At 35.3% G+C, this 53666-nt stretch overlaps 7 protein-coding genes across 12 annotated transcripts; 4 read left to right on the top strand and 3 right to left on the bottom strand.

Annotated features, from left to right (window-relative positions):
- The first annotated feature begins 1389 nt into the window (after positions 1 to 1389).
- LOC114751817 (pentatricopeptide repeat-containing protein At4g01570-like) lies at positions 1390 to 3854 on the top strand. Its single transcript, XM_028940502.1, is given in 4 exon segments — positions 1390 to 1621; positions 1623 to 2043; positions 2046 to 2145; positions 2147 to 3854. Coding segments are annotated over 4 exon segments (2391 nt in total). The 5' UTR covers positions 1390 to 1396; the 3' UTR covers positions 3792 to 3854.
- Positions 3855 to 3968: 114 nt separating this feature from the next.
- On the bottom strand, positions 3969 to 7701 carry LOC114751818 (probable inactive purple acid phosphatase 29). 2 transcript variants are annotated; one of them, XM_028940503.1, is made up of 5 exons: positions 7412 to 7701; positions 6978 to 7312; positions 5983 to 6377; positions 5033 to 5502; positions 3969 to 4304 (listed from the first exon to the last, which is right to left on the bottom strand). In XM_028940503.1, coding segments are annotated over exons 2-5 (1149 nt in total). In that variant the 5' UTR covers positions 7261 to 7312; positions 7412 to 7701; the 3' UTR covers positions 3969 to 4303. The 2 variants fall into 2 exon arrangements, with proteins under 2 accessions (XP_028796336.1, XP_028796337.1); XM_028940504.1 differs by having other exon boundaries at positions 5052 to 5502; positions 7412 to 7669.
- Positions 7702 to 10631: 2930 nt separating this feature from the next.
- Positions 10632 to 12604, bottom strand: LOC114751819 (uncharacterized protein C594.04c). The gene is made up of 3 exons (XM_028940505.1): positions 12234 to 12604; positions 11892 to 12155; positions 10632 to 11388 (listed from the first exon to the last, which is right to left on the bottom strand). The coding sequence occupies exons 1-3, from the start codon at positions 12474 to 12476 to the stop codon at positions 10909 to 10911; spliced, it is 987 nt and encodes a 328-aa protein (XP_028796338.1). The 5' UTR covers positions 12477 to 12604; the 3' UTR covers positions 10632 to 10908.
- Positions 12605 to 17230: 4626 nt separating this feature from the next.
- LOC114751812 (uncharacterized protein C630.12) lies at positions 17231 to 23399 on the top strand. The gene is made up of 13 exons (XM_028940493.1): positions 17231 to 17407; positions 18354 to 18392; positions 18475 to 18653; positions 19362 to 19497; positions 20564 to 20660; positions 21025 to 21084; positions 21188 to 21288; positions 21473 to 21507; positions 21643 to 21700; positions 22209 to 22283; positions 22356 to 22513; positions 22606 to 22872; positions 22991 to 23399. Exons 1-13 carry the CDS (start codon positions 17267 to 17269, stop codon positions 23238 to 23240), a joined length of 1596 nt encoding a protein of 531 aa, XP_028796326.1. The 5' UTR covers positions 17231 to 17266; the 3' UTR covers positions 23241 to 23399.
- Positions 23400 to 31723: 8324 nt separating this feature from the next.
- On the bottom strand, positions 31724 to 37090 carry LOC114751815 (uncharacterized). Of its 4 annotated transcripts, none has more exons than XM_028940499.1 (7): positions 36920 to 37090; positions 36102 to 36204; positions 35599 to 35757; positions 35385 to 35455; positions 33665 to 35308; positions 32794 to 32947; positions 31724 to 32664 (listed from the first exon to the last, which is right to left on the bottom strand). In XM_028940499.1, the coding sequence occupies exons 3-7, from the start codon at positions 35717 to 35719 to the stop codon at positions 32000 to 32002; spliced, it is 2655 nt and encodes an 884-aa protein (XP_028796332.1). In that variant the 5' UTR covers positions 35720 to 35757; positions 36102 to 36204; positions 36920 to 37090; the 3' UTR covers positions 31724 to 31999. The 4 variants fall into 4 exon arrangements, with proteins under 4 accessions (XP_028796332.1, XP_028796329.1, XP_028796330.1 ...); XM_028940496.1 differs by having other exon boundaries at positions 36844 to 37090; XM_028940497.1 differs by having other exon boundaries at positions 36102 to 36223; positions 36844 to 37090.
- Positions 37091 to 41583: 4493 nt separating this feature from the next.
- LOC114751813 (ATPase 10, plasma membrane-type) lies at positions 41584 to 49533 on the top strand. Of its 2 annotated transcripts, XM_028940495.1 has the most exons (22): positions 41584 to 41720; positions 42203 to 42269; positions 42381 to 42500; positions 42965 to 43063; positions 43168 to 43305; positions 43600 to 43734; positions 43877 to 44056; positions 44183 to 44389; positions 44607 to 44726; positions 44851 to 44970; positions 45070 to 45192; positions 45554 to 45658; positions 45852 to 45996; positions 46385 to 46546; positions 46759 to 46997; positions 47176 to 47208; positions 47307 to 47388; positions 47903 to 48063; positions 48172 to 48345; positions 48570 to 48752; positions 48845 to 49017; positions 49183 to 49279. In XM_028940495.1, the coding sequence occupies exons 2-22, from the start codon at positions 42204 to 42206 to the stop codon at positions 49277 to 49279; spliced, it is 2862 nt and encodes a 953-aa protein (XP_028796328.1). In that variant the 5' UTR covers positions 41584 to 41720; position 42203. The 2 variants fall into 2 exon arrangements, with proteins under 2 accessions (XP_028796328.1, XP_028796327.1); XM_028940494.1 differs by lacking the exon at positions 41584 to 41720 and having other exon boundaries at positions 42204 to 42269; positions 49183 to 49533.
- A 1985-nt stretch (positions 49534 to 51518) lies between these two features.
- On the top strand, positions 51519 to 53324 carry LOC114751816 (protein STRUBBELIG-RECEPTOR FAMILY 7; the record flags this gene model as incomplete). Its single annotated transcript, XM_028940501.1, is given in 4 exon segments — positions 51519 to 51826; positions 52924 to 53053; positions 53148 to 53219; positions 53299 to 53324. Coding segments are annotated over 3 exon segments (211 nt in total), but the record flags the coding sequence as incomplete, so codon positions are not given.
- Between the last annotated feature and the right edge of the window lie 342 nt (positions 53325 to 53666).

The raw sequence follows: 53666 nt of genomic DNA on the forward strand, positions 1-53666 counted from the left end.
TATCATACTTCTTATAATTAACTAATTTAGTTCACTTCTTTAATCTAATCAATTAGTTAAATAGGTTTTTATATTAAGAATCAGAGGAATAGTTAGGTTATTGCTATTGATTATTTGATCTCCTCTTCGTTCAATGATCACAGCCTCTTTTTTGAGTTACATAGGAGCGGGATCGAACCGCGCGGTCACTCACACACCCACGCACACACCCACACCACTGGGCCAACAGGCCTCTTATGCTTGTCTCAAGAATTCATATTAACAAAGGAAATATTGTTGACTCTTGATTGTCCTTAAACGTGGTTACTTCGGCATGTCAAGTCTTCAACGGCCTTGAGGGCCCATCGCTGCTTTGGTGCGGGGCCCAAGAGGATTTACGTCTTGTGAAGCAACGCTTTTGTCAAGCCTGAGTTTTCTTGATTGTAGAAAATGCGTTGACACTAAGAGATGAATCTAGTGGAATATGCTATTTATTATATCGTGACTAGTGAATATTTAAATTTAGAAGTGTTTGCATTTAATGGCAAAAAATTATTAGGTTTTGTGGCAAAAAATATATACTATGTCTGATGCTTAATATAAGATTTCATTTAATTCTTATTTTGATTGTAAATATAAGATCCTAATCTATTTTGTTTCTCAAATTTATATTTTTTTTTCTCAAGATAATATTTTTAATAATAATAGCTTTAACTAGTATATTTGATTAGTAAGAATATTTTAAAAAAAATAACATTTATTTATTACACATAACTAAATTAATTTATTTTTTTAATATCCTGAAATTAGTTAATTAATTTTTATATTTTAGTCAGAAATAGTACTTTGTAGCAGGAGATTTTGGGTTTGATAATTTCAGGCTCGGGTCTGGGGATGAAGAAAAAATGATCGACCCAATCGACCCGGAAAAGGATGAGGATTTTTTTTTTGGGTTCTAGATCTTTACACCCAACATGAAAGCACAATGTTATTTTTCCATTCCTCGCTCGTTGATACACAACCTAATTATTAAATTGATTTAAATCTTAAATATAAAACTCATTTATCATATTATTATTTTTTTAAATTACTCTCATAGATACTCCCTTAACTATAATTAAGTGGAAGAGGAAGAGAGAGTATTAAGAAAAATGATTATGGTATTTTAAAAAAACAATCACATTTCTTATAATTAATTAATTTTTTTAATTTAATCAAATAATTAAATAAGTTTTATATTAAGGATTGGTGGTAATTATTTCTCCAGCTTTTCCCCCAGCCCCCTGTTCTCCAAATATTTGCCTATGGTCTCCTTATTATCTGTTATTCACAGTTTACCCCAAGCTCTTGTTCTCGTCTTCTGTCTTAACTCGTCTCCCCTACTCGTCTGTTGGAACTACTGGGTATTCGCAATGCCATGCGCCATGGAAGATCCCCAAGAACGATATCTAAACAACTCGGAGACTTGCTCCTGGTGGCTTCTATCACAAAAACTCTGTCCGAGTCCGGAACTCGGAACCTTGCCCTCGACCCGGCTCACACATCTCAACTCACTGAGCCTATCCTCCTCCGAATCCTCTCTAATCCATCACTTCATCCTTCAAAGAAACTTGATTTCTTCCACTGGTGTCGTTCGCTCGCTCCCACCCAAGTACGCGCACTCCGCCGCCGCCTACTCTCACATCTTCCGCACCGTTTGCCGCGCCGGCTACCTCAACGAGGTACCGAATCTCCTCCGCTCGATGAGGGAAGATGGCGTCGCTGCTGATTCCCAAGCCTTCAAGCTTCTCCTCGATTCTTTCATTCGGTTGGGTAAGTTCGATTCGGCGGTAGAAATTTTAGACTGCATGGAAGAACTTGGGGCTACCTTGAATCCCCAAATGTTCAACTCAGTTATTATTGCTTTGGTAAGAAATAACCAGGTGCGTTTGGCTCTGTTTATATTTCTTAAGCTTCTGGATGCTGAATCCGATGGTTGTGGTGACTTTGGTTCTGCACCTAGCTGCATTGTATGTAACGAAGTGTTGGCTGCTCTTAGAAAAGCAGACATGAAGGTAGAATTTAAAAAGTTTTTGAAAGACTGAGGAACAAGAAAGAGTTTAAATTTGATATCTGGGGTTACAATATTTGTATTTATGCTTTTGGGTGTTGGGGTGATCTGAGTACTTTTAAGTCTCTTCAAAGAGATGAGGGAACGAGAATCTGATGGATCTGGAAGTTCAGTTGGGCCTGATTTGTGCACCTATAATAGTTTAATCAGTGTGCTCTGTAAGGTTGGGAAGGTCAATGATGCACTCATGGTATGGGAGGAGCTTAAAGGGTCTGGTCATGAACCTGATGAATTCACTTACAGAATCCTTATCCAAGGTTGTTCCAAGACTTGTAGAATAGATAACGCAACTAAGATATTTTACGAAATGCAGAATGATGGATTTCAAATGGATACAGTTGTTTATAATTCTCTACTAAATGGACTTTTGAAGGCTAGAAAAGTTACAGAAGCTTGCCAGCTTTTTGAGAAAATGGTTGAAGATGGCGTAAAAGCCTCATGCTGGACATATAACATTTTGATCGATGGATTATTTAAGAATGGAAGGCCAGAGGCTGCTTATACTTTATTTTGTGACCTGAAAAAGAAAGGCCAATTTGTTGATGGAATTACTTACAGCATAATTGTGCTGCAACTTTGTAAGGAGGGTCTACTTGAGGAGGCACTCCAACTGGTGGAGGAAATGGAAAGCAGGGGTTTTGTTGTTGACTTGGTCACCATAACTTCACTCTTGATTGGCATCCATAAACATGGCCGTTGGGACTGGACAGACCAGCTTCTAAAGCATGTAAAAGAGGGTGATCTGGTGTATAATGTTCTCAAGTGGAAAGCTGGAATGGAGGCTTCTATGAAGAGCGACAAGAGTAAGAAAAAGGATTATACTCCATTGTTCCCTTCCAAAGGAGATTTTGAGGAGATGATGATGAACCTTATGACTTCTGATAGTACCCACCTTGATTCAGATGCTGATACAACTAAAGCTGAGGGATTGATTTCATCCTTTGAAACTGATGAGTGGTCTTCATCACCCTACATGGATAGATTGGCCAATCAAGTGGAATCTAATGGCTATTCCCCTAAACTGTTTTCTCCTACTCCAGCGCAACGAGTTCAAGAAAAAGGTTCAGATTCTTTTGATATTGATATGGTGAATACTTTCTTGTCTATTTTTCTGGCTAAGGGGAAATTGAACTTGGCTTGCAAGCTGTTTGAAATTTTCACTGACATGGGTGTGAATCCTGTGAGTTATACATATAACTCTATAATGAGCTCATTTGTGAAAAAGGGCTACTTCACTGAGGCTTGGGCTGTTCTCAATGAAATGGGGGAGAAGGTTTGCCCGGCTGACATAGCAACATACAATGTGATAATACAAGGTTTAGGAAAGATGGGAAGAGCAGACCTAGCCAGCTCTGTTCTTGATAGGCTACTGAAGCAGGGGGGTTATCTTGATATTGTCATGTATAACACCCTCATCAATGCACTGGGGAAAGCAGGCCGTATTGAGGAAGTGAACAAACTCTTTGAGCAAATGAAGAATAGCGGGATAAATCCTGATGTTGTGACTTATAATACATTAATTGAAGTTCACAGCAAGGCAGGTCGATTGAAGGATGCTTATAAATTCTTAAGAATGATGTTGGATGCTGGATGCACGCCTAACCACGTTACGGATACAACGTTAGATTTTCTTGGGAAGGAGATTGATAAATTGAGATACCAAAAGGCCTCAATTTTGAGTGAAAAGGATGATTCTTCTTGAGGGTTTGAAGCCTGGTGTAACTAACTAAACTTCAGAGAATATAATTCCGTAAGTTTCATGAAAGTAGAATTCTGCTCTATGGTAGTACTTTATTGCCGTGAAATGGTAGCTTTAAGGATTGGAAGTCTCAAAGATTTAACACTGTCCGCATTACAAATCTCAGCTTCCTTGGGGAGATTATTATAAAATGAGTGTATCTATTACGTAACTCTAGCATCAATGTATCAAAATCCGCTACAGCATATATTTCAAAACTTAGATTAACAGACGATATTCTACAAAAAGGTAATTGCATAACATCATAGCAGAAATCCCTTTTTTGGCCCCAAATTAATGAGCCAACTCTTTGCTTTATTCTTTATCACCTTCTGTTGCTGCGTCATAATACGTATACCAAACAGGACCTATGGATAACATTTATCATATGACAGCTCAGGACATCTTTCTACTCAAGCTCCCATTAGTCTGCTTCACTTTCGAATTCTGAAGAGCCAACATTTCAATTTTTCCTACCTGTTATAATCACAATTACCAAAAGAAATAACGAGTCAGAAGAGATTATGTGTAATGGAAGACAAGAAGAAATTAAGGAACAGAAGCCATAGCTAGACTTCTACATACAAGCGGATTTGCCTCAACACTTACTATGCACATGTTATTAACACATATTTGTCTAAACGCGTTTACCTCTGGTCTATATATCAGTTATCCCGAAAAATACTCACAGAATGTGGAATTAGAGTTCAATATACATGAATTTTCTTCTGTAAAGAACTAATGTGAAGTTTCTTGGAAATTTCCATCAGAGTTTACTCCTATGCGTTACTTGTGAGATAGATTGCCCTGAGAAAATTCCAACTTCATGGCGGTTGCTATATTCTTCTCTTAAATACAACCATTCTTTCTATACTTTTGCCTTTCTACAGCCTTTACAAATAAATTTCATCTGTGTTTTTGCCATCATTTGTAAAATTTAAGCAATTCCTCATTCCCTTAAATTCAAGTTTACCGTGCTTTAACATTGTGATATGCCTCTACATTCGCACCAAGTTCTAAGAACTGTTTTTCCAGTTCCTGCTTCTTATTTTTCAACTGCATAACTCATCAATTCTTATGCAAGAATGACGAAAAAAGAAATTGACATCTTTTATATTCAGTGGCATTTCTTGATATAAATTTCTAGAGCTGGATCCCTTGTTTTTCAGTCTTCTGTATTAGCTAAGAGCAAGAAAAAGGCTCACTATTCCAAGGATGGCGTACCATGAAAGCTCTTGCTCCACAGGACCTGACCATCAATGCCAGTAAGATGTTTATCATCAAGGCGTTTCCACGTTTTAATTGACTTGACATCTCCCCAAGTTCCCTTCACTGTTTTCTCCAAGCTAGCTACGACCACTCTTGCTCTCCTAGACCACCCAGCCTTTCCATAAGCATGATATCCAAATCCCCCACCATAACAAAGATGTATACCTGTTAGCTTGCCACAGAAGTCATTAATGTGATCATGGCCAGTGAAAACTGCCTTCACATCTCCAGCTTCGACTAGCGTTGTAAAGAAACCAGAGTTCACGGAAGCCGAGCTAATGCCTTCCTGTCTTACACCTGTGTAGTTTGATGAGTCAAAAAAAGCATATTCTGGTAATGGGATGTGAAAGTATGCAAGACCGGGAGCAGGCGCTTTCTGAGGCATTGGTTCGTGCATGTAGGCTCTCTGCAGAACAAAGAGGAAAGTGGTTGATCAAAAGATTACAACCAGGGGTTAAGTTTTGACATTAGCAAAGAGCTAGAGGTGCAGATACAACTATAGTAAGCCATTCAATTAGGTCTTGTTCATTAAGGTTCTTGACTTGGGCATCAGGATTAAATAAAGGATTTGGATAAAGTAGTTCAGACTACGGGCTACTTTATCCTTTCAGACATAGCCTATACTCTGTCTATACATAGGCAGCCAGCCAGTTATACCAGCCACCTTCCTCTAATATTTATTGATATTAATAAATCCGATTATTGAGTTGTTTTAAGATTGCCCATTGCGTGTTTCCTTTTGGTTCCACATCAGCTAAGTTAGGATCCGGTGATCCACAGAAATTTCCAGCCATAAGCAGCAGTTGAAGCAACAATCAAGAAGATCAGGATGAACCCATTTAGAGACTAAACTAAAATGATATCCAGGGAAATGATGAAAAAGTACCCGAAGTCTTGCAGATGTTCGTTGGAACCAAAATTGCTGGGAGGGCTTGATCCAACCATAGCCAGGAATGGAAGGGGAAGTGGAGTAATCACCACTATCAAGAAAGTAGAGATTGAGAACTGATTTGTTTGCAAGTTCAGTTCCCTCAACTCCTTTGACCTCCAGGTTATAGTTCCCAAAACCATCAATGATGTGTACTTCTAAAGGATTGAGTTTAGAAAGAGTGTTCTTCAACCCCACAATATGTTTCATCACCCCTTCCCTAGAGAGGATTCCTTCCTGATCATGATTTCCCAAAACAGCTACCCAAGGAATGTTGGATGCAATTGCTGGAGCAAATGCAGCATCCAATGATTTTGCCGAATCCGAGGAATCATACCCAAAGATGTTATCCCCTGTCACACCACAATGAACACGAACCTTTATGAGATATCAAACAAACATGTTACTAACTGGCTTCACTACAGGTGCGACCAAAAACTCAAAAAAAGGGGGAAAATCGTTTCTTTTTTACTCAAATACTTTGTTTCATACATACCAAACACAATCAATGTACTGATTTACAAATCATATAGATAAACCGATTTTACTATTCCGCACGTATTAACTACTAAAATACGCGTGGATCCTTTCACAAGGATAATATATTAAATCTTTGTTCGTTCTCTAGTATACTGTTTCAATAGGCTGAGTACGAGAACGTGTTTTAAGGTTCATTTCTGTCATCAAACTATTGAATGATTGGGATTTCACTGTTCCTGATGCCATGTTTCACTCGAAAGTATGAAAGGAAGGAGACTGTTCCCGGAAACCAGAAAAAGGATGCGAGTAAGAAGCACAAATAGAGAAGATAACATGAACAAAATATGCAGTGTTTCTATGAAAGTTACAGGTACGTTGCTTCAAAGGACAGCGAGAAAAGCTCCATCAGAAATTTACGACAAACTTTTCAGTAGGAACAGAAGTGACAAATCAAAAATATGAGAGCTAAATACCAGTAAATACGATGAGATTGGGCTTCTCGGCAAGGATCATTCTCTGAATAAAGGCAGTGGTATTAAGGTCGGAGCAGGAAGCATTCTGAGAAGGAAGCACATCCAAGCAAAGTGTACTCTCGCCATTTGCATAGTGCATATCTGCCACCTGCAATATCTTGAACTCTCCATTCTCACCGAACCTCAGCTTCTGCGTCTCTTTTGGGTTAGATTGTTTCGCCGCCAATACGCAAACAGGAAGCACACAAAAGGAATACACTATCAATGCCACCGGCACCGCCATGAAGTCAAAACCCAACGTCTTCTTCCTGGTGCTCTTAATACCAGAACCGCTTCTACTGTTCGAAACCATCTTGGTTAGGTGGTGGGTGTTAAAGGGTTGTAAATGATTCAAAGGATGCTCAGAAACTGAAAAGAGAGATTTATTTAATTCCGGAGGAGGAGGTGAAGCAATCAATATCACCCAGTTGATGTCGTACGGAAAGTAAATGAAGAAAGCCCAAAAAAAAGTGTGAATCCAAACAAGAAGGTTTCGATGTTTATGTGTGAAAAGGATAGAGATAAAATCGACGAAGGAGGGATGGGAAAGGATACTTCTGGAGATGACGAATTTCTAACATTCAGAGTCAGCTCCAGTTTCTTCCGCTTCCCTCGTGAAGCACATACACGATCAAGAAATTTAACAAAACAAACCTTAAAAAGGTTAATTTTCACTTAAAAATCCTTTTTTTAATTATGAAGACAGGAATTAAGGCTTAATATTAGACAACATATAATCAAAGTCAACAGAACCATTATAACAGAACAGTTAGCCGTATATAAAATCTGATAAATGAACGGTAAGTTGAGCTTCCAGGAGTTTCGATATTTTCCGTTGAATATTAAAAATTACTTGATTAATGATTAAGGTATATGGTAGTGTAGCTGTGTAGGTGGTTCAATGTTATATATTTTACGTACAAAACAAAGATCTGGTCTCCTCTTTTTTGTAGACAGATATTGGCATTAAATGGAATTCAATTCACTCAACAATTATTGCAAGTGAAGGAGCAGAGCTGAAAAAGATGACTAATCACAAACCAAACAAATGCCGACAACTATATGAATTTTTTTAATGTAAACTTTGTTTGAATTAATCATCGTCATTTTCATGGCTGTACTGGTTTTTGTCTGAAAGTTGAGCTCATCCGTGCATGTGATCCACTTCTTTATGCTTTTCTTATTTGTGCCCACTTTATTTTTTCTTTTCTTTATTACGTCCTACAATATTAATGAACCTGAATCTGCAATCTTCATCCCAAGGGAACAACAATACAACTACTTAAAAACAAAATAAAAAGACGCAAGTTGGGATCTCTATCTCTTATTGAATGAGGTCAAACCTTTTTAAGAATCATTTGCATCGCACTTTGTGATTTTATTACAGAACATAACATCCATGTGGTTTTGATTTTTTTTTTTTAAGTTGTATTTTCCCCACTTGTATTGTTTTTCAGAACGAGAAAGGTAAGGCTGATAATTATGAGCTTGGCGTTCACGTCAAAGCATGGAATGGGAACATTACAGTTCATATTTAAATTTATGCAGAAATATTATCATCTTAAATTTTCTAAATTTAATTTTTTTTCCAGAGTTTAAATGTTTAATTCTACAATTATTTAAAATGATTTTAAATATAAAAACTGTGATACATAAGTATATTCCAACCTGTCATGCTTTCTATATTGTCACTATTCTGTGCATAACACTTACTCTGTTTTTTAGCAGCATGTGAGCAAAATAGTGAAAAGCGGTCCTCTTTATTATCTTAAAGGGATAAGGTGCACCCAGCATCCCGAACTATTTATCCAGGTGCGTTCAGTGGCCTAAAGTAATTTTGGGTGCATCCAGTGTCCTAAACTAATTAAAATGGTGCGTCCATATCCTAAGCTAACATAAATGTTATGTTTAAACCATTACTTTCCTGACTCAACTTAAAGTTGACCCCAGATATTGTACATGGTAGACACATGGACACCCAATGTGTGTTATTCTTACTCAAAAGTCAATTTATTTAGAAGAAGAGGAAGGAAATAAATTCAATTTTGAGTAAGAATAATACACATCAAATGTCCACGTGTTTACCATTTAGAATATGTGGGGTCAACTTTAAACTGAGTCAGGAAATTAACGGTTAAACATAACATTTCTGTTAGCCTGGATATAGATGCACCATTTTAATTATTTAGGACACTGGATGCACCCAAAATTACTTTAGGCCACTGGACACACCTAGGTAAATAGTTCGGGGTGTTGGGCGCACCTTAACCCTATCTTAAACAAAGTCAATAGAACCATGATACGATAAAACTTAGCATCGCACTTTGATACCTATCTCTGTAGTATTCTTTATCCCCCTCCCTTTATGCAGTAGAATGACCGGGACTGGATCCTATAAATATATATATATATATATATATTTTCACATATATTCAAAGTGAATTTGTAAATTAGGAACAAACACTTGATCTGAGATTCACATAAATGAAACTAAATAAATAGGGCCTACTCAATGAACCCCATGTTAATTGCAGATCCTTCTGTAGAACTTATCTCACAAGAGGATGCTTTTATTCTGAACAGAGGACTAATCCTTTTCTTTCTAATCACATCTCCAATTAATAATTGAGATAATTTCAATCAAGCTGTGGCTAGATGAGCTAAAAAGTCTTCAGGAATAGACACTGAATTAAAGAGGACCACATATGCACCCGTCTCAGTGATCATAATCTATCACGTCAGCCTTTACTCCTGGAAAACCTTAGCAGAGTCAACGTCTCAGCTATTAATCTACTAGCAAGAAAATGCAATAATTGAACTAAATTTTAACTCTTGAAAGTATGGCTCCCTTTTCCTGAGGTTTTGAACCCCCTATGTGGTAAAGCGTTCCTCCTCCACATACTGTAGCATAAAAGAGGAAAGACATCAAAGTTTTCTGAGGAGTCGAACTACGAAATTAGGCACTTCAACAAATGTCATGTTTTTCAAGATGTTATGTGCTTGTTTTCAGATTACGATCATCCCATGGTTCCATAGAATTATTACTGATTATTAGCATTGGCACTTGCAGTAATACTGACACATTCCCAGACAAATAAAAGGATTCAACTTTTATATGTTATATATTGACTGCTAGTGCAATTCGGGTTTCTCACCAACACAAAATCTGGTTTCCAAAAAAAAAAAAAAAAAAAGCAATACAAAATCTAGTTGGATCGAGTAGCTCAATAAAAGACTGAAAATTTATAGCTAGTTTACTTGGTATCATGAGAAATTAGCCATCAAGGTAGTATCATGCCCATTTTAACTCTTAAGATCAGAAATTTATACATTCATGGAATTTAAATTCTCTGTATTCACAATTTGATTGCATATAGTGTAGTTGGAAGGAGATAGAGAAAAATAAAATAAATCTGTGTCACTCTCTCGTTAACTGCAGTTATAGAGAATCTAATTTTGAGATCATGATCATGAAATAATTTTTTATTATTTTTCTTCCAAATATTTATGTATGGCTTCAGGCCTCCATGAAAGAAGCCTGAAAGGGCCATCTAAAGAGAGAATATATTCATTAGCAGAACCAACATTCATCTTCATCAGGTAGCTCCTGAACTAATTTTGAACCTGGCAAACCAGATTCAACGAGAAATGTTCTCTCTTTAGGATATTATGGCATTTAATCTATGCTACTCCATCTAATCATATGGTATATATAACTGATGTAGAAGATGCACTCAAATTTTTGCAACAGCACTATGATCTTAATCCATATAACTATCATCGTTACAACTCAGGACTTCCTCAAATCAGATAAACGACAGTGAACTACAGTACACAAACCTCAAAAGGCACCAACATGATTCTTGTGCAGTTATAACTAACCAAACAAAGATCAAGAATCCTTATGTTTTTCTTCCAAAGCAGAGGACTTGAACCAAGGGACCCACACCGAAGTCTTCTTCTGATAAAGCCTAAATGCTTCTGCTCTGTTAGCTTGCTTAACCATGCGGTCTTCAACAAGCGTAGTCACATAAGCCAAGCACATGGTATTTACTAATGCCCCAACAAAGGCCCATACTTGGCCCAGGTTCCAGGCAAATAAACCTAGTCCCCACCACCATAGCTGCTCTCCGAAGTAATTCGGATGCCGGGAGTAATACCACAAGCCACTGTCAAGCACGGGGACCACAGGCTTACCAAGCCCTTTCAGCTTGTCGTTTCTACTCACAAAGTCATAGAGCTGTGTATCGGCAAAGTATGCTATGGCAATGCCACATACACAGACGACAATGGCTACCAAGTCCCAGATGCTCAAAGGCTGGTTCATCGTATGAATAACATAGAATGGAAGGGACAACGCAATTATAAACACCTGCAAATGCGCAAGACACCAAGGAGAAAGCACCCATTTAAATGACATAACATTTGGACCAAACAGCTATGAAGCATTGCTATTTCACAAACATAAGGGTAAGATGTCTAATTCATATCTGACAGTAGGAAATACAACACATAACTTCAAATTGTATTTGAAGATCATAAATTTTGTTGTCTCGTATCTGCTAAACAGGCAACCTCGTGTTGAAATAATATGACATGATATTTCAAATTACGTTTAAACACCTCATTTCGTCTTTTTCCTTCCTTTGTTCTTTTTCCTTTTCTATCTTTCTTTCTTTCTTGTGCCCAACAGACCATTTGAGAAAATTAATACATACTGATTACTCACATCTACACGATACCACATTTCAAATTATATTTAAGCATGCTGTCTGGTATCTATGTAGTACAGGCCATTTAGCAAACAAGTTTAGGGGGTTTCTTTCCAAATTGGTTTAACAGAGGTGGAAGGGAATGAAACCGAGAAATGCTAACCTGCTGAGAGACGTAGACGGCGAAGAAAGAAGCCCAACACCAATGCTTTCCATACTGATGGCTCAAATCGGTGAAGCGCCAATCCTCTCTGGCACCCCATTGCCATTTCTCTCGCCTGAAGTAGTTATGGCTGAGCCTAATACTCCAAACCCATGTCAACAAGATCACGATCCTTGACCTCCACCAATTAAACTCAGCCAAAGGATGAGCTGCATAGTAATGAACGAGCATCACCGGTATAACTGTCCAATACGGGTCAATCATCTGTACAAGCAAAAGTCAATCTCCATACAACCCAGAAATAAAGCTGAAAACCTAATCAAAAGAAAACGCGTTACGCACCCAGTGGCTCGATTGGAGCAGGCCGATGATCCAGAAGAGGACATTGACGTTGAAGAAGAAGAGTACGTTGGCCAATAACAGAGGATGGTGATAGCACCATGCCCACAGATTGGGGCCAGAATCCATGCGAATTGCAGATTCATAGTTCTTAAGGAATGAAAGATAAAAGAGAATAGAGGGAAGAGGAACCAAGAATGCTATGAGAGCATTCTTGAGATTGCTATGACCAGCACTGCCTCCCATGGCGTCTTCACTGGATAACTGTCTTGCTTAGTGGCTTTGGGTCATGCGCTAAGGTAAAAATTTGAACTTTATAGACCCCGAGAAGAGAAAAAGCTTAACCACCAATCATATATGCCAACAGTAATAATTTGTACAGATCCCTTTTCTGCTCCCGGTTCCCACCACAGAAGCCACGCCCATTTACATGGTGATAAAGCGGATCCCTTCCCTTATCCCCTACAATGATTAGCTGATTTTCTATGATCCCAGCTCTCCTTGGTCTTTGGACAAAAAAGAAAAAGCCAGATTATAATCACAATCAATATAATTTATTAAAAGGAAAGCAAAGGGTATTCTTAAATGAATGCTATCAAGTTAACTTTAAAAAGAGGCTCAAAGCATTTTCTTTCAAAATAGCAAATCCCCGACGGTGTAAGGGACTTCGGTTCCTTATCTTGTCCCTGACCTCCTGCATTTTCTGCTTCTTTTGTTAATCTATTCTCTATCTCGATGTCTAAAGATGGTTAGTTAATTTAAACAGATTAAGTAAGTTATAAATATGTATTCTTTTAATCCTAAATATAAGACCTCTTTTATATTGTAATTTACCAGAGGAGTATTATTTTTCTTAGAACATGACTGCTAATCATGTTTATTAGGTAGAAATTATATTTGATAAAAATTTTAATATGTACAGCTACTATAGTGAGTATTTAAGAAAAAAATAAACAAATATGATAGATAAAATAGATTGAAATCTTATATTTATGATCAAATTGAATATCAAACTAACTCTTATATTTAGGATAAGAAGTGGTATAACCTCTATATATGTGTCATACATTTTTTCAGAGAAAATGATACTATTAAATATTTCAAATATTGTTCTCAAAATTTTGCAATGTTTATATGTTAGGTGGAAACATGGAGCACATTAGTCCATCAAATGAGTATTTTAAGTGATGGCTCTATCATTTTATTTCACAGGTAAGTTAGTATATACCTGCAATGATGTTTGCCGCCTGCGATTAGAGCCGGGAAAACGGGCCGAGCCCGTCGGGCCGGCCCTTTTAGGCCCTGAAATTATGAGGGCCGGGCTTGATATTTTTCTCTTAAAATGAAACATAAGCCCTGGAGGGCTGGCCCTGGAGGGCCGAGGGCTTAAAAGGGCCGGCCCTGGAGGGCCACGGGCCGGCCCTTTTAAGCCCTTTTATATTTTTTTTTATTTTTTAAATTTTTTTATATAATATTAATGTTATTAATTTTTTACATTGTTAATAATATTTCAAATATTTAGTTATTATTATCATTTTAAAAGTAAATTTAGTTTTAGATAATAATTTATCCAATTAAATTTTTAAAAAATGGGTTAATTTGGACTTTAATAATGATTTGATTTATATTATATGCGTTGATATTTTTAAACTATATATATATATTTGATAATAGAATATTTTTATACTTATATAACTTGTGATTCTATAATTTGAATTAGAAATTCATGAGTTTCAACAGCAATGTTTCTCACATTAAAGTAAAATAATAGTTAGATTGCAAAATTTAAAAATAAAATTTTATAAAGAAGAAAAACTTGATATTTTTGTTACGAAAGAAAAGTATACTTATGAAAAAAGTAATTAATTATAGTGATGATGAAGTTTCAAAAGATTAATAATAGTGTTTATTTATTGCACAATTGCATTATAGATAAAACTTTTAGATGTTGTTATCTTGTTAATGAATGTTTTAGATGTTCTTAGATGTTGATGAATATTTATATATGATGATATTTTTATATGTGACTTAATTTTATTCATATTTATGTCTTTTATTAATAATTTCATTGATTTTATTTTTATAAAAAAATGATAAAATATAAAAAATAGTATTTTTTCTTAAACGGGCCAAAAGCCCGCGGGCCGGCCCTGGCCCTGTAGCTAAGGGCCGGGCCTAGCAAATTGGGATATTTTTAAAATTCTAGCCCACTGGAGGCCGGCCCTTTTAAGCCCGCCAGCCCTGATTCCCCGGCTCCTGACCTGCGATGGGGTACCTAATGATATACCTCGAGATTCCCCTCAAATCCAAAGACCCTTTGATGAAAGCCACCCGTTATTATTAACCCCTTCAATTTGCTAATCGTGTTGGACTGCATGCCTTTGAAATTGGAGATTAATGGCCGAAATCAGCGCAGGGATTAGAAAACCGGAGACAGGGACCACAAAGTGTCATCAACAAACCATATGCACTGCTCAAGATTTTTATATGTAAATAAAACAACAATGCATGCTTCAATGTTTCTATTTCTTTTATTTAACACTACCTTTTGTTTTTAACGTCAGATCTTGCTTTTACTTTGCATTTGAACTACAAAATACTCTTCTTATCCTATTTATAAAACTTTTAATATGTTTCATACAGATCAAGAAAAATATTAAACTATATTAACTCTTCATTAAAATATAATAACTTTTCAATTTTACTTCTATTTAATATATACACTTTTTAAAAAAAAATATCTCCACCATAATAAATGAAGAACAATATAATACATTTATGGTAAAAAATTTAATGAAATGACTTATAAATAGGACAAAAAAAAATCTCTCTCTCCCTATAAATAAGACCAAAGAGGAGTAAATCTTATACTACCTCTCTCCTCTTTCCGGTTATTAATATAAAAACTAATTTGACATTAAATTTAATCCTAAATATAATACTTTGATATATTTTATTTTTCATATTTATCTATTTTTTTCAATATAGTTTTTGTAAAAGTTATACGTGTTAAAGGTTTTATCAAATAATAGTTCTGGTTAATACATATGATTAACAAAGATATTATGGAGAATATAACATGTATTTATTACAAATAACTAACTTAACGAACTCTCTTAATTTACTCAAATTAGTTAATTAGTTATTATATTAAGAATCGAATGTAGTATTAGGATCCGGTATAGTGTTTTATTATTACACAGCATGCGTGCATTAGTGGATTGATTGCTTTGGAATATCTTTTTCTGCATTTAGCATGCCCTGTTTTGCTCATCGCAAACGCATCTATTATTCAGCCATCATTCTGTCCACAGCAAAATTGTCCCCCGCGTATATATTTTAACCTCGATCGGACTATGCATGCGTTATGAAAAGCTTGGCCCTGCTACCACTTACAAGCGGAAATAGATGGTATTCTTGACCGTCTTACACTTTGCCGGCTAGAGGGGTTTCAGACAGCAACTCATTCGAAGCAATCAACATGGCTACCAGTGATATTGCCTCTGCTCGTAACTTCAGAGATCTGATTGGAGACACCACGAACTTAACTAAACAATAACCTACAACATTCTGTCTAAAATATACTATCTCCATTTTAAATTTAGAAGTTAGTTAACTAATTTAAGTAAATTAAGAAAATAAGTTAAGTTAGTTATTTGTAATTAAATGTTTCCTTTTCTAAAATATCTTTACTAATCAAGTTTATTAATTAGAACTACTATTATTAGGAGGACTATCTTAAAAAAAAAAAGATAAATATAAGAAAGAAAAGTATATTGAAGTTTTATATTTAGAACAAAAAAAACAATATCTCATATTAAGGACTGGAAATAATAAGATTTAATTTATATTAAGGACCGAGGTTAATATTATTATGTATTCCTGCTGGCCCTTATCATAGGAGGTCATCTAGAAAAATTCTTTGATCCTTTTTATAAGAAGTTTTGATAGTTTCAATGAGTATTAAATTTTTTTTTCATATATGTCTATATTTAATAAGGATAGTGAAAGAGTAGAAATTAATATGATGTTGGAATTTGATGTAGTTAACGAGGATAATATTAAAAGTTATTTGAGTTTTATGATAAATTTAATGCTTTTAACTGTTTTCACTGGCATGTATGAACTAGTTAGCAACATCTTATAATAAGGACTTAAGGAGATGGATTTTTTTTTCCCCGAGAAAAGTTGATGAATATTCTCATTGCCTTGCCAAATTGACCCATGATAATGGCAATGTTGACATTTTGTGTACCAGTACTTGTCCCCTTGGATTGAATAATGAGGTGATTAGCTTCACATTAAGAAAGGATGTAATTGGCATTTGCATGGTTTTACCCACATTGTCTTTCATTTCCCCCCCCCCCCCCGGGGTTTTTTTTTTAATACACTTTCATTTTCCTTTTAAAACAAAGGTGCCCTAACGTTTGTTGTGATTTACAAAATAGAATTACTTGATATCTGCGGGTCCTAAATGTGGATATAATTATAGATCCAGAATTGGATACCTAGAGGCAAGAACTGAAAAAAGTGTTATATTTTCTTTCTTTCTTTCTTTTTTTGTGTGTGTATAAAGCGCTAAAAGTTTTTTTTTTTTTTACAAGTGAAAATCAACCTTTTAAAATTAAGTGTGAGGTCTGGCAAAAAAAAAAAAGGTGTGAGGAGCAATGGATTTACTGTTATTCAATGTAGGAAGTAGTTAGAAAATTTATTCAAGCCCTAAATATAGTCGATGGAATCCATGATTTTTTTTTTTTTTGCTTTCCAATTTCTTTCTTGCAACCAAGGAGATTTTTAGGCAATTAAACTAATCTATTTAAAATATTTTCAACCAAACTGAAACATGGAGATTATAAATATAAAATATAATAATTAAATATTGACATAAAAATAAAAGAACTGAAGCAGCATCTAAGTTTCTTTTTTTTGGGGGTATTTTCTTGTTTTTGTGTTATTTCGGTGCTTGATCGCTCCCAAGCGGAACAGCAGATTCATCAGATTCCAAAATCAGAAGGAAAGTAGGAAGCTGCGAGGTGATGAAGCAGCTGGAGTTGACTGTGCTCCTATGTATAGCATGGGCGCTAGTACTGCTTTACGGCGAGATGTTTGCCTACTGGGTTCCCTCCCTTTTCACTTGTTCATGGCCTCATCTCCGCTCTTCCTCTTCCAATTCTACGGTACAATTCCTCTATTTCAGATGGTTTTGGGGTTGCTTTCCATTTTCGCCCTCTGGAATCGGGAACTTTGTGACCTTACCCTAGGAATTCCCGTTGCCCGGTTTCGTGGTGGTTTGACTGGCTTTCCTGATTTAAAGATCATTCGTGGCATTGTTGAAGAATTTGGAGTTTAATGATAAATCTTTGCTGATGAAGCCTATAATTATCATATTGAATCGATAAGAAAACTAATGGGTGCCATTATGCTACGAAGTTTGAAGACACCAGCTGTGTAACATTTTCCAAGTTTAATCTAGTGATGAATAAAGGAGTGAATTGTCAAAAACAAAAAAACTGTGACGAAAAAACAAGAAGCCTTTTTTTTTTTTTTGGGCTTCTTTTACACACACTGCGATGTAAACCCGGTACTTTATGTCATTTTTCGGGTCAGGGGGCTTCCCGTTTCTCATCTTTTAGGAAGTGATGGTGCGCACTCTTTTTTCCCTCTTTGTTCATATTCAGACCCGATGGTCTATCTTTAAGCAATTACATTGGTATCAATGTCTACTATTTTGGTACTTCGTTATTATTCCATTAGGTGATAATCTATCTTTGAGCAATTAAACTGGTAATAGTGTCTGCTTGTTTGGTGCTTTGCCAGTATTCTGCTGTATCAGTATAATTCTAAACCGAAGGCCCATCTTTGTGCTTAACATTGCTTGAAAGAATTGTTCGGAATTCCTTTTATTTTGTTTTGGTAGTTTGGCAACTCTTTGTAGGCAAGGTTAGGAAGCTTAAGTGAAGGCATGATGGTTTGATCGAATAGAATTTTAATTATTCTGGTTTTTTTTTTTTAAATTAAATATCTTTCTGGTGGAAAACTTAAACAGCCTCAATTCTTAGAGGTGGTCTCATTGTGCTTAAAAGCGATTGTTTGAGATTGATGCACACTTCTATGCTTCATCAGGTTGATTATCTAAAAGTGGCTGTGATTGCAGATCCACAGGTGAACTTATGCCCATAAATTAGTTTATGAATGTGAAAACGTCTGAATCTTCTCTTCTGATGGGATTTTTAAATTTTAACAGCTGATGGATAAAACCTCGCTTCACCTTCCTCCAGAATCACTAGCACTGCAGATTGCTGAATTTTACACTGATCTGTACATGCAGAGAGCATTCTTTGCATCTGTCGTCCCTTTAACGCCTGATGTCGTACTGTTTTTAGGTGATTACTTTGATGGAGGTCCTCACTTAACAGATGAAGAGTAAGTTCGGGTCATAAACACTTTTACTTATCTATTTGGTTTTCCACAAGATTTTATCAAGTTCTGCTGAAATTCTGTAATATATATTTAATTCTTTCGGCTAATCTTCCCCCGTGCCATGGGAGAAGATCTTAATTCTTAGCAATCTTTCTTATTCACAACCTTTTCATTTAAAAACCAAAGTATCTAAAGAGCTTATTAGTGTTTTTTCTGGTTGGACATTTAATTTTTTTTCCCCTCAGCTTATTCTTATAAAAGAAGACTTTCCTGGAAAGAGAAGTAAAAGTGCTTTAACTCCTTCAACATGTCTGATCATTAAAGCCCTCAATCTTGCCAAAAATTGATAGGCATGACAATCCTCTTGATGTAGACCTGAGCGTTATACTCTTATGGGTACATATAAGTAAACCGTGAATTTCTCTGTGTTGTAAACTCATACTGTGGCAGCTTGGCTGGCACCTAACGTCAATATCTTTCTTAATGATTGTGTTACTAATCGATTTTTTTTTTTTTAACATTTCATTATTAATTCACACTATATTGCTATGGCCAATTTTTTCTTCTTGATATTCCTAATGATTGGTATTTTGTTCTTGTTCAAGTAAGCTCTCCTACCTTGTAATTTAAAAAGACAATTGTTTATGCTTTATGGTCACTATTTATTCTTAATTCCTACCATGAAACTTTTCGTATTCTTTGAATGGGCAGATGGAAGAAATCTTTCAGTCGTTTTAGACATACTTTTGGTCTGAACGAACAAGGAAAATATACAGAAATGCAAGTTTACTACATTCCCGGAAACCATGATATTGGCTATGAATATAACCATGCTCAAAGGCCAGAGGTATTTCAACATGTGATCACTCACCTTTTAATTCCCTTTTCAAGAAGCACAAGCTGGCTCGTGATGTTATATTCACAATTAATCATTCAGTTATTCCCATTTATGGCCTTGGGCTATGGTGGGCTCAAAGTACTGTGTCAAATCAATGCCAAACATGTGACTAAGATTGCTCCTATATTTTAGTGGACATATGCACAATCTTTGAGATCATAAAAGTGGGCATTGGCATACCATAGAGCTGTCAATCAGTTTTGCGAAATAGCCTTTGCATGATTCTCTGACATTTATCTACACATTTGATCATTTTTATAATTTTGCTAAGCAAAATGAGGGAGGATATAATCTAGCCTTCAGTAAATTACCAAGAGCAAGTGTTATATGAATTATGATCCACAGCAATTTACATGACCTAGCTCAGTATGAGCAATTAATTTACACTTTCTAGATGCTTTCCTTGTTTTTGATTTCATAAGTTAATAGTTTATCTTGATTGGTTAAAAATATAAATCAAAGATTGAGAAGTACTGTTACACAACAAAGTGAAAAAAAAAGTGAAAAGGGGTAGTAAGAGTAAGCTTGGCTATTATAGTAGTTAGAGATGACTGTGGAACTAACCATCCAGTTGAGAGGGAGGACAGGGTTAGGGCTGTCGAATATTGAATAAATTCTTTTCAGTCATCTTCTGCCTAGAGTCTTCATATCTAATATTCTACTAGTTCCGATTTGAGCCATGGACATTTTCTGCTGCATCCCTTTCATTGATGACATTAGGTTTTGAAGTTGAAAATTAATTTAAACGCCAGTTTAACGTGGGAAATTTTGGCTAGAACTATTCAATGTGAATCATGTCAAGGTCTTGTTTATAAGATGTGGTTTCACTCGTGCTATATCACATGCAATTTTGTTAAAAAAATTTCTTCCGCATTTTAATCTAAAATTTTTTACTTTTTGTTGATTCCATACAGGTCATGGATGTCAGTATGAATTATCTATTAAATTGCACTTTTTATAATCTGTTTATTTTCTTTGTTTTCTTCTTTGTGTATTAATTTGCTAAATTACACAGGTTATCCGACGCTACGAAGAAACATTTGGAGCCAGGAACTATCGATTTGCAATTGGAAAAGTTGACTTTATTGCTGTTGATTCCCAAACAGTGGATGGTAAATTCTAGTCTGGCTTTCAAATTTTACATTTCATGTTCTATTCTTAATGTGTGCTTTGCATACAGAAGTTCTTAATTATGATTACTGTTAGAGATATTAGTCAAATCCATTGCTAGGCCTTTGTTGTTCATTTTTAGCCGTTGGTATGAAATGGTTGTTTGACCTGTTGATTGTGAAAATCTCTAGCACTCTCTACAACAAATTGCTCAGTATTTCAACCTATGATGAAATAAAAGGATCTTTACTGCATTTTGCGCTTCTTATTTATGTTACCTGAATGCATAATTTTTAACTATTCAGTTGGATAAAATGTAAACTTGAATTTCACTAACTGCAATTACTGAACTAATCGTTTATGCAGGACATCCAGAAAAGCATCTGGTTTCCAAAACTTGGGAGTTTGTGAAGAACGTCTCTGTTGGTAAGAATAGGCTTATATTATAGCACATTCTTGGGATTGAGTATATGACCTATAATAATATTATATATATATATATATATATATATTTCTCTGGCACATTTAGATGATGAAGCGCATCAAAGAGTTCTATTGACACACATTCCTTTATATCGGCCGGATGATACTTACTGTGGTCCTCATCGCAATTCACCCATCATTAATCAGGTAGTATCTTTTCCATTCCTCCCCCCTTTTTTTTCCTTTTTCTTTTTTGAAGTTTGTCTTCAGGAAGCCTATCATATGTTTTGTGGCGCTAACCCTTCCAATAGACTAGTATAGTGGTGTGTTCGAATGTTTCTCACCAGCCAATCTTAAAATTAATTATAAGTCTTTCTTTTGATATGTTCAGAGGGTATCCCGCACTTCTTCAGTTAATGACATATGGTAAGTTACTCATCTCAAAAGCCATGCAGGAAAAATTCAACATTGCACGACCAGATAGCAAGGATTCTGTTGACAGTTAATTCTTTTTCCTTTTTTTCTTTTCTGCCAAAGTTGACAGTTAATTCGATCATACAGGTATCAGAACTATGTTTCTGAGGATTCATCAAAAAGCTTAATGGACATGATCAAACCTGTGAGTTATATTTATGCTTCTTTGTCTAATGTGCATGACTATTCTACCCTGATTTAGATGTGTAACAAAAATTTAATACATAGTGGCTTTGCCAGTAATCATCGTTGATGGGGATTGATTTAAAAACTTAATGAACATGATCAAACCCATTGATTTACTATCTGCTCCTCGCAAGTTTGCATTGACTTCTACTGTGATTTGGGTGCGTGACAAAAGTTTTACGCATGGTAGATTTACCCATAGTAACTGCAGACGCAAGTTATGTATTCTCCCCCCCCCCCCTTTTTTTTGTGGTGTGTTCTCAAGTAGGGACATGTGTGTGGTGAATTGCTCATGCTGTGTTTTGTGCGCAATTTTTTAAAGGCCTTGTGTTTTGGACTCAAATGCTTAGTGTCTTTCCATTATGGAAGTATTTGCTTTGAAGGTGACTGGGAAACTAGAATGAGATTACTGTGTATACAGGGGAATGGAGACATCTTTTTCATTAAACTATTCATAATTTCTGCAGAAGCTTATTTTGTCTGGCCATGACCATGATCAGTGCACCGTTACTCACCAGCCAAAATTTGGGCCGATAAAGGAGGTAAGAACCATATTTTCTCAGCTCAACATTCTCCCTGATGAAAAACACAGTTAAATTGACAGTATTGTGCAGCACACTCTAGGCACCATAAGTTGGCAACAAGGAAACTTGTATCCTTCTTTCATGCTGCTATCAGTTAGTAACTCGACTCTTCCAAATTCTTCCACTCCAGAAGATGCTCTGTTGGCTCACCTATGCTTCCTTCCAATGCAAACACATATATACATAGGGTAATGCTAAACACCAATAATTATATTTAAACAATTTTACCTTAGCAGTTAAGGCAGCTTTTTGACGAATTGTGTGTTGCTGCAAATGGCAGGTATGCGGTGCTATTTATTCTTACCCTTCTTGCCGCCCTTCTTTGGCCAACAAGTAGCACAAGTTTTTGGCATCAATGTTGGAGCCTAGTGGGCTACAGTAAACAACTAATATCTAGTGCCCTATTTAGCGGGGATACAAAAGAGAAAGATGAGGATGCAAACTATGAATACGAGATGATGTGGGATGCAGAAGGATCAATGCATCTTGTGAAGAAGCCCTTGAATGCATCTGTTGTAAATTCAACTGAACGGAGTTTAGGGGAAAGGTATGCTTATTATTACTCGGTATATTCTTTTGAAGGCCTAGGCAATCCTATCATTCTTCCTATTTCTGGACCTTGTGTTCTGTAATTCTTGAAACCTCGTCATGTTCTTTTACGTCAGGGGCAATGCTGTGATGCGGCCAACTGCAAGAAAACATGCTTCTCAGGAAGGAGATGTCTCTGTGAATATGGATATGGCTTCAGGCAATGGATTTGATCCTATGGCCAGAATACCTTCGAGAACGGGAAGATCAAAGACAATATTTATAATCCAAAGATTGTTAAGGATGGTCCGAATGATTACAGTTATTGCGGCTGTAAATGTTCCCATCTACGTGATGTTGCTCTACAAGGATTGGATTGACAAATAAAGATGAAATAAATACTCACTCTGTTTTTGCTCAAGGTGGCTCCTAATTTCCTGTTAGAGGTATTGTTCAAACTGTATATCCCTATTAGAAAGTTCAAGTAGGCAATCTTCCATCAACATGATATATTTCATTCACTGTACGAGGCTTTTTGTATTTTTATCTGGGTAGTTTGAAACACTTTTTTTTTTTCAGAGGTGAAAGCAGGCAACACATATTTAACTTTTTTTGAGCTGAAGTAGCACTTATGTAACTTGTCGATGTCTTTCATAAACTAAAAAAAAAAAAAAAAAACTTGTCAATGTCAGAGCATAAAGTTTTTTTTTTTTTTTGATACAAAGAGCATAAAGTTGACGGTCTTATATCTTTCATCTGGAGTTCCAATGTTGTTTTTTGCTGATGTTGGGACTTTTTTTTTTTGGTTTTCATGTTGGGCCAACGCAACCCTAACGGGGAGGATTTGACCATCGGTGGGCTCAAGAGCCTTTTTTTTTGGGGTGTTACACTCAAACATTTTGTCACCAAATAAATCCGGAAAAAATCTACTAATTTTCCTCTTGAAAAATGACTTGATATTTTAACACCGGGAAAATTGCAATTAGGTCTTATCCAAGGAAATTAAATGCAAAAAGGTTTCTTAAAATCATAAAATTATTCTGAAGTCCTAAAGGATTTTTTTTTGCAATAAATTTATTTGTTTAATTATTAAATTATCTTTTTTTTTTTAAAGTTTGTATTGACAAGTAAAAGAGTAGTGGCTGACAACTTAGAGTGTAAGAATTAACAACTATCATGGCTAGTTTGATAACACATTTTCTCAGCATATCACAAAATGTAACGCATGAGTTGTCAAACCAGCCGCAATAATTATCAATCCTTACATTCTAAGTTGTCAACCATTACTCTTTCAGTTGTCAATGCAAACTTAAAACAAAAAATAAAAAGAGTAATTTGGTAATTAAACAAATAAAATTTATTGTAAAAAGGTCCTTTGAGATTTTAGAATAATTTCATGATTTCATGATTTCAAGAGATCTTTTTGTATTTAATTTCCTTATGTGGGACTTAATTGCAATTCTCCCTTTAACATTCTCTCCGTACGTACATGTGTGTATGTGTTCGGCAATCAAAAACTATAAGCCGCATATCACAACAGAATCTATTTTGATTAAAAATTCTTGAGTTGATGAATTACATTTTTCAGAAAATTAATTAGAGCTACAATTATTCAACGGAAAAAAAAGTATGAACAGAGCTCTTTTTTTTTTTTTTCAAAACATCTAATCAATTAAGCACTAATTAATAATGATTAATTTTTTAAGTGTATATTCGAGCATCCCTATTATTAATAAAGTCTGAGAACAAGTCATCGTTATTTCATATTGTATTTTTTTTAATCAAAGTCTTGAAAATAAATTAATAATTTAAGAACAAGAATCTAAGACTTTACTTGTTGCTAGTTTTGAACGTTGTGATTCTTTCGACTCCATGAAGCAAGATGTGCTAGAGTTTGGGGTTATTTTTTTATTTTTCCCCTGACGAACAAATGGTTGCATATAAAATTACAAATTCACTTTGTTTTTGGTACTTTACGAAATTTAAAAATTAAATTGTATTTAAAGTTTGTGAATGAGATGGCTTATCATAGATTTCATTAATACTACCTCCGGTCTTTAATATAAGATCCTGTTTGACTTTTATTTTGGTTCTAAATATAAAACCTCAATCCATTTTGTCTCTCATATTTATACATTTTTTTCCAAAGTAATCCTCCTAACAATGATAGTTCTAGTCAACACACTTGATTAGTAAAGATATTTTAGTAAAAACAATATCTGTTTAGGACAAATAACTAACTCAACTTATTTTTTTAATCTTTTCAAATTAGTCAACTGGCTCTTATAATTAGGACCGGAAGTAGTATATCATAATAACTTATTTATGCCTTTTTACACATTTCTACATGTGTGCTGGATCCACGACAATTTATGTAATTCATGAGCAATTTTAAAATTTCAATTCGAAGAATTAAAATGTGCATTATCTAAAAGTGAAGCTAAGGTTTCTATAAAGCAGCACAAACAAGCATTTAAGTACATGAGATCGCTGCAATTTCCTCACACCGTCATAAGATGCAAAATAGTAAATTATATGTTTTTCTGGAATCAATTATTATCGCTTATATGGGAAAAATGTCCGCATGAAGTTTCGCTGAATTTGCATTTTGCCAACCCAAAAAGGTGAAGACGCGTACGATCGGTGATCGGTTCTCCAGCTATTTGAAGTTGAAGCTTAAAATTGGCAACAACAAGTTTAAGTACAAGAAAATTGCCATTGCTATGGGATGTGAAGGACTAAACTGCTATTATTTAAACATCTCAAGATTGTACAGTTAATTGCTTCCATTGCCCTTCATGCATGCTCCGTAGTATACGTCGTGCTTGAATCTTGATGCCCAGATTGTGAAAAAGCGGTGCCTCAGGGTGCCCGTGCTACAAAATCCGTCCTTCCTTCTCCATCAGAAACCCTAATGGGTCAAACATGGGGAAAAAATGGGGAAGGAGAACAAAATGCCTCGGAGATAGAACCCCCATCGAAACCATACCATCTGGGCCATCAGAAACATCTTTGTTCAACGATGTACAGAAGAAGAGGAAGAGGAAGAGGAATAAAGTACTTGCATCTTGATAGAAGAAGCTGAAATTAAGAGGGTGTTCAAACTTCTCAGTCGTCTCCTTGAATATACCAACAGAGCAGCATGGTGGCACATCGGCGTAAAATATAGAGACGAGCTCGCTGCTCCTTCACTAATGAAGCACACTTGCTGCTAAATCCATACTCCTTCTTCTTCGCCGGTACCTTCGCTCCTTGGTTGTGGTATTTCATTTCAGCCATAGGTTCTGATTTCTTAGCCTTCTCCTTTCCAGAGAAAACCCCAAGAAAAGGAAGGAAAAAAAACTCCCAAACAGAGCTTGAGGAGTGATGAGGAACCCTGGTTATAACTTATATATAAACATAGCCGTATATAATTTATATGTACAAGAGGCCACAGCTTATGGTTGGGTGAATGGAGTGAAAGGGAAGGGAACGTGGGAAGGCTCGAAAACTGAGGGATTTGCAGGCTTCAGGGGTATAGAATTTGATGAAGGCAAGGCGGAATGAACGTGGGTCTTGAACTTGTTTATGTGAAAGCAATAAAAAATGCACGAGTTTGTGATTACCAATGTAAGTTGAGCTTGTTGGAGTGCGAAAACGAGGGAAGGGTTAATTAAAAAAGTGGCAAAGGTGAGCATGAAAAGGGGGAACTGCTGTAATCCAGACAAGGCACAGAGTGTTTAGCCATGGGAACAAGGACCCGGCACACTTAGGTGGATTCATGGGTTCGATTGGATTCTGCCTTTGCCTTATGTTCCAAAGCCCAACATTATCTTCTGTTTTTGTGGTAACTTGTTTGCTGATAAATTTATTTTCTGTTAATGACAGTTTGATAACTCAAGATATGCCCTAGATTATAATGCCTATATACATATATTAGGAACTACTGATGATTATGCTTATTCTGAAGATACTCTAAAATCAGTATCCTTCTGAGGCTGGATTAGATTGGTGGATGGAATACGTTGATCTGGACTTGTTTATTTCATGATAGTATACGATATTCTCTTTCATTTTTTTTAGCAATGATATTCTCTTTCATATTTTGGTATGTAGTTTTTTTACAAGAAAAAGGACTAGGAGGATTAAGAACTTCGGTACTAAATCTTTTTGTGTTCTTTGGGTGAGCGACACATAAATCAGGGTTATCCAAGAAAATATCTGTGGTTAGCTAATTAGGCTTGAAAGATATTGGCTATAACTCTTATGTAATATTTATTATTATTATTTAGTGTTTGTAGATCATGAGATCTATTATTTTAATTAGATCGATTTCATCAAAACTTAATTATTCGATAAGAAAAAAGACGTATTTGAATGAAAGGCACACTCTGAGAATTTGAATTTCCTCAGTTTTCTAATGTAAACATGAGTCATTATGTGAGAGAAAAACATAATCGGGTGATTGGGTTTGGATGCATACTTTCTGTCTCTTTCTCTCTAATATAATAACTCATGTTGGCACTAAAAAAATGAAACAGATCTAAATTCATACTTTGAAGTGAGAATCAATCTTTATATTTCCTTGTTTATTTATGATGTCTGCTTGAAAATTTTATTCCCTAGAGAGTGATGGAGATGTAGTGATAACTAACTAAGTGATATTCTTGAGTATTAATATGGAGGTTTGAAGCTTGGCTTCCAACTTTTAATGACTACCAGAAGTTTGGGATCTAAGCATAATATTGAGTAGAATCTTTTAGGAGATAGTTTCCGCCTATATGGATATTTTTGTTATATATGGCCTGAATCTAGATGATCTTTTTCCTAACTTGGCATTATTTTCAGGCCAAATCGAATGGAAATCTCAAAGGTAATATAATCTTGATCTAAAAGATCTGCATAGTCCTGCTGTTACATGCATACTTGTACAAACACATCTAATATATGCTCACCACTAGCTGTACATAAGCTGCTTATGTTTGTAGTAACGTAGTTGTAAATTTGTATTATTTACATGAGAGATATTTGAGAGATTCTATTATCATCCATATTTGTTACAAAAGGAGCCCTTTTATTTTCACACTACAGAATACTGCTAAAGCCTTTCAATGTAAGTAGTTATACAAAGTATTTGACACAAAATATAACTAATCGGACCTCATCTATTGCATGAAATTCCTGTGGAGCTTATTAGTTGCTTTCCATCCTATTAGAGTTGGTCCGAGTTATTGGAAGATACTATGATTCCCATAAACCAAGAAGGCGTTATATTAATGTGAATATTTTTGAATTCAAATTAGAGGTATCATCAATCATTATCAAACAGGGGACACAATCTTTTCTAAAATATATCAGTAAAGTATCAGTGAGTTGGATAGGAGTTAGTTAGAGAGTTTCTTTTAATTCTAAATATAAAATCTCAATTAATTTTAAGACTTTGAGCTTTATTGTTACGCTTTAAGCTAAGAGGAAGATTTATTCTATTTTTGGTGTTTTTTTGTGGGTTTTTTAGGTGGGTTTTTTTTTGGGGGGGGTTTATCGCTTTCCCTTACGTGCGTTGACTACATTTTCCTTGGGTGAACAAAACAAAAAGGAAAAAAAAAAAAAAAAAAGCTGGAAGAAGAAGATGAGGACTAACATGCCTTTCTTGCATAAGAAGGATCGATTTCATACAATATATTTGGCGGAGTGGGTCACAAGCTGCCTCGGTTTTTAGTTATTACAGCTTTTACAATCTTGTGGGCGATCAGTAGATCTCAAGCAACATGAAGTTTGATGCCTTCCATATGTTAACAGTACAGGGATAAGTGTACTTCAATGCACATATTGCGAAGCTAGCGCATACTCCAACACTCCGAACGGCTTCCATTACAGTAGAAGAACGAGAGATCAAATTGGTAATCCTGTTGACTTCCATGCATGCACAATAACAATTGTTGAAAGATGTTTTGCCCCCATCAAAGCATCGGCTGTACGTTTTTACCTCTCTAAATATAAAATGGGCTTATCTTTGTATTCACCTACAGATATTGGGAATATAAAACCAACCGGATAGTGAATTTACAGTGCAGGGGTCAAGATACAAAGAAGATGTATATATTATAACTAAGAGAAAATATATAAGAATTAAAAATTAATTAACTAATTTGAGTAGATTAAAAAAATTAGTTAAGTTACTTGTTTATAATAAATAAGTACTCTTCTGATCTTAAATATAAGACTCTTATACAAGTGTGTATAAAGATTTTATATTTAGGACTAGAAGAGTATTATTTTTTTGCAGAATACTGTTATTGATCATTCATATTGATTAGAACTATCATTTAGCGAAATATTTAATATGTATAACTGCTGTAAGAATTATTTAGAAAAATGAATACACAAAATAAACTGGGATCTTACAGTTATATTTAATATCTTGCCTCCGTTCTCCATCTCCCTCCTCTCTTTGCCTTCCTTCGTTTTTCTCCTCCAGTTTCTCCATTTCTCTCTCTTACAAAATCCTATCATGCACCGACCAATGGCGCCTAACTCCAGTGGGTTTTTGCGGGAGACAGTTTCGAATTCTGCCGGCAGAATCAGAAGCAGCGAAGCAGAGAAAGTTGTGAAGGTTTGTCCTGGAAAATGGTCGCCAAACTTGCTCAAGAACTAGAGACAGAAAATAGGGCAGAGAGCAATGAAGACGTGGCAGCTTAGAATAAGGCGGCGGCCAGAACCTGCAACGATGAACTTGCGACAAGGAGCATGAATTGTTGCGAGAGAGAGTGAGAGAAATGGCGGAGCACGTTGGGAGAGTGAAGCAAGCATGGCGTGTTGGGGTTCGGAAAGACGCCGTGAAGCGAGTGAGGTAGGAGTGCCGCCGCCACACTGTGAGAACGTGAACGAACGGGGTTTAGAAATCCTTCTTTCTCCTTTGATGTAATAATTAATAATTCAGATTTTATACTTTATAAAATTATTATTATAATATTACATAAATATGAGAGAGAAAATTAACATCAACGTTTTAAAATATTAAATCTGAACAATCTATTATTTGGTAGAGATGAGATTCTGAAAAAAAAAAATAAGAAGAATTACGAAAGGATCAAAACCCAAAAAAATGGAAGGCGGCAAGAGAAGAGAGAGTGAGGGTACTGGATTTAGTCACTCGTAAAATTTAGATCATTTAAATTGAGGGACAATTAGCCTGAAGGACCGGAGAGATATTTAGAGGATATTTGGATAGAAATCAAACCATAGTTTTAAAAATATTTTTACAGTTTATAAAGTAAATATGTGAAAGAGTTTATTTTGTTTTGTACAAAAGTGTTTTTTACAAACACTTTTAAGGATTGTCAAACACATTTTTAATTTAAAAGCCTTTTAAAGTGTTATTTATCTTTGAGGACATGAAGGAAAAGAAATAAAACCAAAATGACCCAAATATTCTCGTGCTCCAATTTGTCTCGTGATCTTTTCACGTTATTGCTTCATTGTTCCTACTCATGAAATAGTGGATACGTAGAGACAGCCATTTTCTCTGTCGTTAAAAGTTGCTTCATCTTCTATTTTCATATGTCTAAAATTTCTTAATTAAGGCATGATGAAGATGAAAATGAAAATGGTGATGAGATTAACAAGTGTGCAGAGGATGTTGGATCTAGTTAAGGGTGGCTTGGATTTCCTTGATGATTGGATTTGATATTTTGCTTTAATTGCTTCAACTTTGCATTCCCATTCCAACATCAGATTAGCTTTGGAGGGGATCACAGTCTCCACGACATCAAGAAAGATGGTTCTATCCGCCCTCTTGATGATTTTATACCTTCCATTCTCATAGTTGTAATCAAAGTATCTAATGATTGAAGACGAAGATTCTGAATTCGCTAGAAAGACATACTTACTGATAAAATATCACACCAACATCAACCCTTTCCCTAATTCTAGTCAAATTATAAACTATTGTAATTATAAATTTCTATAGGTCTACAGCAAACCATTAATTAATTTTTCCTACAGAAATTCCCAGAAGGACTATGGCAAAAACTTATTAACACCATCCATTATGACTTATGATTCAGCCGGCGTACTAAAACTACTCTTGGATCCACCGCACTTGTGCAATTATTTATTATTTGTTTTGAAATATTAGAATCACTAATAAGTTAGTTTGCTTGTAAGTTAGGTTAAGAGCTCTTTGTCAGCTTGTTGGAGGAGACGCGGGGGCTCAAGGGCAATTCAGTATTTTTGAATTTATATTTTAGTATATGATCCCCTTAAATAATTGTAATTTTTAAAGTTCTCTCCAACAAATATCTTTTTTTTTTTTTCAAGTCGTTCTCTCTAATTCTCCCTTAAATTTAATATGAATGATTGAGATTTAATTTATTTGTACTTTTTTTAAATGTTTTCTATTTTAATAGATATAAAATTGAAAATAACAATATCTTAGTTGATAATTTTTTTCAAAAACATTTTTTTAATTTAAAGATTATCAATTAAAAGTTTTAAATTTAATCCGTTAAAATTATATTTGGATGGTGTAAATCTCATTACAAGCACAAAAGGACCAACACTAGAACTGATTCCGAAAAAGAGAAGACCATGGAGAAAAGAATCAGGGCATCAGGCAAACCCAAGTCACTGGCCAGAGATGTTGGAATTTTGATGGTATTTATTTAGAACTTTTCCACATACGGGAATTTTTCCTCCTCTCTTTTCTCTCTCTCTTTTCGAGAGTGTTGCACCTTTTTTTTTTAATTGTACTTGCTTCTTTATCTTCTTGTATTTATTCATTTCTATTATTCTAGCTCTGTAACAAGCAAGGAAATTTCGAGAACGTTGTACACCTAGCCTGTTAAAGTAAGGTGAAAGAACTACTAAATGATTATTGAATACAACATTCAGCATGCAGCAATTAATTTTTTTTATGCAACAATTACTAATCAGTATTTGACCAACATGTATTGTTAGCTCTTATGTAAATTAGATTCAAGAAGGAATATATATATCTATATATAGAGAGAGAGAGAGAGAGAGAGTGAAGAGTGGTTAAGCAACAGATATAAATGACTTGGCTACTCATGTTCATCATCCGCGAGTCATCCGGCGTTGAGCCAACAAGAAATCTCCTTGGACGCTTCATATGGCAATTATTCATCCTTTCTCACAATCGAAACCCCTCAGCCCACCATTGTAGCAGCATTTGGCTGTTGATACTGCCAGATTTCAGCAACAAAATCATTGACCAAAGAATCAAGCATTTGATCCTCAACCTCTGCTCCTAGTTCAGTAGCATCAACATTAAAATCTAGCCATCCTCCATGTTGGCCGCTCATGTCCTTATCCACAAGTTCGTCGACCATAGAATCCCCCATGGCTCCCCACCTACAAATCTCCTCGTACACTTCATCTGCCAACCGTTCATTCTTTCTCACCATCATAACCCCTTTGGCCCACATTTTGTAACCCCCCCTTGCATAACGCCTACATCTTATGTCCATGCATTCACTCACACAATCAAATATAACTTTCCTGTGTATCCTAGAGGACCTAGACTCACTACCAACATTCTCAAACCCTTCTTTCATACTTTCCAGCTGACTGAATAGATGGGGGCGCACAATCTCTCGTGCTTGACCAAGGACAAAGTCCATAAACATCAGTTCCACATTACACAAACACAATATTTCTTTCACATAGTCCAGTTCCCATGTACTTGATCTTCCAGTCGATGTTGAAGAAGCTGAATCTGATAGCTCAGTATCAGCTTCCGCATGATAAGATTTACGCGAAGTGTTCAGGCCAAAGACTTCCTGATCTTGCACAAAAGAGCACAACTTGCTTTCTGAAATTGGATATAGCAAACATTAGGTACCGATTAGGCATGTCATAGCTAGATTTAATAAAGATGATTGACAGTCCAATCCTCATAAATGAGTGTGCGTGTGGATATGTGCAAAGATGCTGCTTTTACCTCCTGTGCTATTAGCAGCATTTGTGCTGACTAGAGATTCACAACTTTCAGTTGAGCAAGAAGGTTCAAGGACAGCTATTGGGCTCGAGTGTCGACAGTTCAATAGCTGTGATTTCATCTGATTGAACCCAAACTCCTTCATCCCATCAGCAACCTGTAATATTTTCACGTTTGTTATGATGAAATGGGCATGCATATGGAAGACTAAATTTTGTAACACTGCAAACTTCAGTGCCCCTCTAAATGATTCAAATTTTTCATACATGAATTACTACTAAATGTTTCAGGCACCCTCACTACTTGCAAAACAGAAGACAAGACTATCCATATGCTTAGATATTGATCGCCCCTTAAGCTTTTGGAATGTATTCATTCTTGATACGGGCTTGAAGGGGGTATGTCAGAGGTGATAAGAACAATAATTTATCGGCTTTTTCCTGAGCACAGAAATAAATTCCTTTAAAGCGTCTACTATTAAATTCTATACTCTATAGTACAATTATAACGTGGACAATTTTTACAAATGGGCACACAGTATTGACTCCTTAGCGAATGGTTCCTCCATTTGTCAAATTTTTATTGGACAATTATGAAACACCAAAAAGGTGTCTCTAAGTTCCTCCTCCTCTATCAACTCAAGCTTGTTGAATGAATAGGTTTATGACTCTTGTTTCTCGGAACAGGCCAAAAGAGTAGTAATTAGCCAGTCACATCTTTTATTCTTTTAAGCCTATTGTCACATCAAAGCAAATCAAGTCTAAATTTTTCTTTCTTTTCTCTTTTAACCCTGTGAGTTGTCATTCACAAAACAGAATAAATAAAACTAGCATTCTAAACAATTCTAAATGAGAATTATAATTTTTTCACATACCAATGACTTGTATTTTGATGTTAATTCAGGGAGACTAGTGGGGGAGATATCAGAATAGTGCCTGGTGCATAATGCATCTGTAGATAGCACGTCTTGGTCCTTTTGTTGCAACCTCTGGAGGTGGTTAACTAAACTAGGGGAAGATGTCGGATCTACTGAGTTTGATGCAATACTAGAAGATGTCCTGGCTTTATCAGAGCTATTACATGAAGGATCGACTCCATACATAAATTCCCTCAGTTTCTGTTCTAAAAGAATACTCAAGGCATCACCAGATATTACATTGCATCCTACTGGAGTTGTTGCTTTCTCTGGCTCAACCAATTCTTGTTTAGTGTGGTGATCCAAGGAACAATCATTACCCTTCTGACGAACTTGGCCAGATGCATCAAAGCCATTGTTATTTCTTGTCAATGGTGTGGTGAACGTAAACGAAACTACATCCATGTCTTTCCTTTTGACATCTCCTACCCAACTAAAACTGTCCTTACCTTCTAGATTACACTCAATAGGCTTCTTTGTTTTGTCAATGAACAAAATATCAACAGCCTGATCATTCCAGTCCTTGTCTGTTGATCTTTTCTTTCTAGGGAAATTGTTTGTACTGGCATATAAAACTTCATTTTCACAATCAACTGCCCCCAACCTTGACTTCCTGGTACTACTTTTGGATTTCCCAGTAGATCTACTACTAGAACTTCTTTGACGCCCATAGGAGGAGTTCCCTGACAGAACTTTCCTATCACTGGAAGCCAAAGGCTTTGATGGTAACTTGCCCTTATCAACTGAACAATTCTGTTTTTCATTGTTTTTCCGGAGAACACCAGTAGTACCTTGCACAGAAGATTTTTTCTGCATACTCTTTTGAGCATTAGTCTTCAATGGTGGGTTGGGTTTTGGCTCATGATGTTCTTTCTGGCCCGTCAAACCTCTACTGCCATTCCAATTCTTTTGAGAAGGTTCAGAAAGCCTAATTTTTCTTTGAGAAACCTCTCTGTGTTCTTTCAAATCTCTGGCTCTAGATGTTATGGTAGACAAACCAGAAAGAGGTGTTTTTTTTGAAGGCTGGTCTTTTTCTTTAAGACTTCGAACCTTCAATGATAGAGAAGATGAAGCCATGGATGGAGTTTTATGCTTTGCAGTAGCTTGGGGCCCAGGTTCAACAATCCTTGCAACAGCTTCCATTATATAAGCAGGATTGTTGCCTGGAACAAAGCCAGGACTCTTGATAGGAGACAAAAGCTTATGGCGTGTGACAGGAATTGATTTAGCTGACTTAGGTGGCAATACTTCAGTTCGGAACTTCTCAATTGGCCTGCTAAGGATCTTTTGGGGCTTTGGCTCCATGAAGTTCCTAGAAGAGCCCTCAACTTTTTCAAACAAATTTCCAGAATAAATGGCCTGATCATGCTGATAGGTCAGGTTTTTCCTACAATATGGAGCATCTTGAAGAGATCGGGTATCAAAATATGGAGAAGAAGAGGGCTCGGGAAAACTAGGAGGGGGCAGAGAATCTAATCCCATAAGCCGAGCAACCACGCCTGGCACCCTTGTTCCACATGCTTCATCATCTGTAACTGATGAAGCACAACTATGATCACTTCCTCTAACACTTGCCCCAGCTCCAATTTCATCTTCATTCACCTGAAATTTTTGAAGTGACTACCTGAATTTCATGACCAGAAACAGTATTTTAGAGAGCAAGTGATTGTGATATTACCCCCACATAGGGCCAAGTCATTGCCAAGCTGTCATCAACATTTTTCGCCTGCTTCAAAGATTCTTCAAATGCTGAAAAGAAAAAAAAAGAAAAAAAGAAAGAAATCAAAATCAAAACCCGTAATCATTAATGCCATTAAACCTTCATAGAAAGGATGCACAAGGCAATATCCATAAACACATTATCATTTAGTCAAGACAGACAGCATGTGTACCTGGCACATCTGACTTAGAAGCAAACAATTTCTTCCGAGATTTTGAGGTCCAGTCAAACAACTGGAAAAACCCGCCAACTTGCCCTCCTCCACTTTTTGTTCCTTCTTTCTCAACTCCCATTCTTGAAGCAAAAGTAAATAGACCTTCATAAAATATTTCTGATAATACAGAAATATTAATCCTTTAAATCAAGATAAAATTATAATCCATCTGAGAAGTTCAAAGAAAAATAAAGTCGATCTAGAAACCTACAATAAACAATAGTACATTGGAGTAACTGTATTAAATCAAGATGCGTCCACGGCACAGAAGAGCAGGGCCAGAAGATTTCGTCAGTTATCAAGAGCGTCATAACATTCATTGTACATTTATGTTCATCTTTTGGTGTAAAAAGTCCATTGTTAACAATGTAAATTTTAGAATAACCGAAACTGAAGATTAACCGGATACGAGGAGACCAATACAGAGATTATCCTTAAAGATTAAAAGTCATACCGCCTACCTCTTGTGTGAGATAAAACAATTATAACCCCCGCAGCCTTATATGGCGCTACACAAACTGCAAAGCATGGATACAGCCACTGCTAATCCCTCCAATCAAGCATCTGGTCCAGAATAATTACACTGACATGTGAACTTAGTGTGAATTACTACACTAATCAAGTTTCTTCAGAATAAAACCATAATTACCACAAGCAGCGAATGCTACTTCTAATGAGCAGATCACACAAACCAACAGCAGTTACAGTTGTACCAGTTCAGGGTACAGAATCAGATTATCAATCAATTGGGCTTTACCGGAAAATGACTAAATTAATAGTCAATAACAAGTAATTACATTTCGTATCTAAGCAACTATCAGCTATCTGACAGTGATACGCCAGTATAAATTATTGTCATTTATCCACCTCCGGTTAATTAGGGATATAATTAACTTGACTCACCAGACCAGCTCACGAAATTGAGAGATTATTAATTTGAACTCGAACATGAACTCAAGTATTCTACCAACATTAATAGAGAAAATAATATAACCTGAATGATCTTCTAAAGAAAATCCTGAGTGTCCAAAGAAATGTTCTCGCCTTTTACAATCTATTTATCGAGTCCATTGACTTCATATGGTGAAAAGGATGAAATAGATAAATGCAGGAAAACTAGTAATACATACAAGTGTTCTTTTGACTCATCGTTTTTGGACGTGAAAACCTCAACAAGAAAACATCATTCTAACAGCCCATTACCTCAAGGCACCAGATTGAGGTCAATCAACGGTCGAGAACAGAAACTCAATCCAGAAAATAAGAAACAATAGTTGACCTGCCACTTAATACATCAGTACCGACGAACTTGCGACGAGTAGAGCGTGCATTGTTGTGAGAGAGGGTGAGAGCAATGGCGTAGCACGATGGGGGAGTGAGGCAACCGTGGCGAGTTAGGGTTGGGGAAGACGATGGCGCGAGGGAGTGAGGAAGGAGTGTCGCGTTCACACTCAGAGGATCGGAAGGAATAGGGGCAGTAAGGTCATTTACCAACTTTTGTACTCATGTCTTGGGCAAATTTTTAGATTTTAGGATTTTGGCTCAGTCTTAGAATCTATTTTATGATATAAATTATCCTATAAAATAAATTTTATATTTAAAATAAGAGGAATTGTATTTATTTAGAATTTTTTTGAGCGGTTTTAAAATAAGAAAATTGGAGAAAAATATTGATTTAAAATTTAATTGACAAATAGTCTCAAAAACTTTGTAGGTCCTTAATATAAGACTCTGTTTGACTTTTATTTTAGTTCTAAATATAAGACCTCAATCCACTTTGTCTCTCATATTTATATATTTTTTTAAAAGTAGCCCTTCTAACAATAATAGTTATAGTCAATACATTTGATTAGTAAGGATATTTTAGGAAAGACAACACCTATTTATAACAAATAACTAACTCAACTTACTTTCTTAATCTCCTCAAATTAGTCAACTGGCTCTTATAATTAGGACCGGAGGTAGTACAATATAATATTTTTTGTATGCAATTATTTTTTCATGTGCAGCATATCTCTTTTACACAATTGAATTTTTTTTTACTTTTTTTTTAATGCAGAAGTCATCTTTTCTTGGGTGTAAACCATATTTCCTATAATATGCAAATTTAGCAAGGAGTCTCTCTCTTTCTTGCATTTCGCTTAACTACCTCGAAGGATATTGTTCTCTGCTTTTGACTTACGGTCACACAGTATCCTCCTCACTATAAAAATAGAGTTGATTTAGGGTGTGTTTGGATGAAACCAAACCGTAGTTTGAAAAAGTGATTCTGGAGAATAGATTCTGTGAAGAATAGGTTTTGTAAAAAAGTGATTCTGAGAAGTGAGAGTGTTTGAATAGTTGTTATCAAAAGCACTTTTTATATGTACAAATTACTTAAAAAAAGACATAAGTTAATATGATAATTACAGAAAAAATAGATTTTATGATCTATTTTAATTTGAAGGAATAAAATTGTTAATAATATATTTTTTACCAACATAATTAATAAATAATTAATGTGTATATATTTATAAAATATAAGATTAAATATGTTTATCAAAAAATATATTTATAAAAAAAATAACAAGATACATATCATATAGGCTCTCACACTCTCCTTTTTTTCTCCAAAAGCAAAATTTTTTTGCTTTTTCCAAAATCATGGTTTTGGAGTCAAACCATGGTTTTGACCCAAAACCATGGTTTTGGTTTTTAGAGGGGGTGTTTGGGTGATTGACACCCCAAACCATGGTTTGGGGTGTCACCCAAACACACCCTTAGAATGTGTTATAAATAGTTGAGGGGAGTTTTACCTCGACTTAATAGATTACCTCCGGTCTTATTTATAATACTCTTTCGGTTCTTAATATAAGACCTAATTGTTGAGTTGGTTTTAGTCCTAAATATAAAATTTATTTTTCATATTTATCAGTTTTCTCTAAATTACCCTTATGGATACTCCTTCAACTATAATCAAGTAAAAGAATAATGGGGTATTAAAAAAGATAATTATGATATTTTAGAAAAAACGTGTCACGTTTCTTATAATTAACTAACTTACCTAACTTTCTTAATCTAATCAAATTAGTTTAATAAGTTTTATATTAAAAATCAAAAAATATCTTATTTATAAACTATAAATAAAATCTTATAATTAAAACAAGAGATGGTAATAAGACATTTCTACATTGATAGCAAAAGAGCCGCAGTCTCTCTCCCTTACTCCTCTGTTGGGCCACATAGCATCCGATTCTGAAAGTATTAGCATAGAAGCCTATCTCAAGTCTTGCATGCGGCATTTATATAGACCACCACGGAGGGCATCTGGGCAAGTTCCTCTCACTTTCTTGTCTCAGCTTGCACTGAGGACCGCACTATTTTTCCCATTTTTAATTCAGTTGTCTGGAACATAAACTCTCAATACTTATGGGCATATTTTAATATTATGATTTAAATATTAAAAGTTAGGACAATTTTCAAAAATTGTTATTTGGTGAGACAGTATTCATTGTTAACTGTAGAGACTAATCTCTTTTGAAGTGCGGATGATGAAAGATAGAAAGATATTTGATTTTTTTTTTCTTTTTTTTCCAATTTTGGACAAGTTTTGGAAATAAAAACACAAAAAAAGATCTACTTAGATAACTATTTTAAAAATAGTACATTTGAAAAATGATAAAACTTGTTATTCACATCCAAAAAAATAAAATTACAAAATATTGTAGTCAAGCAAATAAGCCATAATTTAACTACATATATACCTCACTAGATGCTTTTCATGTATGATTTGGTAAAATAACACAAGACAAAACCACACAAAAAATATCCACAAAGTTATCAATCTAGGACCAGACACAAATTTAAAAAGATAATGTTCTCTGCATAAAACAATTCCATGTTGTTTTAAAATTAGTTTAAATGAATAAAGAAATAAGACTTAAATCCCACTTTTTAGTTGAACGGCAAACTTCATTTCATTTCAAGTGCAAAAGTGACGGGAAAGATGTGTTGCCGCACTTTCCACGTGTCATATAACACAAGACAAAACCACAAAAAAATAAAACACAAAGTTACCAATGTAGGACCGGACACAAATTTAGAAGGAACACTAGAAATTTCTCTTTTATATTATGCACGAATTAGCATATTTGATTATATTTAAAATTATAATAAATCACATTATTTATGGTAGCTCAAAATTTACTTTTTATATGGCTATGCTTTTTCTATTCATTTAAATAGAATTTAAATTAGAAACGCAAAATTTAAGAGAAATAAATAAAAATTTGAAATTAATTAAATATTTTTCTATTTAAACCTCCAATTGATATACTGTTTAATTATGATGCTTCACATTTAGTTCAATATATATAAATCCTAATTAAAATATTATTCAAATTCAAAATTAATTATTAATTTCTTCATTTGACCCTGCAATTGAAATTCCATTTGTTTACAATGTCTTTCCATTTAATTCAATATATTTAAATTTCAATCAAAATATTATTCAAATCTCATTAATTAAATATATTTTTTTACCAGAATTAAATATATTCAGATCCCATAATGTCATACCATATCTATTTTTAAATGAATTAAGTAATACAAATTTTTAAGAATATAGTTAACAATGATAATAGTTGATAGTTAATTTATAATGTTCTTCCATTTAATTCAATATATTTAAATCTCAATCAAGATGTCATTCAAATATCATTAATTGAATATATTAAGATACCATAATATCATAGCAGACTCATTTTTTAAATGAATAGGGTATTACATATTTTTAAAGATATAACTTATTGATTGATGATGATTGATGTTCTCTGCATAAAACAATTCCGTGTTATTTTAAAATTAGTTTAAATGAATAAAGAAATAAGACTTAAATCCAACTTTTTTTCCCACGTGTCATAATCGAACGAATCAACGAAAAATGGGTGCGTCCGCGCGCTTTACACATACAGTCAAACATGTAAATGCTTGGCCCCCCCTTTCTGGTGGAATGATAGATCTCACTCGCACAGATGGGTGATTGACATGAATGAACTTACATTAGTCATTTGAGATCAATTGGTGTATTTGGATTTGCCTGTCTTTTCCTCCACTTACCTTCTTTTTTTCCCCTTAGTGCCCATTTCGATTGGCTAATTTTAAATAATTTTGTCCTACAAGGAATTAATATACGGAGAGTTCTCCCCTTAAATGTAAAAATATTCTTTTAAATAAAACACCTAACCTACTAAAATAATCCCATCTAGTCAAAGTGTCCCCAAAAATTATTTAATGACATGGTATTTTATTTTCACGCAATTGGAGATAAAATTCTTCTCATGTACTTATTTTGAACATTGTAAAATTAGTTCTGAAAAGCTAATCCAAATATAGATAAATTAATTTTGAGCCAAACAAAAGAGGAGTTAGTGTGATTATTATTGACTTTGAAATCTCTTTAATTAATTTTTTTAAAAGAAAAATACATATATTAAGCTGAAACTTTGATGGAATCAAAATGAAACATAGTTAATACTCTCTCCCAATTCTAAATATAAAATCTATTTTAAAATGTAATTTATATTATAAAATAGATTTCATATTTAAGACGGTGGTTAATAAATAAAATATAATGGCCGAGGAGGCACATGAATGGAAGCACGAGTAGGATTGCAAAAATAGAGAACGTTAGGTTGGTGCGTTGAAAAGGTTCGAGTTTTGAAAGTTAGTTAAGCGGAACGGTCTTTCCTTGGCGTCAACCTAAAAATCTAAGCGTGCCTGAAATGTGGCGCCTCCAACATCCAAACATGCAGCACTCGACAATCAACAACGTAATTAGAAACCGATCATCCGTTCTCTTTTGCGACTGGTGATAACCAACAGTCTCAGCTACCAAATCAATAGCACCCCCTTTTTAATTCATGGCCCACCCCCGTCATCCTCGTTATCTTCTCCTTCTTCTTGCCATTCTCGCTTCCTCACCTTCCTATTCTCAATACCACACTCTGCCTCTAACCTCTTTCACTGAAAAAGAGAAGGAGGTCAAGGAGAGGTGCTCTTCTGCTTTACTTCTCTTCTGGCTTCTCTTACTTTCCCTCCAAGTAAGTACTTTTGTGCTTTTGCTCTACTCTGTCAAACTTGACACAAACCCAGAAAGGCTTATCTCTGAATATCCATGCCAGGGGAAATATAGAAATGGCGGAAGGAAGTGTGTGTGTGTGTTGCAGCTTTAGTTCACTACTTTTTATGCAAGTTTGGAAGATGTTTATGCACTAAATAAGTACATTAATTGAGACTTGTAAAGCTTTAGTTCACTTCTTATTGTACCAGTGTTCGTAAGGATATAGTAATGCTTCTTAAGAGTTGTAGACTGATATGTTTTTAATCAAATAAAAGCATAAAAAACAGTGAACTTTGTGTCAATGAGTTTACTATCTAAGATCGATTTGAGCATGATCCCCAAGTGTATGTTTTTTCTCCCTCATTGATACAGTTTACATGGATTAAGTAATAGTGGAATACTGGCATTTGCTTTTATATATATGTATATATATACATCTCTTACTATATGATGTATCTGTAGAATGGCTGAGGGATTGGATAAGCCTTTGCTTGACCCAGAGAATTTCAGTCGAGAAGGTGTCGATTTGGTAAGTTTCACAACCAAGGCTGACCTTGAATCAAGATTCAGGTCATATTTATCGTACTTTTCAGTTTCATCCTGTACAGAAGAATAACATTTTTGAGTGACTATTGGTCAGGAACGCATACCATTGGAAGAAGTTTTTGAGCAGCTGAAAACATCGCCAGGAGGACTTTCATCTGATGATGCTGAAGCCAGACTGGAGATATTTGGCCAAAACAAGCTTGAAGAGAAGCCTGTAAGAAGTCGCTTCATGAAGATAGCAGATTTTTATCCCTCCTAATTCCATGATATAAAATCTGAAGAAGATATTAATGTCTCTAATTGTCAAACATGAACACTGCAAAAAGAGGTCATGTTATGATACAACTAATAGTTCCCGGGGGAAAAAGTTTCCACGATACTTTAGTATGTGTCATACTTTGTAAAACAGAGTATCATTAGTTATTGCAGAGGAAAAATATATACAATTCAGTACTTTACATCCCCTCAAACATTAAGGCGCAAGAGTTTACAATTAGTTCTTCTCTCCAATGCCATTTTGGTTTATGAAAGTCACTGTTGAGTATTGGATTGAGAAGTTTCAATCTGTTGTATATTGCTTCAATGGTATTTTCTATGAGGAGACAACAGAAGAATCTCATTGTTCTAGCATCATCATGCACTTTACTGAAATAACCTCACCTTCAAATATTGATGCAGGAAAATAAAATATTGAAGTTTCTGAGTTTCATGTGGAACCCTCTATCATGGGTTATGGAAGCAGCTGCTATAATGGCAATTGCTCTTGCTAATGGGGGAGTGAGTAAATAAAATAATTCATGTTCTGCAATCTTTTCTCATCTTTTTTTTTTTTCTTTTTTTGGTGAACTGTTTCCTTATTTCTTTATTTGGTGATATTTCAGGGGGAGGGTCCTGACTGGCAGGACTTTGTAGGGATTGTGTGCCTACTGCTCATAAACTCCACCATTAGTTTTATTGAAGAGAATAATGCTGGAAATGCAGCAGCTGCATTGATGGCTCGCTTGGCTCCAAAAACGAAGGTATGCCTCTTTTTCAATAATCCTCAAACCCATTATCTGTGTTCTCTTTCTTCACAGTGAACTTGTTGAATGAGTTAAAATATTCTAGAATTATGCAAAACTTCAAGAAGTTCCTTGTTCATGCAGTGTTCCGTTTTTTCTTTTGGGCCTGATATTAGTATTTTGTTTCAAAATCCTGCACAAGATAGAAGTACTTTATGATACCCGTCAAGTGGTCAATAAATTTTACAACTGCTGAAATTTCCCTTCCTTGAACAAAAAAGTACGGGAGTTCTCTAACATCCAAATATCCAGGTTCTGAGAGATGGTCAGTGGCAAGAGCAAGATGCAACTATTTTAGTACCTGGAGATATAATCAGCATAAAACTGGGAGATATCGTTCCAGCTGATGCTCGGCTTCTTGAAGGAGACCCTCTAAAAATTGACCAGGCAAGTGTCTGTTAAACTTGGAACAAAATCTTTCGATTCTTTGCTTCACTGATTTCCCATGCATCCCGATCAACCTATTTTTTATTGGTCAAGATGGAGTCAATAGTTATCTTGGTTTTTGACTTAAGATAGTTCTCTGCAGTCAGCTCTCACAGGAGAGTCATTGCCTGTAACCAAGAAGAAAGGAGACGAAGTCTTTTCTGGCTCAACATGTAAGCATGGAGAGATTGAAGCTGTAGTCATTGCAACAGGAGTTCACACCTTTTTTGGAAAGGCAGCACATTTAGTTGATAGTACTATAGTTGTTGGACATTTTCAAAAGGTGACTTTTAGAAAATCCTTTAGCATGGTTATCTGATAACGCTCACTCGATAAAGAATGTTCATATATTCGTCAATTCTATAAATGGTTTAATAGTTTAACTCTGTTATTGACTACTTATCTGCAGGTCCTAACCGCAATTGGGAACTTCTGCATTTGCTCTATCGCTGTAGGGATGATTATTGAACTCATAGTAATGTATCCTATAGAGAAACGTTCATATAGGGATGGAATCAACAACCTTCTTGTTCTCTTAATTGGAGGAATTCCCATAGCCATGCCAACAGTCCTATCTGTGACGCTTGCAATTGGCTCTCATCGACTTTCACAGCAGGTGTGACTTTTTACTATATTAACCATTAACCAGTGACAGTCAGATTTGAGGTCAAATTCATTTTCCACTATTATATGATTTTCACCAAGACCCAACTGAATTTGATGAAGTTAATATTTTGTCCTCATTATTGAAGAACACGCCATAAATCATATGCTATGTTTAAATTTAATGCACAAAAGCATATCTGTTTGCTGACAATGTTTTTCTTATTAAGGGAGCCATCACAAAGAGAATGACAGCAATTGAAGAGATGGCAGGTATGGATGTACTCTGCAGTGATAAGACTGGAACTCTTACCCTGAATCGTCTTACTGTTGACCGAAACCTTGTAGAGGTACATAAAACTGTCCAATAGAAGCTACAGATTTTAGTACCAAGTGTACAGATGATGGATCCTTAGACGGTTCTGATTTTTGCTTGTATTCCTTATAGAACCTCGCTTCTGTGATATTGAATAGGTCTTCAACAGCAACATGGACAAAGATACGGTTGTCCTACTAGCAGCCAGAGCAGCTAGGATGGAAAACCAGGATGCCATTGATGCTGCCATTGTTAATATGCTAGCTGATCCAAGGGAGGTATAGATGCTCATGTTATTTTGATGAGGCAAGTTTTCAACCCTGCTTTTGGCATGGGCTAGTACTAAGAGAAGAAAAAAAAATTTCTTTCCTCCACAGGCACGTGCTAACATCACTGAAGTTCATTTTCTACCATTCAATCCCGTAGACAAACGTACTGCCATTACATATATTGATTTTGAAGGCAACTGGTATAGGGCCAGCAAAGGAGCTCCTGAACAGGTATGAAAATTAAAAGAGATTAAATTTTATTTTGATGAATACAATATACAACTATCCCCAATGCAGAAAAGAAGGATCTAGGTCATCAAATTTAGAAGTTTCAATTTGAGTTATCACAATAACATGAGATGATAACTCAAATTTGCATGAGTGTTACGGATTCTCGTCCGTTAAATAATTGGCAGGGGATTTGATTATTATCTTTTATGTATGAAGCAAACCTATTTGGTAAAGTTCTATCTAGGAAATATTAGTCCCTATCTCCGGCTAAGCGTGCTCCTAACGTCTTACCAAAAAAGTCCTCTTCAAACCTGGGTTTTGCATTACACCTTCACTCTTTATATTGTTTCTTGACTATCAGATTCTAACTATGTGCCAAGAGAGAGATGAGATTGCCGGAAAAGTTCATGCCATCATTGACAAATATGCTGAAAGGGGCTTGCGATCTCTTGCAGTTGCCTTCCAGGTTCAGCATCTTACCTATCCTCCTCTATCTTTTCCCGTCCGACTGAATTCACAATGCATTGAAGCGAAAGGGTATCAAGTTGTCATTAATAGAGAGAAATTCTGCAATCCCACATCGTAATCATATGATTTAGGCCATTTCTTAACATCATTTTATTTCCATATTGAGCAAAATTCTATGATAACCTTTTCAGGAGGTTCCTGAAAAGTCCAAGGAGAGTCCCGGAGGTCCTTGGACCTTTTGCGGGCTGCTCCCCTTGTTTGATCCTCCAAGACATGATAGTGCTGAGACTATACGTAGAGCACTTAACCTCGGAGTCAATGTTAAGATGATTACAGGTAAATATGAAAGTCTTACAACATATTAAGGGATGTATAGTGTTTCTAGTTCTATAAAAGCCTGTGTTGTTGCTATTCCGTTTCTCTACCTGCAAGGTAACTTTGAGTCTTCTGTGTTGTTGGTCATCATTGAGGCAATCATTTGTTAATAAATTCTGATTTAGGACTAGTAAAGATAATTCTTCTTCCATCTCTTTGTTTTCATCTCCATAAAGATTAATATCAATTCGGGAACTGTAACAACATTGCCGTTGAGAAAATTGATTCTTAGCATCTTGGAAGTTAGAATAAATGATCACATACATCAGAAAATTTTGTTTACTTCTCACATAGGAAATCATTGAAGAGTTTGAAGGACAATTAAACCAGATTACATGTGTGAATGCAGGGGATCAGCTGGCCATTGCAAAAGAGACAGGCCGAAGACTTGGTATGGGGACAAACATGTACCCTTCTTCATCATTGTTGGGCCGTGACAAAGATGAAAATGAAGCCCTCCCAGTAGACGAGCTCATTGAAAAGGCAGATGGATTTGCTGGTGTATTTCCCGGTACTTTATCCTAATATTTCACTATTATCTTTCCTTTGTTCTCATTTATATCAAAATACTAAACAGAAAAATTAGTTTAACAGGAAACCATACACCAAAAAATTTGAATAATTTACAGAGCTTCAGTGACTTTGAAGAACAATCAAAATCCAGGTTGTAATATTACACAGACCATCCACTGATTTTTTTTTTTACTCTTGCCATACTCGCAGAACACAAGTACGAAATTGTGAAAATTTTACAAGAAAAGAAGCACGTAGTTGGAATGACTGGAGATGGTGTAAATGATGCTCCGGCTTTAAAGAAAGCAGACATTGGGATTGCTGTGTCAGATGCAACTGATGCTGCGAGAAGTGCTGCTGATATAGTTTTAACTGAACCCGGTTTAAGTGTTATTATCAGTGCTGTGTTAACTAGCCGAGCTATATTTCAAAGAATGAAAAATTATACAGTTAAGTGTCCATCTTCCTCTTCTGCTTTATATCATCGCGGATCAACTGTACCATACTGCTTCTATATATTATATATAACATCAAGCTGGAAAGCATGCAACCGATTTGATTTTTTTTGTTTTTTTGGCTAGCTTTTGTTCTGACTCGATGTAACACTGACGGCTCATTTAAATGCAGATATATGCAGTCTCCATAACCATTCGGATAGTGGTAAGATAAGTTTCATCGCCTCTATATTAGTGTCATTTTCCTTGAACTTCTATCCAACGTGGGTTTGTTTGGAAATTCATACATTATGTTTCTTACAGCTTGGTTTTATGCTTCTGGCATTGATTTGGGAGTATGATTTTCCACCTTTCATGGTCCTGATCATCGCCATACTGAATGATGGTAAGGGTTCATAACGTATACCCTGCAGTCCCCCCCCCCCCTCCCTTTCAAGCAGAAATAGTAATTGGCAAGATAGAGAAAGAGCATATCTTCACCGGAAAAAAAAAAAAGGATAAAGAAAGGCCATATGGAAACTGAAAATGACAAACCAGATTTTCCTTGTTTTCACAGCATTTCCACTATACGATAGCTCATTATGAGCAAATTTCTACTTTCAAGCATTAACAACTCAAATGTTTACTAATGTCAGCCGTAAGTTGTATATATCATCTTTATCTTTAGTATTATTAAAATTAAAATATTTGTCCATCCATTCTTTCCATCTGGATAATATAGAAGAAAATTGCAGAACTGTTTCATAAGATCTGTTTTTTATGATCCCCGACTTTGAATAGTCATAATTCAAAGCGCTAATTTTTCTCCAAAATCAGAGAGAAACAAAATAACTGAACAATCAGAACAAAGAAAATCATTTACATGTAAGGTTTGTACTCAAAGAAGTGTCTGCATTTAGGGACTATTATGACCATATCCAAAGATCGCGTAAAGCCATCACCGACTCCTGACAGTTGGAAGCTGCCAGAGATATTTGCAACTGGAGTGGTTATTGGGACTTACCTTGCCTTGATTACTGTTCTTTTCTACTGGGCCGTAGTGCACACCACTTTCTTTGAGGTAATACTTTTGTGTTTCTTTTCTTTGCTAGCCATCATTGTGCTGCTATCATGCCAAGCCAAAAGATTCATAGTTTAGACCAAGTAATCTTTTTTCCCCCTCCTGCAGACACGCTTCCATGTAGCCTCTATATCCAGTGACAGTGAGAAAGTTTCATCTGCTGTATATCTTCAAGTCAGTATCATCAGCCAGGCTTTGATTTTTGTAACACGAAGTCAAGGATGGTCATATCTAGAGAGACCTGGAGGCCTCTTGATGTGTGCCTTTGTTGTAGCTCAACTGGTAATCTCACTCACGCAAATATTTAAACCTACTCCAAGGAATTTGAAAGTGCTGAGTTTTCCAGTAATGCATATGTCTAACCTTCAGTATTGGACCTACAAATATTTTCAACACAAAAGAAAACACCCCCCCCCCAAAAAAAAAAAACAAAAATCATTAATTTGATTAGAAAATCAAGAAAAACTCTAGTTATCTATGATAGGTTTCATTTTGATGTTAACCAGGTGGCCACCTTAATAGCTGTGTATGCACATATCAGCTTTGCTAAAATTACAGGCATTGGATGGGGATGGGCTGGTGTTATATGGTTATACAGTTTGATCTTTTATATACCTTTGGACATTATCAAGTTCACAATTCGCTACATTTTGAGTGGCCAAGCCTGGAATCTGGTATTTGACAGAAAGGTTAGTACCTGACAATAATAATGTATCTTTTGTTTGAGCTATTCAGTTTCAGGTTCAATGGACTAAACAAACCCTAATTTGTCTATAAACAGACTGCTTTTAGTTCTAAGAAAGACTATGGGAAAGAAGACAGGGCTGCACAATGGATTGTTTCTCAGAGAAGCTTACAAGGAGTATTGAGCGTAGGCTTAGAAGTGAATAATGGAATCGGAAGGCGATCTTCTTTGATTGCTGAACAAGCCAGGAGACGTGCTGAAATCGCCAGGTACCTTTTCTTTTCTCCCCCAACATTTTCTCTTCCAGGTTCTAACAGAGAAAGATATCAACTTTCAAGAGCTAAAATAGATCTGTCTTCCCTCAATTTGCATTGCTTGATTCAATATTCATAAACAATGCGAATTCTGAACAAAAATGGTGTGAAACTGAGCAGGCTGGGAGAATTACACACTTTGAGAGGACATGTAGAGTCTGTTTTGAGACTCAAGAACTTGGACCGGAGTGTTCTTCAATCAGCGCACACAGTGTGAAAGCCAGCACAACAACTCCAAGCTTAATCAGGAACCAAAATTTTCAGTTTGTGTGGCGAGTTTTGGTATTTCATTTCATTATTCCTAATCAAAGAGAATTGATTTCACGGTACCGAAGACCACAAAGGGATCTTCTTCTTCCTCTTCTATAGAGACAAGCCTCTGCTCATCTTTCTATGCCATTGGGGACTAATAAGATTCTTGTAATTTTCATTATAAATCATAACAGAGTGAGCAGTGAGCTTTTTTTTTTTTGGGCTTCATGGCATGCTTATTTAGTTAAGTACTTCTCCGGTACTTAATATAGGACCTAATTCTTGAATTGGTTTTGGTCCTAAATATAAGATCCATTTATCATATTTATCAGTTTTCTCTAAATTACCCCTACGGATACTTCATCAACTATAATCAAATAGAAGAGAAGAGGAAGAATGGGTATTAGAAAGATAATTATGGTGTTTTAGAAAAAATGTGTCATTTTTCTTTAAATAACTAACTTACCCTAACTTCCTTAATCTAATCAAATTAGTTTAATGGGTTTTATATTAAAGACCGGAGGAGTATAGTATATATATGATTGGAGGAGGATTGTTAAATTCTGTCACTCTGCTTCTCCACACTGCCAAGTTCACTGACGGAAATTCCAGTAAGCACGAGTTTTTTTTTTTTGGGAAAAAATTCTAAAAAAATATGTAGAATTTTAATTTTAAATCAGTATTAATTGTTACACTCAAAATAAATGACTATATTTAAAAAACAAATGACAACGTATTTTTATAATAATTCTTAATTTAAAATTTTAAAATTCAACAGTTATTTTTTAAAGATTTTTCCTTATAAAATGAATAAATAAATAAACAGAAAAACGACAAAAGCAAGGCGACCGACACTGCAATTCTGCAAAAGGCATATTTTGGAAAGGCAAGTGGGATTTAGAGGTAGGTGATGTGGCCCCCATCATTTTTTAAAATATAATTTCGCCATTATTATTAATATTCATAATTTCATAATTTACACAAAAGTGAAGCTTCAATTATTCCCCATTCTTAAAGAAGGATAAGAAAAGTTTTTGCATTCATACCAACCTCCAATGTATTTGATCTTTTTTGTCCATTGCCCCCAGTGACTTCAAATGAACCCTACTATGTGGTTTGGTGTGGCGATCCTTCTTTTAAAACTTTTTTTATTTTAATTTCCACCGTAAATATGAGGTTCGGTCAATATATATACACAAATATAAAGAGCTTTTTAATAATATTCGATCTAAATTAAGGATGAATAAAGTTGGCCAAAAAAAACTTAAAACGATTAACAAGTAACTTGGTGAGTTTTTCGCATTTTAATTTTTCATTTTTATCCTGATCAATGCATAAAAAATGCAGAGAATCTAAGTTGCTAGATTTCAATGCTTTTACCGTATATGTGGTCTAATTATAAGACAAAGTTAATTATTTTTTCAATTTTAAAAAGTGATCATTTATAATTTTGTCTTTTACTAAAGTTAACTAACAACAATTTTGTGCAAGTAAGGAGGGATAATATTTAAAACAAAACAAAAAAGAAATTTAACTACCACGTTTTTACTTTATATTTAAGACTAAACAAGGTCTAAAAACTTTGCCTTATAATTAGGAGGAAGGTATGATTTAATGCTAAATAAATTTTAGAAATTTTTATTATAAGCTCATGCGATCAAGTTTAACCCAATAAATACAGACTAGATTGAGTTAGTAATGAAAGAATCCAACAGTATTACAGACTAGATTAATTAATAATGTCTATTTGGTTTTAGGCACAAAAAATCTAAAAAGAGTAGCCAATAAAATAAAAGTAAGAAGAAGGCACTAGGCATACCATTTCAAAGTTTGTTTTCGTGATCCTCAGTCATGTTTTTCTTAAAAGGAACAAATAAGTAATAAATTACTATACTTTCTTTTTAGTTTGCCAAAAAACGCGTGGGCTATTTAGCTCGTTTGACCAGGAAGAAAACCACGAAGATGGTTATGGAATCTATCCCACGGTATATAATCTTTGAGATAAAACTCACGTGTCATTCATTCATGCCCGTGAAAGCTACAGGGAGGGAAGAAAGTCCAAAAACGTAAAAGATAACCAGGGATGCAGTGGTCACACTAACCAATGTCTATAATTTTTCCCCCTTAATTATTAGAAAATAAATGTATATGTATCGTATATGGTAGTATATACTGATACTGTGGCAGTAAAGTAAGTAAAACTTCTGTGGCTTTGGATTCTTCTGGCAATTCGTGCTTTCCAGCTTTTCATGGCCATGGCTATATGTCTAACCATAAACCCATAACCTCATTCAGTGGGAAAGTTTAAGAATTGGCTAAAAGGGCTTCATGCCCTTCCCTTTTGGCTTTCTGGGTTAGAAAGTTTTGTGGGTACAGACTGATTCAGAGAGAAAGTGAGAGAGAAAGAGAGAGAGAGATGTGGAGGATGGAAGGCTGGTAGTGCTGTTCATCAGCATCTGTGTTCTGGGTTTAATCCCCATTGCCATCAATGGCGACACGGATCCAAGTGATGGTTAGTATCTTCAGTGGCTTTACTCGCTAGTTCACTCCTTTCATGAGTTCCTGAGTTCCTTGTAACTCGATGTATCATTGCTTGCGGTGAAATTTGTCACTAGTGATTCTTCTTTAACTCTTCCATTTTGCCTGCTTTTCTTGGTTGTCATGAGTTTCGGTTTCTGAGTCAGTCACTACTGATTCTAGCTGATCTGTTGAGTGTCACACCTTACTTCTATCATCACACTCACTGTTTGGACGGTCGTTATTCATTTAGATTGCTGGCTTTCAAAGCGTTCGGTGGCCTCTTGCTCTCCATGCAAATGATTTCAACAATTAAAGGGATTATATTATCTTTAAATTGTATGCTCTGCGTGTTATATCATAATGTCAAGTCATGTTTCTTTGGATTCTTCACTAACATCCCTTTCATTAGAAAAACTCATTCAGTGCATAACGTAAATCTATATCTAAGTTTTTGGTAACGTAATTTCCTGCTAAAGTGTGCTTACTTTTCTGTGCCTATTCAGTGAAGTTGAATTGTAGTTGCCTCGCCTGATGAGTGGGCCTCGAAATGTTGTACTAATCCGTAGGTGAAAAACAATTTCTAGGCGTTGGGTGTTACGACACAAGAACTAATTCATTCTTCAATCTTCGTGCTTGTTATCATCCGTGCGCCATGGCCTGTAGCTGCCTTTCATCTTATAGGAGTTATTATCCAGTGAACTCAATATTTCGGTGCTTCTTGTTTCGCGTTCGAATTGATGATATGTTGACAAATGCTTAAAAAAATAATAAAGGAAAAACAGAGATCTATAAGAAAGATTCGCACCCAAAGTCTAATACTTCTGAGTTCTATGTTTTCCCCAGAGGGACCAATACAGAATAATCTTCGATTTTGTGAAAATTTTCTCATTTCTAACTCAGAATTTGGCATTCATTAGCTCATTCATGCTTATTAATATTTGCTGGATGATGTATCATATTAGGTTTATTTTGTTTAGAGTGAAGTAGACACGGGGGACAAATAAGCACCAACATTAAAAATCTAGGGTTTGAATTCTCTTGTACATATTTTAGGTTTGCTAACTTGGTGTATCTGAATGTCTGATGCAGCTGCTGCTCTAAGGGTAATGTTTGGCAGCATGAATTCACCATCCCAGCTAGGTTGGCCTGCAAGTGGTGATGATGCATGTGGACAGCACTGGAAGGGCATTAGTTGCTCAGGCAACCGAGTCACAGAGATGTAAAGTTTCACTCTCTCATTGCCTTCACATCACATGACAACTTTTTGTTCACACTGATTTTTTTTATGATTAGTCTTTGTTACTTCTTATCAGCAAGTTACCTGGCCTTGGACTAACGGGAACACTAGGCTACCAGTTACAAACCTTGACATCTGTGATCAACCTGTAAGAATAATGGTCTCGTGTATCTAGTGTTCAATTGTTGATGCAATGTTATGCTGCTCGTGACCATCTAATTTTACAGGGACATGAGTAATAATAATCTTGGAGGCACATACCATATCAACTTCCTCCAAATGTGCAGCGATTGTATGTTTCTATATGCAAGTGGTTACTACTATCTTTTATTTCCATTCTGATAATGTGACTTTAACATCATATTTCTTCACTTCCAGAAACCTTGCTAACAACAACTTCACTGGGGAAGTAGCTTATTCTATTTCTGATATGACTTCTCTTACATACCTGTATGTGTTTTCTCAATTTATCATGATGTTTCCTTCTTATTGATCCCTTTTGCCAGCAACTGATTTTCTTAAATTTTTTCCCGGAAAATGTAGAAATCTTGGTCACAATCAACTCCAGGGCGCACTGAGTGTCAACTTTCAAAAG

The sequence above is a fragment of the Neltuma alba genome, unplaced genomic scaffold (genome assembly GCF_004799145.2).
Source record: "Neltuma alba isolate B1F8T4 unplaced genomic scaffold, ASM479914v2 tig00007116_pilon, whole genome shotgun sequence".
NCBI lineage: Eukaryota > Viridiplantae > Streptophyta > Magnoliopsida > Fabales > Fabaceae > Neltuma > Neltuma alba.

Coding starts and splice junctions, on each gene's coding strand:
- LOC114751818 (XM_028940503.1), bottom strand. CDS start 7,260: ATGGCGGTGCCGGTGGCATTGATAGTGTATTCCTTTTGTGTGCTTCCT. Junction 6,378..6,977: donor CAATCTCATCGTATTTACTG/GTATTTAGCTCT, acceptor GTGGTGTGACAG/GGGATAACATCTTTGGGTAT. Junction 5,503..5,982: donor GAACATCTGCAAGACTTCGG/GTACTTTTTCAT, acceptor TTTGTTCTGCAG/AGAGCCTACATGCACGAACC.
- LOC114751812 (XM_028940493.1), top strand. CDS start 17,267: ATGAAGCAGCTGGAGTTGACTGTGCTCCTATGTATAGCATGGGCGCTA. Junction 20,661..21,024: donor TGATTCCCAAACAGTGGATG/GTAAATTCTAGT, acceptor TCGTTTATGCAG/GACATCCAGAAAAGCATCTG. Junction 22,873..22,990: donor GAACGGAGTTTAGGGGAAAG/GTATGCTTATTA, acceptor CTTTTACGTCAG/GGGCAATGCTGTGATGCGGC.
- LOC114751819 (XM_028940505.1), bottom strand. CDS start 12,476: ATGGGAGGCAGTGCTGGTCATAGCAATCTCAAGAATGCTCTCATAGCA. Junction 12,156..12,233: donor TGCTCCAATCGAGCCACTGG/GTGCGTAACGCG, acceptor TTGCTTGTACAG/ATGATTGACCCGTATTGGAC. Junction 11,389..11,891: donor CCGTCTACGTCTCTCAGCAG/GTTAGCATTTCT, acceptor GCGCATTTGCAG/GTGTTTATAATTGCGTTGTC.
- LOC114751813 (XM_028940495.1), top strand. CDS start 42,204: ATGGCTGAGGGATTGGATAAGCCTTTGCTTGACCCAGAGAATTTCAGT. Junction 43,064..43,167: donor TTGCTCTTGCTAATGGGGGA/GTGAGTAAATAA, acceptor GTGATATTTCAG/GGGGAGGGTCCTGACTGGCA. Junction 47,209..47,306: donor CCATAACCATTCGGATAGTG/GTAAGATAAGTT, acceptor TGTTTCTTACAG/CTTGGTTTTATGCTTCTGGC.
- LOC114751815 (XM_028940499.1), bottom strand. CDS start 35,719: ATGGGAGTTGAGAAAGAAGGAACAAAAAGTGGAGGAGGGCAAGTTGGC. Junction 35,456..35,598: donor TTCTAAGTCAGATGTGCCAG/GTACACATGCTG, acceptor TTTTCTTTTCAG/CATTTGAAGAATCTTTGAAG. Junction 35,309..35,384: donor TGACTTGGCCCTATGTGGGG/GTAATATCACAA, acceptor CAAAAATTTCAG/GTGAATGAAGATGAAATTGG.